Raw genomic sequence first — 58,369 nt, 5'->3', positions numbered from 1 at the left:
TGAGAGGTGCATTAATCTCAAGAAGGTCAGGAATCCAGTGCCTACAGTAATTCACCATCCCCAGAAAAGACATTAGATCGGTGCGCATGGCAGGAGAAGGGAGGCTGATAATGGCAGACAGTCAGGGGCCAGGGGTCTTATGCCCTGTGAGAGAGAAGCCCAAGTAATGCACATTAGGCTGACAGAACTGCACTTTGTCAACAGAGACTTTGTGGCCATCCTGTGCCGGGCTCTGAAGTAGGGTAAAAGTGTCTTGCATGCAGGCATCAGCTGAGGCGGAGGCGACAAGTAAGTCGTCGGTGTACTCTACGAGGACACTGTTGCAATGCAAGTGGAGGGTTTCATGGGTCCGCTCCAATGCGAAAGTACAGACATTGGGGCACTCCATATACCCTTGGGGAAGCTGTGTCCATGTGTACTGGCAGCCGCCAAAAATAAAGGCAAAAGGTATTGACTTTCAGCGGACAATTTAATAGAGAAAAAGGCAGAGCAGAGGTCAACTACGGAAAAGCAAGCGGCGGTGGCAGGGACGGTGGTGAGGATGGCACCACGGGGGAACCGGGAACAATAACGTTCGAGGACGTAAATTCCGCACAAATTCCCACCTGTTCGGTTTTTCAGGCTTTGGAACCGGCAAGATGGGAGTGTTGCAGGGGCTCCGCATGGACACAAGGATGTCCTACTGCAGGAGGGAAGTGATGACTGGTCGTACCCCTTCTATCGCAGCAGGTTAACGTGTACTGGCAGAGAGGACCGGGAGCGCCAGCTTTTAAGATGACGGTATGTGGTGGGGCAGAAAGGACCATGGCTAGAGTGACACGCCCACAACATGGACTGCAAACCCTCCCGGAGCCGCGGGTGAGCGAGGGGTCCTGAGCATTGAAGGTAGCGGTAATGGTGAGGGCAAGTAAACGCAAACAGAAACCGTTAGGATCGAGCATATAATGATGATGAACCGCCAGGTGTAAGGGGCTCAAACGAACAGGGAAGGTCGCAGAGACGGGCATCATGGAGGATAAATCGCTCAGTGTCCAGGGGGTTTTGAGGATGATAGGAATAAAAGGTATAACGTCTGGGAGGAAAAGCTGAGAATGCTGAAATGTCAGTGAGATTTCAGCAGAGAGTCCTCTGTGTCTAACATAGCGATGACCAGGAAGGGTAACGCTGGTTTCTTTACTCAAGTGTGAATCCACAAGCGCAGAATATGACGAGTCGTGAGTGCAGAGCTGAGCAGACACACAGTGGAAGTCTCGAAAGGGGGCGGCCAAACAACAGGAGCCAGCGCAGAAAAGAGGCACAAACGCAACTGTGCAATGATGGAATCAAAAAGCGAGCGAACCTGGGCACTGGCACCGTGCCAGGTAAAGAGGGCAGGTGCAGTGCGTGGCAGTGGAGTGTCAATCGAAATTCCAAGACGCTGAGGGGAACAGTGGATAGAAGCGTTTAATTTATAGAGGGTTTCACAACTTAGTAAAGCAACTGGACAAGAAAGGGAACTGATAGCCGAATCGGGAACGGTGACAGGTCCAATGGTAACAGGGATCGTATCACAGAGAAGGGCTCAACCATGGGTATACCGGAGACACCCACAGTATGGACAGAATCAGAACTGAGGGGTAGAGCCACAGAGGGAGGTGCTGAAGAGCAAGTTGCCCCGGAATCCACCAAAACCGGAACGGCATGCCTCTCCCCCCATCCCCACTGTCATCAAACAGATCCTCACCAGGCCTTTGGCTACAATAAGTTCGGTCCTCATCACTAATCCCATCTTTTATCTCTGCCTCAAATTTTAGATTGACTTTGGCTTTGTATTGCCAGCTTCTGAAGTTCAAACTCTTTCACCCTCCTTCTCGCTCTCATCATCCCTTTCTTCTACTTTTAATCATTATTCAAAATGTTTCATTTCCTTCTCATAGTCAAGCTATTTTAATTCTTTTGTTCCTTGTTCTGCTGCAATTATCTCTCTCTTTCTTCTTTTTCACCCTAATTCAAGCTGTTCATTTGCAATTGAGTTTTGGTTATTTCCAATTACTCTGACTGCATTCTTGGTAATTGTAAACACTAAGTTATTGTGGAAATTCTCTTCCCTGTCATCACAGGCACAGGTATTCTCAATATCAGCTTATCTGCCAATTCTGAAAGGTTTTATCTTACTGACTTCCATATAGGACATAACAGCGCAGTACAGGCCCTGCAGCTCTCGATGTTTCGTCGCCCTGCCATATCAATCTGAAGCCCATCCCACCTACACTATTCCATGTACATCCATATGCTTGTCCAATGACAACTTAAATGTACTTAAACTTGGCGAATCTACTACCGTTGCAGGCAAAGCATTCCATACTCTTACTACCCTGAGTAAAGAAATTATCTCTGATATCTGTCCTATATCTATCACCCATCAATTTAAAGCTATGCCCCCCCGTGCTCACCGTCACCATTCTTGGAAAAAGGCTCTCCCTGTCCACCCTATCTAACCCTCTGATTATCTTATGTGTCTCTATTAAGTGACCTCACAACCTTCTTCTCTCTAACAAAAACAGCCTCAAGTCCCTCAGTCTTTCCTCGCAAGACCTTCCTTCTATACCAGGCAATATCCTAGTAAATCTCCTCTGAACCCTTTCCAAAGCTTCCACATCTTTCTTATAATGCGGTGACCAGAACTGTACACAATACTCCAAGTGCGGTTGCACTCGAGTTTTTTTTACAACTGCAGCATGACCTCATGGTTCCAGAACTCGATCCCTCTATTAATAAAACCAAAACACTGTATGCCTTCTTAACAACCCTGTCAACCTGGGTGGCAACTTTCAAGGATCTGTGTACCTGGACACATATCTCTGCTCATCCACACTACCAAGAATCTTACCATTAGCCCAGTACTTTGCATTCCGGTTACTCCGACCAAAGTGAATCACCTCACACTTGTCCCCATTAAACTCCATTTGCCACCTCTCAGCCCAGCTCTGCAGCTTATCTATGTTTCTCTGTAACCTACAACATCCTTCGTCAGTATCCACAACTCCACCGACTTTTGTGTCATCTGCAAATTTACTAACCCACCCTTCTACGCCCTCATCCAGGTCGTTAATAAAAATGACGAACAGCAGTGGACCCAACACCAACCCTTGCATTACACCACTGGTAACTGGGCACCAGGATGAACATTTCCCATTAACCACCACCCTGTGTCTTCTTTCAGCAAGCCAATTACTGATCCAAACTACTGTATCTCCCACAATCCCATTCCTCTGCATTTTGTACAATAGCCTACTGTGGGGAACCTTATCAAACGCCTTGCTGAAATCCATATACACCACATCAGCTGGTTTACTCTCATCTACCTGTTTGGTCACCTTCTCAAAGAACTCAATAAGGTTTGTGAGGCACAACCTACCCTTCACAAAACTGTGCTGACCATCCCTAATCAAATTATTCTTTTTTAGATGATTATAAATCCTAACTCTTCTTATAACCTTTTCCAACACTTTACCAACAACTGAAGTAAGGCTGACTGGTCAATAATTACCTGGATTGTCTCTACTTTCCTTCTTGAACAGGGGAGCCATATTTGCTATCCTCCAGTCTTCTGGCACTATTCCTGTAGACAATGATGATTTAAAGATCAAGGCTTGGCAATCTCCTCCCTGGCTTCCCAGAGGATCCTAGGATAAATCCCATCCAGCCCAGGGGACTTATCTATTTTCACACTCTGCAGGATTTCTAATACCTCTTCGTTGTGAACTTCAATCACACCTAGTCTAGTAGGCTGTATCTCAGTAATCTCCCCAACAACAGTATTCACTCTAGAAATGACACTTGAAAAATATTCATTTTGTGCTTCCCCGATCTCCTCTGACTCCACACACAACTTCCCACTACTACCCTTGATTGTCCCCAATCTTACTCTCGTCATTCTTTTATTCCTTAAATACCTATAGAAAGTCTTAGGGTTTACCCTGACCCTATCCGCCAACAACTTCTCATGTCTCCTCCTGGCTCGTCTGAGTTCTCTCTTTAGGTCTTTCCTGGCTACCTTGTAACCCTCAAGCACCTTAACTGAGCCTTCACATCTCATCCTAACATAAGCCACCTTCTTCCTCTTGACCAGACATTCCACTTCTTTCGTGAACCTGGGCTCCCGCACTCTACAGCTTCCTCCCTGCCTGACAGGTACATACTTATCTAGGGCACAGTAGCTTTTTCTTGAATAAGCTCCACATTTCTAATGTGCTTATCCCCTGCAGTTTCCTTCCCCATCCTATGCTTCCTAAATCTTGCCTAATTGCATCGTAATTACCTATTCCCCAGCTGTAACTCTTGCCCAGTGGAATACACCTATCCCTTTCTATCAATAAAGTAAACATAACAGAATTGTGATCGCTATCACCAAAGTGCTCACCTACTTCCAAATCTAACACCTGGCCAGTCTCATTACCCAGTACCAAATCTAATATGGCTTTGCCCCTGGTCAACCACTCCAAATGATTTCTACCAGACCCAGTAATGCTTAGCTGATGAAAGAGCCATTATTACCCAAAGGCACAGTTTATTTAAACAAACAGAATGCAACCCCACCTGAAAAGAGAATGCCAAAATTCACCCTTCCCTGTCTTTGTATCCAATAATCCTAAACCAAACCTGAAATTACAGAACTTGATCCCAATTTCTTATGAACCAGACAAAACCCCCTCAAAATATATCAAGGAGATAAGCTAAACCCGGACTTTTATCTTAGTTAAGGGCAAGCATAAGGTGGTGTTCCAGATGTAATTTGATTGGTCAAACTACTAGGTTTTATGAAAACACACTTTATTCTTACACCACAGTTAAAATACAAACAAAAAAAAAGCACTTTTAACGCTATTGAAATACTTAACAAAAAAGAATATATTATTCAACTACTAATCACCAACTTTTCCAAGCATTCTTGGAACACATCCTCAGTAAAGGCAAACTCAGCAAAATAGACTTTCTCATGTGATATCACCAGATCAGGGAAAAGGAACTCTGAAAGATATGATTTAGCAGCCTAAAAACTCCTCAAACTTTTAGCTATAGCAGAGAGAGAAATACCCAGCAGCTTCAACAGCCAACTCCCCAAACCTCCCAAATTCAATTGAAAGCAAAACTAAAACCCTGGCTATGTGTAAGCCTGACTCCACCCACTCATGCTTCTTCTAATTTAAAAAAAACCTCGATCAAGCTGATTATCCACTCCTTCTGAACCACATTCTGTCACCACTGCCCACCTCTCTCTGCAAGAGAAACAGCACAGAACAAATCCCTGGGAAAGGCACAGATCATTACACCTGCCCCATGGGCAAGATTGAGCTTTGATGACAGCACCTGGGATATTGATCGTAAGGCATAATTTCATGAGTATGACCATTCAGGCTGTTGCTTGATTAGTCAGTGAGACAGCTTTTCCAATTTTGGCACTAGTCCCCAGCTGTTCAGGAGGATATTTCAGGGTCACTAGGATTGAGTTTGTTATTGTCACTTTTGTTACTTATGCTTTGGCTACTTAATATGACTGAGTGGCTTGCTGAGCCACTTCAAGTGTCAACCACATTGTTGTATATGTAAGTCAACATATTGGCCAGGCTAGGTTAAAACAGCAGAATGCTTTCCCTGTAGAACTATGTGAACTTTATGGATTTTATGGCAATTGTTTCATGATCATTAGATGAGTAATTTCAGACCAGACTGAACTCTGGTTTTCAATATAATGGTTATAAGATCAGGTCAGAGGCAAGGAATACTTCGGTGAGTCAGGAGGTCAGTTATTCACTGAAGTCTACCAACAATCTACAAGGAATACGTATGGGAAGTGATGGAATACTCCCCACTTACCTGGTTGAGTGCAACTCCAAAAGTAGTCATGAAGCTTGACTCCATCCAGGTCAAAGTAGCCTGTTTGAGTGGGACCACACCCACACGCTGTACCTACTGATACTTAGCAGCAGCATTGTGTACTATTTACCAGATCCATAGCAGAAATTCACTGAGGCTCTTTAGACTCTACCTTCCAAACACATCATCACTTCCATCTAGAAGGACAGAGTGTAGTAGATACATGGAACACCACCATCCGCAGGTAGTCAAATGACTTAGTATCCTGACTTGCAAATGTGTCACTGTTCCTTCACAGTTACTGGGTCAAAATCCTTGAATCCCACCCCACCACATCCCAAATGCACTGTGACAGTGTACATAGACATGTACAGCATGGAAACAGACCCTTCAGTCCAACTCGTCCATGCCAACCAGATACCCCAACCCAATCTAGTCCCACCTGCCTGCACCCAGCCTGTATCCCTCCAAACCCTTCCTATTCATATATCCATCCAAATGCCTCTTAAATGTTGCAATTGTACTAGCCTCCACCATTTCCTCTGGCAGCTCATTCCATACATGTACCACCCTGTGTGTGAAAACGTTGCCCCATAGGTCTCTTTTATATCTTTCCCCTCTCACCCTAAACCTATGCCCTCTAGTTCTGGACTCTCCGATCCCAGGGAAAAGACTTTGCCTATTTACCCTATCCATGCCCCTCAATTTTGTAAACCTCTATAAGGTCACCCCTCAGCCTCTGACACTCCAGGGAAAACAGCCCCAGCCTGTTCAGCCTCTCCCTGTAGCTCAAATGCTCCAACCCAGGCAACATCCTTCTAAATCTTTTCTTAACCCTTTCAAGTTTCACAACATCTTTCCGATGGGAAGGAGACCAGAATTGCATGCAACATTCCAACGGTGATCTAACTAATGTCCTGTACAGCCGCAACATGACCTCCCAACTCCTGTACTCAAAGTAGCAGATCAAGACAGCAGCTCAACACCAGTTTCTCAAGGTGGTAACAGGCAACCAAGGACAGGCAATAAATGTTGGCCAGCCAACACTGCCCATGTCACATGAGTGAATTAAAAAAAATTGTAAGTGGATGTAAATATGATAGCAGGACAGCACAATAGCAAATGGAATTTAACTTGTCATTGGATCAAAGGATGACCATCACCAGGCAAACAAGAATATGTTACCATTGCAAAAATCAAATGGACAGAGAGAAAATGGATTTTAATCCCATCGACTTCTGATTTTCAGAATTTTGTTTATTTTGTCTGCATTGTTTGGTGCTTGGAAAGATTATGATTTGCCTTTTGTCGGTCTTGATCATAACTGGCAGGTTCATGTTTGAGGTTTGAAAGGGTATAGCTTCAAGTGAAAAATTAAAAATCCTTTCCTTTCATAGTTCTTGTTAAAGTTGAGAACTTTACAATAAATTTCACTGCTACTGAAACAATCTGATGTGGTTTGCATTTTTCCTGGGTAACAAAGTCATGCAGACTGGGCTTTGGTGGTCTCACTTGGAATTCTTATATATCAGTGATAACCTATGGAGCAGTGAAACAAAATTAATTGGCACATTCTTCCCAGTTAAGTCATGACGACCAGTTTCCATATAGATCTAAAGAGGACTTTTTCGGGGAGGCGGAGTGGGGGGGGATGTTTATGTGCATCAGTCTTTAAAAGGTGGCAGGACACACAGAATAGTTAGTAAAGCAAATGGAATCTACGTTTTCATTCTTAAACAGGAAAGTTATGCTGAACCTTTGTAAAGCCCTGATTAGTCCTTTAAAAAGCATTCACTGCTATTCAACACCCTTCAGGAAAGGCATTTCTTTGAGATGGTGTAAAAGGAGGTTTATTAAACGGTACCAAGGATGAGCGGTTTTAGATAAAACAGTAGGTTGGTGAAGTTACAGCAAAGGAGATAGAGGGGAGATTTGAATTAAGTGTACATCATGCTATGTTCACATGAAGTAGATAAGCTGTTCCCATTATTGATGCTACCTAATGTGGAAATAGATGTAGAGTTTTGGGCAGGAGAAACAAGTATGGATGATTGTGGGAGGAACTTTATTTCTACATACATGGTATAAGCATGGAACTTGCTGCATACCTAGGTTGTCGAAGCAAAGATAATTGAATTATTTCAAAAGGAAAAATAGATGGATTAAGTGGTATTAACAGGAAGAGGCTACATTCACTTTTACACTATGACAGGCTACTCAATTCAAACGACATTTCCAGAAAATTGCTGATGTCACAACATCCTATTGTTAAATAACCCATCATTCAAAAGATGAGTGGGGATGAAAGCCATAACTAAATCTGTAATATCCAGAAATGCCAAGTGAAAAAGAAAACTTTTAGCCCCTTGTGTTCACTTTTATCTCTAGAGCTGGCTCATATATTGGAAATGGCAAAATACAGACTAACTACATTATCACCGCTCAAAAACACCTCAAATTTTTAATGTATGTTTTTCATGGGTACAGTAATTAAGGTCATGTGCAATTTTGTTCTTTTTAATTTAAACATATGTAGAGAGATTTCTGGTGCAAGTCTTAGCAAATGTTAAGATTCTCCAGTCTCAGCATTCACTAATTAGAAATTAGAGTAAATTATACAAAGTATACAGTAACTATTTACTACAAAAGCTTCTATTAATACAATTAACTGTGCACCAAGTGCAGATCATGTGCAAAAAGTATTGGTTTTCCAAACCCAAATATGTTAAAATAATAATTTCTTTAGATTGAAGAAGTTTCTATGTCACAAGCGAATATGACCAGATAAGTGCTTTAGTAAAAATATTACATCAAAAGAATATGATGAAAAGGAATTCAAGGCAGAAATGGAAAGCTTGTGTGCACATTGACTCCTCAGTAGATCACCAACTGGGCAATGAGTTCCTTGGCATCTTGTATGCTTGTTGGTATTTGTGATCCATCTTCAGCAACGTGGGTTCCAATGAGGAAAAGCTTCCTTTTATCACCTAACATTTCAAGGGAAAGTTGCTCATGGATTTCCGAAATAGTGCAGGCTCCTTTAATATCCTATAAGACACAATAACATCTAATCTTACAGACAAGTAATTATTCCCTTTAACATTTTATTACAGATTCTTGAATTCTTTGGTAATTTCCAGAATCTGAGACACAAAACAGATAAAAACATTAAACCAGAGTGGTGAAATTAAGAGCAAACATGTTGAACAACAGATGACTAAGCCTGAAACTATGTAGCAGCAATTCATATAATGTTACAGTCAAAGATGTATAGCATGGAAACAGGCCCTTCAATCCAACTCATCCATGCCAACCAGATATCCTAAATAAATCTAGTCCTATTGCCAGCATTTGGCCCAAATCCCTCTAAACCATTCCTATTCATATGCCCATCCAGATGTCTTTTAAGCATTGTAATTGTACAAGCCTCCACCACTTCCTCAGGCAGCAGGAGGTATAAGTGTGAAAAAGTTAAATCTCTTATAAATCTTTCCCCTCTCAACTTAAACCTACGCCCCCAAGTTTTGGACTCCCCCACCCCAGAGAAAATGCCTAGTCTAATTACCCTATCCACACCCTTCATGATTTTATAAACCTCTACAAAGTCATCCCTCAGCCTGTCACTCCAGAATAAACATCCCCAGGCTGTGGTGCTAGCTCAAAGGGCCAAATGGCCTACTCTTACATCTATTGTCTATTCAGTCTCTCCCTATAGCTCAAACCCTCCAACCCTAGACTTGAAATGAAATAGCTGAGGCAGTAGCTATGCAGACTCACTGCTGGTTCAGTGTAGGTTTCTTTCTCAGTTTGAATCACTTCCCATGTGGTCACTGCCACTGACTTTGTCTGCTTTCCTTCTTTTTTTAAAGTGCCCATTATTTTGATTTACACCCCGCCTCCCCCAAAGTTCCAAAACAATTCAATAGCTTATAACACAGTAACTACTGCTCCCAGAATTTGAGGAAATCAACTCTGACACTGAAAAAAACCTCAAAAAAGAAACTGCTCTTACAGCCACATTTTTTCCTGTCCTCTGTCTTGAATTATCCAGAAACCTTCTCTTATCCATATTTTTCCACTATTTGGTGCAAAGTAGATTAATTAAATCAATAATTTTCCTATTCATTAACAAAACTTCCAAAATCATGTTGACAAAGCTGATCAATCCATTTCATTTACAACTCATCTGAGTATGCATGCCATCAAGGTCCACTGATCTTAACAGAGTTCCACTTTATTCAGCATTATTTCTCAGTTAATTACTCTCATACCTTCTGGTCTACTCATTCATACCCACCTTCACATTTCTTTGTAAAGTTTTAAGCAAACACACTTTTAGTATGTCATTCTTCATCCTCTTAAAAAAAAGTTTTCTTTTTTAATTGGTCCTACCCAAGCTTTCTTACAAAGGGAAATTTTGGCAATTAAAGTTGTAGATTTACTAGAAAATACTTGAATGTAAAGGTTTATGTTTGAGAGGAGATACTAAATAAGCCAAGGAATTTGGAAGGTTAGAAGTTAATTTCTTGAAACTGTTAATCAAATAAAAGAGAATAGAGCATATATTGGGAGAAACCATTTAGAACAATAAAACAATATTTCTAAGAATAAAATGTTGTGAATTCAACCAGGGATTTGGCTATTTTGGATCTGGTAATGGTATAATTAGGCAGGTTCAATAAAAGGAGGAGCAAATTAATGCAGATGCTGGAATCTGTACTAAAAACAACAAATGCTGGAGATCACAGTGGGTCAGACAGTATCCACGGAGACAAGGAAAGCTTCAGCTCTGATGAATGTCATATCGACTCGAAATGTTAGCTTGCTCTCTCGCCATGGATGTTGTCTGACCCACTGAGATCTCCAACATTTGTTTTTTTTTTCAGTACAGGTTCTATAAATGATCTCAGAGTAGAAGGTAGCCCTAGGAAACAGTGGCCATAACTTCAAATTTAGCATTCAGTTGGAGAGGAAAGAACTTGGGTCAGAAAACACTATTAATCTTAAATAAGGGTAATTACATAAGGATGAGGGCAGAGTTGGCTGGAGTGGACTGGGAAAGGTGTTTAGCAAAAAAAAGTTTAGGAACAATGGCAAATGATTTAGAAGATGGTTTATGACTCACTGCAAAGATATATTTCAGGTAGGAATGAGGATTCTATGTAGTGGATAAACCAACCATGGTTAACCAATGGAATTAAAAGGATAGTATCAAATTATAGAGTTGTGGAGATACACAGAACAGAAACAGACCTTCCGGTCCAATCTGTTCTGTGAACAATTATTCTAAATTAATCTGGTCACATTTGGCCCATATCTCTCAAAACCCTTCCTATTCATATACCCATCCAGATGCATTTTAAATGTTGCAATTGTACCAGTCTCCACCAGCTCTTCTGGCAACTCATTCCATACATAGAGTCATAGAGATGTACAGCATGGAAACAAACCCTTCGGTCTAACTCGTCCATGCCGACCATATATCCTAACCTAATCTAGTCCCATTTGCCAGCACTTGGCCCATAGCCCTTTAAACCCTTCCTATTCACATACCCATCCAGATGCCTTTTAAATGTTGCAATTGTACCAGCCTCCACCACTTCCTCTGGCAGGTCATTCCATACACGCACCACGCTCCGCGTGAAAAAGTTGCCCCTTAGGTCCCTTTTATATTTTGCCCCTTCTCACCCTAAACCTATGCCCTCTATTCTGGACTCCCAGAAATTGTGTATTTATTCTATCCTTGTTCCTCATGATTTTATAAACCTCTAAGGTCATCCCTTAGCCTCAGACACTCCCGGAAAAATAGCCCCAACCTATTCAACCTCTTCCTACACCTCAGATTCTCGAATCCTGGCAACATCCTTGTAAATCTTTTCTGAATCCTTTCAAGTTTCACAACATGCTTCTGGTAGGAAGGAGACCTGAACTGCATGCAATATTCCAACAATGGCCTAATCAGCGTCCTGTACAGCCGCAACATGACCTCCGAAACTCCTACATTCAATGCTCTGACCAATAAAGGAAAGCATTCTTTCTATACTATCTACCTGCGACACTGTTTTCAAGGAGCTATAAATCTGCACTCTAAGGGCTCTTTGTTCAGCAGCACTCCCTAGGACCTTACCATTAAGTGTATAAGTTCTGCCTTGATTTGCTTTTCCAAAATGAAGCACCTTGCGTTTATCTAAATTAAACTCCATCTACCACTCCTCAGCCCATCTGATCAAGATCCCATTGTACTCTGATGTAACCTTCTTCGCTGTCCATTACACCTCTAATTTTGGGGTCTCTTGTAATACCTTCTACATTCACATCCAAATCATTTATATAAATGATGAAAAGTAGTCTACTCAGCACTGATCTTTGTGGCAGTCCACTGGTTACAAGCCTCCAGTCTGAAAAGCAACCCTCCACTCCAACCCTGTCTTCTACCTTGAAGTCAGTTCTGTATCCAAAGTGTCTAGTTTTCCCTGTATTCCATGAGATCTAACCTTGCTAACCAGTCTCCCATGGGGAATCTTGTTGAGCGCCTTACCTGAAATCCATATAGATCACATCTTCTACTTTGCCCTCAATCCTTTTTGGTTACTCCTTCAAAAGAAAATTCAATCAAGTTCGAGAGACATGATTTCCCATGCTCAAAGCCATGCTGACTATCCCTAATCTGTCCTGTCCCTCAGGATTCCCTCCAACAAATTGCCCATCACCAACATCAGGCTTACCGGTCTACAGTTACGTGGCTTTACCTTACCACCTTTCTTAAATAGAGGTAGCATGTTAGCCAACCTCCAGTCTTTCGGCACCTCACCAATGACAATTGACAATACAAATACCTCAGCAAGATGCCCTGCAACCACTTCTCTAGCTTCAAAGACCTGATCAGGTCCTGGGGACATCTCCACCTTTATGTATTTCAAGATATCCAGCACCACCACCTCTCTAATATGGACATTTTCCAAGGTATCACTATCTATTTCCCTACATTCTATATCTTCCATGTCCTTCTCCACAGTGAACACTGATGCAAAATACTCATTTAGTATCTCCCCCATCTCCTTTGACGCCACACATAGGTTGTCTTGCTGATCTTTGAGGAGCGCTATTCTCTCCCTAGTTACTCTTTTGTCCTTAATGTATTTGTAAAAACCCTTTGGATTCTTCTTAACCCTATTTGCTAAAGCTATCTCATGTCCCCTTTTGCCCTCCTGATTCCTGTTTAAAGTATACTCCTACTGGCTTTATATTCTAAGGATTCACTCAACCTCTCTTGTCTATACCAGACATATTCTTCCTTCTTTTTCTTTATCAAATACAGCACTCTCTGCATGAAAGATTTGTCCCTTAGGTTTCTTTTAATTCTTTCCTCTCTCACCTTAAATCTATGACCTTACGTTTTGGATTCCCCTACCCTGGGGAAAAGATCTTCGCTATTCACCTTATTCATGGTGAATAAACAGTATTCCAAAAATGGCCTAACCAATGTCCTATACAGCCGCAACATGACCTCTCAACTCCTATACTCAATGCACTGACCAATTAAGACAAGCATACCAAACACCTTCTTCACTACCCTTTCTCCCTGCAACTCCACTTTCAAGTGACTATGAACCCGCACCCCAAAGTCCTTTTGTTTGGCAACACTTTCCAGAACCTTACCATTAGTCCTGCCCTGATTTGCGTTTCAAAAACTAAATCTAAATTTAATTTAGATTTAGTTTAACTTATTTAATTTAAACACCGTCTGCTACACCTCAGTCCATTTGCCCATCTGATTACAGTCCTGTTGTACTCTGACATAACCTTCCTCACTCTCCACCACACCGCCAATTTTGGTGTCATCTGCAAACTTACTAACCATACCTCTTATATTCACATCCAAATAAATTAAATAAACAACGACAAGAAGTAGACCCAGCATCAGTCCTTGAGGCACAGGCCTCCAGTCCATAGAGCAACCCTCCACCATCACTCTTAGTTTTGAGCAAATTTTTGTATCCAAATGGCTAGCTCTCTCTATATTCCATGTGATCTAACTTTGCTAACCAGTCTACCATACGGAACCTTGTCAATCGCCTTACTGAAGTCTATACAGACAACATCCACTGCTCCACTTCCACCAATCATCTTTGGCATTTCTTCAAAACATTCAGTAGAAAGGAAAACATACAACGTGGCAAAACTTAGTGAATTTCTACATGAATATGTAAACCAGAGTACTGGGAGAGTTTAAAACCAACAAAAGATCGCCAATAATAAAATGGAAACAAACAATAAATGAGGGCAACTAGCAAGTAGCATAAAAACAGACAGTAAGCACTTCTATTCGTATTTATATATCTAAAGAAAAGTCAAAGTGAATATAGGTCACTTCGACAACAAGGCTGGAGAAAGAATTGAGAATAAAGAAATGGGCAGAGTTGAAAACTAATAGCATTCCAAAAATACTAATTAATCAAAAGCAAAAATGGTGACAGCGGCTTGAGAGATGGGGAGAAATTAAACAATAATTATCGCTACAGAAAAGAAGTACTCATACCTTGACTCCTTTGATCTAAAAATGATTTAAAAAGTGTTAACTATAGACCAGTTATTTAACATCTTCACTGGGAAAATGTGAGAATACATTCTATAGGATGTAACAGTAGAAAATTTATAAAAACATAATATTAAGCAGAGTCAGCATGATTTCACAAAGGAGAGCCAGTGGATGTGATATATTTGGATTTCCAAAATGTGTCAATAAGTTACTGCACATAAGGTTACTTAAAAGCCCACAATGTTGGAAGCAATATTTTAACACGGATAGAGGAATGGCAACAAGAAGAGCAGCCAAGTATTATTTAAATGGAGAAAGCCGTAGCACTGGAGGATTTGGGGGCCCACATGCTTAAGTCACAAAAAGGTAGGGAATACGGAAGGTTGTAGGTGAGATGGATCTGCTGCCTTTGTCTTTCTATTTGGTAGTGGTCATGAGTTGTCTAAGGAGCCTTGGTGAATTTCTAGAGTGCATCTTGTGGATGGTAGGAATATAGGGACAGGAATAGGCCATTCAGCGCTCGAGCATGTCCACCATTCAATGAGATCATGGATAATGTTTGGCCCCTTTTGTTTTTAAAATACTTTTGCTTAACTTTCGCAGATTTAATATTAACTGATCCTGTATCAACTGCCATTTGTGGAAGAAAATTCCAAACATCTACCCCACTTTGTGCATAGAAGAACTACCTGATATCTCTGAAGAACAATCCGGCTCTAATTTTTAAACAAGGTCCACTGGTCAAAGAATAACTGGAAATGGTTTATCTTTATCTACCCTGTCTTTTTCTATTCGTAACTTGAAGACTTCGACCAGATCACCTTTATTTTTCTGAATTCTACAGAAAACCAAGGCTAATTTGTAAAATCTCAATCCTTAATTTAACCCCTCAAGTCCCGGTATCATTCTTGTACTCCTTCCAAGGCTAACATGTCCATCTTAAGGTGTGGTAGCCAGATCTGCTCGCAATACTCCAAGTGAGGCCTAACCAGGGTTTTTGTATAACTGTAGTATAACTTCTGCATTCTTATAATCCAGTATAAAGGCCAGTATTCCATTAGCCTTCTTGACCTGGCATTTTGAAGATCTTTGTACCTGAATCCCTAAATCTCCTTGGTATTCTAATGTATTTAACTTCACATCATCTAGAAAGTATCCTGATCTTCATTTTTGGTCCAAAATGGATAACCTCACACTTGCTGACATTGAATACCATCTGCCACAGTTTTGCCCATTCACCTAGTCTATTAATATGCTTGTCATTGTATGCTATCATTCATGCAGTCTACAATTCTGCCTAACTTTGTCTCATCAATTTTGGGTATATTACTTTTTATGCCGTTATCCAAAGTTGTAAATAAATGACGTGAATAATTGAGGTCTTAACACAGATCCTTGTGGGACACCACTAGTCACTGCCTGTCAATTTGAGTACCTACCCATTATCCCAACTTTCTGTCACCTGCCTCTCAGTTAATTTCCCAGCTATGTCAATAATTTGCCCCCTATTTCACGGACTTCTATCTTAGTTAACAGTCCCCTCAGTGGGACTTTATCAAATGCCTTCTGGAAGTTCTATAAGCAACATGCACAGACATTACCTTGTCTACTAACTCAGTCACTTCTCCAAAAGATTCAATGAGATTTTTTAGGCATAACCTATCTGTCATGAAATCATGCTGGGTCTCCCTGATTAATATTTTCTTTGAGATGCTCAGTTACACGCGAGCAACTTCCCCACCATGCTATGCTAACTGCTCTGCAATTCTCCCATTTTCTTCTTTCAGCCATCTTAAAAACTGAAGTGACATATGCAACTTACCAATCCAGAGGGACAACCTCTGAATCTAGGGAACTTTGAAAGATTATAATCAGGGCACCTACAATGTGCTCCCCTTCTTTGAATACCCTTCCATGGAAACCGTCAGTCTTGAGGATTTATCATTTGTTTATTTATATCAGTTTCATTTAGTCCCTGTTCCTGATCTATTATCCATTTCCTCATGACTTCTTTCAAGCTATCCTTATTTCCTACTGCAAACACAGAGGCAAAGTTCATCAAATTCATCATGCAAACATGGGTGGGAGTTGCTTATATGTAACCATATTAGTGGTGGTGGTGTTAGGCATTGTATAAATCAAAAATTTAAGAGTAATGTGTAACATGGGTAATAAAGTAATAGTGGAGGACTTCAATATAGATACATACTGGTCAACGTGCTATCTAAGCTAAGGACAGTTGTGGGAAGTTGTGTGTGGAGTTCGAGAAGATAGTAATTCATTTAGTGCCTCTCCTAACACTGAAAAAAAGATAATATTGTTGAGGAGAATACCGAGATACGGGCTATTAGACTAGATGGGATTGAGGTTCATAATGAAGTGGTGTTAGCAATTCTGGAATGTGAAAATAGATAAGTCCCCTGGGCCTTATGGGATGGGATTTATCCTCAGATTTTCTGGAAAACTAGGGAGGAGATTGCAGAGTGTTTGGCTTTGATCTTTATGTCGTCATAAAGGAATAGTGCCAGAAGACTGGAGGATAACAAATGTTGTTCCCTTGTTCAAGAAGGGGAGTAGAGACAAGGTAATTATACACCAGTGAGTCTTACTTCAGTTATGGGTTAAGTGTTGGAAAGGGTTATAAGTTGTAGGATTTATAATCATCTAGAAAGAAATAATTTGATTAGGGATTTGTGAAGGGTAGGTCATGCCTCACAAACCTTATCGAGTTCTTTGAGAAGGTGACCAAACCAGTGGATGACGGTAAAGCAATTGATGTGGTATATATAGTTTTCAGTAAAGCGTTTGATAAGGTTCCACATGATAGGCTATTGCAGAAAGTGCGGAGGCATGGAATTAAGGGTGAAATAGCAGTTTGGATCAGAAATTGGCTTGCTGAAAGAAGATGGAGTGTGGTGATTGATGGGAAACATTTATCCTGGAGTTCAGTTACTAGTGGTGTACCACAGGATTTGTTTTGGGGCCACTTGTTTGTCATTTTTATAAAATGACCTGGATGAGGACGTAGAAGGATGAGTTAGTAAAATTGCAGGTGACACTAAAGTTGGTGGAGTTGGAGACAGTGCCTAAAGATGTTACAGGTTACAAAGGGACATAGATAAGCTGCAGAGCTGGCAAATGGAGTTTAATGCAGAAAAGTGTGAGGTGATTCACTTTGAAAGGAGTAACAGAAATACGGAGTACTGGGCTAATTGTAAGATTCTTGGTAGTGTAGACGAGCAGAGAGATCTGTGTCCATGCGCATAGATCCATGAAAGTTGCCAACCAGGTTGATAGGGTTGTTAAGGCATACAGTGTGTTAGCTTTTATTGGTAGAGGGATTGAATTTCAGAGCCACAAAATCATGTTGTAGCTGTACAAAATTCTGGTGTGGCCGCACTTGCAGTATTGTGTGCAGTTCTGGTTGCTGCATTATTGGATGCATGTGGAAGCTTTGGAAAGGGTGCAGAGGAGATTTACCAAGATGTTGCCTGGTATGGAGGGAAGGTCTTATGAGGAAAGGCTGAGGGACTGGAGAGTATTTTCTTTAGAGAGAAGGCGGCTGAGAGGTGACTTAATAGAGACATACATGATGGTTGGATGATTATATATGGTGGACAGTGAGAACCTTTTTTCTCGTATGACGATGGCTAGCATAGCTTTAAATTGAGGGGTGATAGATATAGGATAAGTGTCTGGGGTACATTCTTTACTCAGAGAGTAGTAAGGGTGTGGAACGCCCTGCCTGCGACAGTACTACATTTGCCAACTTTAAGGGCATTGAAATGGTCATTGGGTAAACATATGGATGATAATGGAATAGTGTAGGTTGGATGGGTTTCAGATTGGTTTCACAGGCCAGTGCAACATCGAGAGCCGAAGGGCCTATACTGCACTGTAATGTTCTATGTTCAGCTGTTTAGCAGCACACAGGTGCTTCTGCTCCAAAGTTCCATGCATGGCAGTCAGCATCAGAGGCCCTCGCAACTGCTAAGAAATGTGGAGTGAACACTGATACTGGTAAACCTAATCAGCACAAATGCTGTGAAGATGAATTCCTTGAATATGTTCCAGAGGATTTCTGGAACAGAACACCGAAGAACCAACAAAGGATCAGGCTAAGTATTTTGCAGTTCAGAGGACTAATGCTGCTGCTAAAGAGCTCTCAAGTAAGGGAACGGTGCTCCTAAAATGATAAAATTTTACATGATAGAATTTTAAAATGATAGAAGTTTGAAATGATAGAAGCTTGAAAGTGCTTAAAACTAAAGTATGAAGCAAATTGTGAAGGCTAGGACAAATTACCTATGGTAGATTATGAGAATTGTTATAATCCAACTGATTGTCAGACAGAGCAAGTCAGATTCCAAAGCAAAACTGAGCTTGATAGATCATAAGTTTTATTTTCACAATTTGGTTATCATGGTCTGCCACTGATCATGTTCACATGAGGCTGCCTCGTGATAAAAGATCAAGATGTATTACATCAAAGAAGAAATCTACACATAAAGCGATTGGAAAATATCATAAATAGCAAAACGAAAATTTAATTTAATTTTCTAACAATATTTTCTGCAGACACTCAACCCCAGTGGAATATTGCTCCTCCCTTCACTCTTTACTGACGAGGTTGTACTTTTTTTTTCGTTACAAACTTCCTGTACATTCATCAGATGGAATGAACTACATCTCTTTCAACTAGTAAGGGGTTACAGGGTTATGGAGAATGGGCAGGCAGGAAGTGGAGTTGAGGCTGAGATGACTCAGCTATGAGCTGCAAATGTGTTGCTGGTCAAAGCACAGCAGGCCAGGCAGCATCTCAGGAATAGAGAATTCGACGTTTCGAGCATAAGCCCTCAGCTATGACTCTATCAAATGGCAGGGCAGACACATGGGGCTGAATTCAGGATTCCTGATGAAGGGCTTTTGCCAGAAACGTCGATTTTCCTGCACTTTGGACGCTGCCTGACCTGCTTTGCTTTTCCAGCACCACTCTAATCTAGACTCTGATCTCCAGCATCTGAAGTCCTCACTTTTGCCTCGAGGGGCTGAATTGCCTATTCTTGCTCGGAGTTCCTCTGTTCTCCCAGAAACACAAAAATACACGTTAACCCACAAATTTTATGCCCTGAACCTTCAAAGTAACTCAGGTTCTTTTCCAGCTCTTCTCTTTTGACAGCTTAAAAGAAATTAAATTACAAAATAGGAGAAGTGAACCATTCAGCCCCTCAAGCCTACTGTCATTCGATAAGATTATGGTTGATTGATTTGCATTTTGAATCCCACATTCTCTACTATTCCTGATAATTTAAGGTTCTTGTTTGGCAGGAGAATCAATCTACATTTATCTTAAAAATATTTAATGACCCCACTTTCACCACCTTCTGAGGAAGAAAGTTCCACAGTCACACAACTCAAAAGAAACAAAATTATCTTCTCCTGTGATTTTAAAAGAAACCTCAATTCTTCTAGTTCTGGACTTGCCCACAAAAGGAAACATTCTTCCCACATCCACTTTGTCAAGACCATTTGGGTTTTTATGCATATCAATCGTCATTCTTCTTATAGAAACATAAGAGATAGGAGCAGGAGGGGGGAATTTGGTCCTTCAAGCTTGCTTATTCATTCATCGCAATCATGACCAAATGTTCAACTCAATAGCCTAATCTTGCTTTCTCCCCATAACCTTTGATCATATTTGTCCCAAGTGTATATCTAACACACACAAATACATTCAATGCTGTGGCATCAACGCCTTCCTGTTGTAATGAATTCCACATGCCCACCATTCTTTGGGTGAAGAAATGTCTACTCATTTCCATTACAAATGGTCCATCCTAAATTTTCAGACTCTGACCCCGAGTTCTGGGTGCACCTTCCCTGCAGTAGTCCAGTTAGAATTTTACAAGCTTCTACGAGATTCCCCCTCACTTCTCTGAATTCCAGTGAAAACAATTCTAACCTAGTCAATCGCTTCTCATACATCAGTCTGGTCATCCCCGGAAACAGCCAAATAAACCTTTGCTGGACTCCCTCGAGTAGCCTTCTTCAGAAAAGGAGACCGAAACTGCATACAATATTCTAGGTGTGGCCTCACTAAGGTCCCGTATAACTGCAACAAATAATCTCTGCTCCTGTGCTCGCAACCTCTTGCAATGAAGGCCAACATACTATCTGCCTTCTTGACTGCCTGGTGGACCTGCATGTTTACCTTCCGAGAGAGGTGCACAAGAGCCATTTAGGTGCCTGCTCACACTCACTTCTCCCAATTTGCATGCCATTCAGGTAGTAATCTGCCTTCTTGTTTTTGCTTCCAAAGAGAATAATCATGCTGAACATAAGTTTACTCACTGAGCTGGAAGATTTGTTTTTAAGACGTTTCATCACCATACTAGGTAATATCATCAGTGAGCCTCTGGTGAAACACTGGTATTATGGCCTGCTTTCTATAGGTTTCCTTGGGTCAATGATGTCATTTCCTGTGTTGGTTATGTCATTTCCTTTTCTGGAAAGATCAAAGAACAGGAAATGATATCACAAACACAAGGAAGTCTAAACACAAATAGAAAGCGGCCATAACACCAGTTCTTCATTGGAGGCACATTGATGTTACCTAGAATGAATCGCCTGAAACTAACCTTCCATCTCAATGAGCAAACTTACATCCAGAACCTCAACCTGAGCTACAAATCTTCTCCAAACTCTGAATGACCTCACATTTGTCCAAATTATACCACTGACGTGCGCACTCACCCATCTGTCCAGATCATGCTGAAGCATCTCCTGCATCCTCATCATTGTTCACTGTCCCGCCCAACTTGGTATCATCTGCAAACTTTGAGATGTTACATTTAGTTCCCTCATCCAAATCATTAATATATATTGTGAATAGCTGGGGTCCTAGCACCAATCCCTGTGGCACCCCATTAGTTACTGCCTATCAATGTGAAAATAATCTATTAATTCCTACTTTGTTTCCTCTCTGCCAACCAGTTTTCTATCCATCTCAATACACTTTCCCTAATTCCATGAGCTTTAATCTGCATAATAATCTCTTATGTGGGACTCTGATAACAAACTGTAGTAGGAGCAAGTCCAAACTATTGAAATTATTTTCAAAAGACTATCCAGTCACCATTTAAGATATCAATTCAGCAAACCTCCTCTGAACTGCCTCCAATATGTCTAATGTGATTATTTGTTCACAAGGTCAAGCCTTGAATTTAGTTGCAGGTGGAGTCTTGGTCCCACAATGAATCAAGACATTATGGAGAGCAGATATAAAAGTGTAATTTCTCTCTTCAAGAGAGGAAATAGGGAAATCCCCGGCAATTACAGACCAGTCAGTCTCACATCTGTCGTCTGCAAGGTGTTAGAAAGGATACGGAGGGATAGGATTTATGACCATCTGGAAGAGCATGGCTTGATTAAATGCAGTCAGCACGGCTTTATGAGGGGCAGGTTATGCCTCACAAATCTTACTGAGTTATTTGAGGTTGTTACTAGACAAGTTGATGAGGGTCGAGCAGTGGATGTGGTGTATATGGGCTTCAGCAAGGCATTTGATAAGTTTCCCCATGGTAGGCTCGTTCAGAAGGTCAGGAGGAATGAGACTCAGGGAAAATTAGCTGTACGGATTTGGAATTGACTGATCGACAGAAGACAGCGAGTGGTATTGGAAGGAAAGTATTCTGCCTGGAAGTCAGTGGTGAGTGTTGTTCCACAGGGCTCTGTTCTTGGGCCTTACTCTTTCTAATTTTTATTAATGACTTGGATGAGGAGATTGAAGGATGGGTTAGCAAGTTTGCAGCTGACACAAAGGTTGGAGGTGTCGTTGTCAGTATAGAGGACTGTTGTAGGCTGCAGCGGGACATTAACAGGATGCAGAAATGGGCTGAGAGGTGGCAGATGGAGTTCAACCTGGATAAATGCAAGGAAGGTCGAACTTGAAAGTTGAGTACAGGATTAAAGACAGGATTCTTGGCAGTGTGGAGGAACAGTGGGATCTTGGTGTGCAGGTACACAGACCCCTTAAAATTGCCACCCAAGTGGACAGGGTTGTTAAGAAAACATATGGTGTTTTGGCTTTCATTAACAGGGGGATTGAGTTTAAGAGCCATGAGATCTTATTGCAGCTCTATAAAACTTTGGTTAGACCGCACTTGGAATACTGTGTCCAGTTCTGGTCGACCTATTATAGGAAAGATGTGGATGCTTTGGAGGGGATTCAGAGGAGGTTTACCAGGATGCTGCCTGGAATGGAGGGCTTATCTTACAAAGAGAGGTTGACTGAGCTTGGACTTTTTTCATTGGAAAAAAAAGGAAGAGAGTGGACTTAATTGAGATGTACAAGATAATGAGAGGCATATATTAAGTTGATAGCCAGAGACTTTGTTAACAGGGCAGAAATTGTTAACACGAGGGGTCATAGTTTTAAGCTGTTTGGTGGAAAGTATAGAGGGGATGTCAGAGGTGAGTTCTTTACGCAGAGAGTTGTGGGAGCATGGAATGCGTTGCCAGCAGCAGTTGTGGAAGCGAGGTCATTGGGGATATTTAAGAGACTGCTGGTCATGCATATGGTCACAGAAATTTGAGGGTTGGTACATTACGTTTACCTTACATGAGGATCAATGGCCGGCACATCATCGTGGACTGAAGGGCCTGTTCTGTGCTGTACTGTTCTATGTTCTATATGTTCTATGGAATTGAAACCTGAGATCAGCCATGATTGTGTAAAATGGTGAAGTCGACTCAAGAGACCATACAGCATACTCCTACTCTTAATTTTTCTATTTTGCAAACTTTAAGCCTTAACTCTGGAAAGCATGCACCTGGTTACGTCTTTACATATTCAACAACTGCACCTGAGTAGATAAGGTATCATTGCATAGTAAATGCAGAAATATCTTCTCAAAAGATGAGGTCATCAAATTTTCTGATCATTTGCAAATATTTCTAAATGCTACAATTTGATGTACCATTAATTATTCCTTCCCAAACATATAGATCAAGAAATTTCCATTAAGATATATCTATACATGGTTATTATCCTTAAAGGGTGGGTCATCAGGCAAAGGGCTTACATGTGATCTAAAGGTTGTAATTTAGAAATAAGTGCAGTGGAAAACATAATTATCAAGAGTCGTCTATACAAACTACTGGTGAAAATGTTCATGTTTACTTTTCTTTGTTGTGAACAATAAAAAGACACGAGCTTTGACAAAGGGTCAGTTACGCAGGCTCTTTTTTCTCCTTACAGTTGCTGCCAGACCCGCTGAGATTTTCCAGCATTTTCTCTTTTAGTTTCAGATTCCAGCATCCGCAGTAATTTGCTTTTAAAAAGACACATACCTGTTTGTTGGCTAAAACAACAACAGGAAGTGTTGCATATCCTTGGACCAGTTGGTGAAGTTCTTTCTTAGCAAGTGGCATCTGATTACGATCTGCTGAATCTACTACGTAAACCAAAGCCTGTGATCCAGGTAAATAAGATGGCCAACATTTACGCAGAGATTTATTACCGCCAACTTTAAGAGAAAAAAAAGGTAATGAAGCAGATTGGAGTGCATTGAAGAACAAGCCTGTTATAATAATATTTAATTTTTTGAAAACTAGTAATCTAAAGCTCCAAAGATCACCGGATTGGCTCTTCAACAAATTCCCTTCCGCTTTTCTAATTTCCCCTTAAGTTTTAATCTTTTTTTAAAATTATCTACACTCCCTTAAAGAGCACTTTGATTCAATTACTGTCAATGGCCACGAATTTCATGTTCACTCTACAAAAAATATTACTCTAACCTCTTTCTTTATCCTTTTGCTCATGATCTTTAATCTCATCCTGTCTTGTTCAATGGCCAGCGGTAATAGATTTTCTCTATTTACATTATTTAAAGCCCTCAAAACTAAACATTTGCATTAATGAAAAGAACCCAGTTTCTTTAAAACAAATGAGAATGCGGGAAACTCTCAGCAAGTCTGGCTGCATTTTTGAAGAAATCAAATTAACGTTTTGATTCAAACAGCAACTGATTTTCTCTCCACAGCTGCTGCCAGACTTTTAATTTCTTGCACTTTGTTTTCACTTTAGCTTTTCAAGCTCATTAATTGAAGTCTATGAAGTTCTTTGCATTCACAACACTACTTTTACATCCCATGATTGAAAAATATTCAAAATTAGACAACTTTCTAAGTGTCCTAAATAATTCTTTGCACAGTTTTAACATTATCAGGTTTGACCCTACTGTATCATCTAAAATCCTGCATTTTCTTACACTTTTATTGACTTTTCCCCTCTCCACCAAAAAGTGAATTCTGAATTATACTGAACTATTAAACAGATTCAAATAAGTCAAAAATAAAACTGGTATGATCTTGTTGAAATAAAAAATTTTGTTGAAGCTTGAGTTGGCATTCTTGTGAAATGTCCTGATCTTGCATTCACCTGGTCATTTCACAAGAATGGAGAAAGTGAGGACAGCAGATGGAGAATCCTAGTCGAAAAGTGTGGCACTGGAAAAGCATAGCAGATCAGGCAGCATCTGAGGAGCATGAGTGTTGACATTTCGGGCATAAGCCTTTCATCAGGAATGTTGGGGGAGGGACTGAGATAAATAGGAGGGAGGGCTTGGGGGAGGAGGGGGCGGGGAAGGTAACTGGGAAGGTAATTGGTGAATGCAGGGGTTAATTGTGATAGGTCGCTGGGGAGGGTAGAGTGGATAAGTGGGAAGGAAGATGGACAGGTAGTCAGGTCAAGAGGGTGGTGCCAAATTGGAGGGTTGGATCTGGAATGATGTGCAGAGTGGGGAGATTTAGAAACAAGGTGAAGTCGATGTTGATGTCATGTGGTTGAAGGGTCCCAAGGTGGAGATGGGGTGCCCTTCCTCCGGTGGCAGGTAGATTGGATTTGGCAGTGGAGACTTGCTTGCCCTTGGAGGAGTGGGAGGGGAAGTTGAATTGGTCAGCCACAGGGTGTTGGGGTTGTTTGGTGGGTATGTCCTAGTTGGTGTCCTGTCTCTCTGATGCTGAGGAGGCCACATCGAGAGCAATGGACAGAGTAGATTAGGTGGATGGATGTGCAAGAAAATCTCTGCCAGATGTGAAAAGATCCTTTGCGGCCTTGGACAGAGGTGAGGGGGGAGGTGTGGCACTGGTTTTACACATCATGCGACTGCAAGGGAAGATGCCAGGAGAGAAGGGTGGGTTGTTGGGGAGGTGCGTGGACCTAACAAGAAAGGTATAGAGGGAATATTCTCTGCGGAACGCAGATATGGGGTAGGGAGGGAAATATACCTTTGGTGGTGGGGTCTGATTGTAGGTGGCTGTGTGTGTGTGCGCGTGCGTGTGTGTGTGGGGTGTTCTATCCTTGTTGCGGTTGGATGGATGGGGATGGGGTCCAAAGGCAAAGGGGCTGGAAGTAGAGGAGATGTGCTGGAGGGCATTATTGATCACATGGGAGGGGATATTGTGGTCCTTGAAATTTCTCAAGAGTACCAACTCAAGGGATATTCCTTGAATCTGTATTCTTACAAGTTGTCATGTATTTATCATGACAATAAGATCCAACAAACAGTTTTTTCCAACATATTCAAGTTCTACACTTCCAAGTGCATAGTTTATGATTGACATTCACTACTCTCAAATGATTACCACCATTCCCTATGGCGTGTTCACAGTTAGCTAATACAAAGCAACTGTGTACAAATCAACTTCAGATTTAGGTAGTCTGCAATGGAGTAAGCACAGAGGTAGGTGCAGAGTTGCTATTATAGGTCAGAATAAAGCAAACTCTAGTTATTATTAGATGGCTTTTATTTAAATACTCATTCATGTAATATTATTTCAGAGGCTATCAATGGAAACACAGCAATGGGTAGTTTGCACTGTTCTAAACATAGCATGCAGCATTTCTGGCAAAGCTTCAAACGAGTGTAAAACATTAGAGCTACAACCAAATGAAGAAGTTCCAAGATTATCCATTCTAACTGAATAGACACATCGGCCAGCTAGGCATGGGAGTTTGGGACATTTTTACAATGAGTAATTCATGCAATTTTGTATTTACAACATAAAGTCTTGGTTGCATTAAAAGATCCTAGGGTTGGGGAGTAGGCCTACCTTAAAAACTGTCTTCTGTCCAGGAATCCACATGGACAAGACAGTTAGAGGTTATGAATAATGGTTTAGCTTCATTTCAATGTCTGGGGCAGGTCAAGCTGTATACATCCCTCCTCCAAGCATAGGCCTGGAAATTCTGGACAATGTTTAGGGGAATCTGGAACCTGAGTTCCCAGTCTTTTTCTCCTGAATTTTGTACCTATGTAACTGTCCTCCTTTTTACTAACTAGGGGCAGAACTGTAGAAGATTTATGAATAAGAACTAATATGGCATAACCACATATGAAGACCTTCAAAATAGAATAACATCTGTGTCATCATCCTTTCCACTCTCAGAGGTTAACAGGCTAACATTTTGACTTACCTTCTAAAAATTCTATCTCAGCATCTTCAGTCTGAACACACACACTGTTGAACATCACGGTAGGCCCATCACTCCTCTTGACTGTATTGGTAGACAGGCTGTGCAGAACACTTGTCTTTCCTGCACCATCAAGACCAACGACAAGAACTTGCTTTATGCTTTCCTCATCCTTTAAAACCAAGTTTAATAATTAGGACTAATATGGTCTGTTGCAATGTATTCGAGAAATGGTAAACCAACATAGAGGAATGTTCTATACATATTAGAAGAACAAGATGAATGCATTAGAAAAAAATTCACTGCAGTCTGTATCGAGGTCAGATTGAACATTTGTCTAGCTGGGTAACCAACTATAGACTGATGTTAAGGTTAACATTCTATTCAACAGCTTTAGCAAACAAGTATGAACGCTAATAAAGTCACATGGAATTAAACACTCAGAACAGAACTCAATATGCGGGTAAATGGACTGACCTGGATGGCCAGAATCATAACTTGAACTGTTCTCATGTTCCACTGCAGAGTAAATTTTCTAAACGGTGAGAAAATTCGTAAAGCCAAAGTACAAAGGGATCTGGGAGTGCTAGTCGAGGATTCTCTAAAGGTAAACATGCAGGTTGAGTCCATGATTAAGAAAGCGAATGCAATGTTGTCACTTATCTCAAGAGGGTTGGAATATAAAAGCACCATTGCGCTACTGAGATTTTATAAAGCTCTGGTTAGGCCACATTTGGAGTACTGTGTCCAGTTTTGGTCCCCACACCTCAGGAAGGACATACTGGCACTCGAACGTGTCCAGTCGAGATTCACACAGATGATCCCTGGAATGGTTGGTCTAACATACGAGGAACGGCTGAGGATCCTGGGATTGTATTCATTGGAGTTTAGAAGATTAAGGGGAGACCTAATAGAGACGTACAAGATAATACATGGCTTGGAAAGGGTGGACGCTAGGAAATTTTTTCCGTTAGGCTAGGAGACTAGGACTCGTGGACACAGCCTTAAAAATTAGAGGGGGTCAATTCAGAACAGAAATGCGGAGACATTTCTTCAGCCAGAGAGTGGTGGGCCTGTGGAATTCATTGCCGCAGAGTGCAGTGGAGGCTGGAACGCTAAATGTCTTCAAGGCAGAGATTGATAGATTCTTGTTGTCTCGAGGAATTAAGGGCTACGGGGAGAATGCGGGTAAGTGGAGTTGAAATACCCATCAGCCATGATTGAATGGCGGAGTGGACTCGATGGGCCAAATGGCCTTACTTCCACTCCTGTGTCTTATGGTCTTAAATGGTCACACCGTCCTCGGCCTGACCAAATAGTGGAAGGTTGTCCAGATTTTCCATTAAAGATTGAAATTCTGATCAGTTACCAGGTTGTTAATGTTAGTAATGTTTTTATGATTGTAAGGTCAAACTCTCTACTGCTCTTCAGAGGCTTTGCTACCCTCCCATAACCCTTGAACAATTTCTATAAAATCTTTCCTTCTCAATGATAACAGAACTTACACACTTAATGGTAAGGTCCTCAGGAGTGTTGCTGAACAATGAGACCTTGGAGTGCAGGTTCATAGCTCCTTGGAGTCACAGGTAGATAGGATAGTGATGATGATGTTTAGTATGCTTTCCTTTTTTGGTCAGAGTCTTGAGTACTGGAGTTGGGAGTCATGTTGTGGCTGTATTGGGCATTGGTGAGGCCACTGTTGGAATACTGCATGCAATTCTAGTCTCCTTATCGGAAAGATGTTGTGAAACTTGAAAGGGTTCAGAAAAAGATTTACAAGGATGTTGAAGGGTTGGAGGATTTGAGTTCTAGGGAGAGGTTGAATAGGCTATTGCAGTTTTCCCTGGAGCGTGGAAGGCTGAGGGGTGACTTCATAGAGGTTTACAAAATCATGAGGGGCATGGACAGGATAAATAGACAAAGGCTTTTCCCTGGTTTGGGGGAGTCCAGAATTAGAGGGCATAGGTTTAGGGTGGGAGGGGAAAGATATAAAAGAGACATAAGGGGGCAACCTTTTCATGCAGAGTGTGGTATGTGCATGGAATGAGTTGCCAGAGGAAGTGGAGGAGGCTGGTACAATTGCAACATTTAAAAGGCATCTGGATGGGTATGTGAATGGGAGGGGTTTGAAGGGATATGGGCCAGGTGCTGGCAGGTGGGACTAAATTGGATTGGGATATCTGGTCGGCATGAACGAGTTGGACCAAAGAGTCTGTTTTCGTGCTATACATCTCTATGACTCAATGTTTCCAGTTCTGAATCACAGTATTATAGAACTGTGTTTGGGCAGAAGGCACATAGGCCCATTGTTCCAGCTCTCTGAATGAGCTTTATGACTCAGTGCCATTCTTCTGGCTTTTCCTCACTATCGTGAACAGCGCTTTAAATCATCATCCAAAACACTGTTGAAAGTCTCAATTGAACCAGTCTCAACTAGTTTCTGACAGTCCATTCTAGATCCTAGACTCAGAATAGATTCATAGAATCCCTAGTGTGGAAACAGGCCCTTTAGCCCAAAAGGTTCACACTGACCCTCTGAAGAGTAACCCACATAGAACCATTTCCCTACCCTATTATCCTATATTTACCCCTGACACCTAACCTACACATCCCTGAACACTATGGGCAATTTAGCATCGCAAATCCACCTAACCTCCACATCGTTGGATTGTGGGAGGAAACTGGAGCACCCGGAGGAAACCCACACAGACACTGGGAGAATGTGCAAACACCACACAAACAGTCGCCCAAGGCTGGAATCGAACCCGGGTCCCTGGCACTGTGAGATAGCAGTGCTAACCACTGAGCCACTATGCCCTCCTAAACTATTCTATCCTAACATTTACTGTGAAAGAAGTTTTTCTCACTTCACACTTGCTTCTTTTGTAAACTAATGATGTGGAGATGCCAGTGTTGGATTGGGGTGGACAAAGTTATAAATTACACAACACCAGGGTATAGTGCAAGAGGTTTATTTGGAAGTCCAAGCTTTTGGAGCAGTGTCCTTCGTCAGGTAGCTAGAATTGTGACGCCACTTGTCCTCACTAGCTACCTGATAAAGGAGCAGTGGTCCGAAAGCTTGTACTTACAAACAAACCCATTGGACTATAACCTGGCACTTGCGAAGTTTAACTTTGTAAACTAAGTTATTGCTGTGTTCTTTTTCAACCTTTTAAGAGACAATAGTTTCTTCCTATCTACTCAAACCAGGCTTCTCATGATTTTCAAAACTTATATCAAATCTGCTTTCAGGCCTTCCTTTCCAAAAAAAAACAGTCGCAACTTCTCCAATCTGCCTTCAAAATCAAAGTTTTGAATTTAACATTCAGTTTGAGTGGGAGAAACTTGGGTTGGAAACAAAGGTGTTAAACATAAAGATAAGTACAAAGGAATAAGGGCAACGTCAGCTGAAGTGGATTTGGAAAAGAATTTAGTAGTAAAGACAGTTGAGGGAAAATGGCAAACATTCAGAAATTAGTTCATGGCTCGCTGCAATGACATACCCCAGTAAGAAAGGACTCTAGCAAGGTACAAGCAAACCATGTTTTATCAGGGAAGTCAAGAATTGTATGAAATTAAAAGAAAAAAAAGACAATATCATAAAGATTAACGGTGAGCCAGAGGACTGGGAAAGTTTTAAAAACCAACAAAAGATAACCTCAAAATAATAGAGAAGATAACATTTGAGGGTTAAATTTGCAAGTAACATGAGGATGAACACTAAGAGTTTCTTTAAATATATAAAAAGAGCGAGGTCAAAGTGAACCTAGGCCCTCCCGAAAACAAGACTAGGGAAACAATAGTGGGGTAAAAAATGAGGTCTGCAGATGCTGGAGATCACAGCTGCAAATGTGTTGCTGGTCAAAGCACAGCAGGTTAGGCAGCATCTCAGGAATAGAGAATTCGACGTTTCGAGCATAAGCCCTTCATATTCCTGATGAAGGGCAAACAATAGTGGGGATCCAGGAATAGCAGGGAAGTTGAATAAATACTTTGTTTCAGTGTTTGCAGTAGAAGACAGGCGGCATTCCAAATTAATTAATAATCAAAAGGCATAAGTAGAAGTGGAGGTAAATACAATAATTATCACCAGAAAAAAAGTGCTAGAGAAACTAAAAGACGTAAAGACTGACAATTTCCCTGGATCTGATAGAATGCACCACAGAATATTACAGAGCTAATGGATGACAGGTAATAATCTTCTAAGAACCTTTAGATTCAGGAAAAGTCCAGAAGATTGGCAAAAACTCTGAATACAACACCTTAATATAAAAGAAAAGTCAAAACTGAAAGCCAGTTAGCTTTTTGGGAAAATGGTAGAGCCTATTATAAAGGATGTTATAACAGAGCATTTAAAAATATATAATATGATCAAGCACAATCAGCATTAATGCACAAAATGGAAAATGTTCTAGAATGTCTAAAAACAGAAATAAAGACAGTAGATAAATGCAAAGCAGTGGATGCAATATATTTGGATTTTTATGAGGCATTTAATAAAGTATCGTGTTAATCTACTTAAGAGTCGATGATGTTGGCGATAGTATATTAGCATGTTTAATGATTTGGTTAACTAATAGAAGAGAGAGTCAGGATAAGGGGTCTGGAGGGTGCATTTTCAGGTTGGCAACCAGTCAACAAGTGGAATGCCACAGGATCAGTGTTTGGGCCCACAATTATTTACAATATATATTAATGACTTGGATTAGGAAAGTGAATGTACTAAGGCCAAGTTTGTGGATGACATAAAAACTGGTAGGAAGGCAAGTGGTGAGGTTGATACAAGTAGTCTGCAGAGGGATACAGACAGGTTAACTGAATGAGCAAAAACTTGGCAGATGGAAGGTTAGGCACTTTGGCAGGAAGAAGAGGAGCTGAATATTATTTAAGTGGATAAAGACTGCAGACAGTTATAGCACAGGGTGATTTGGGGTCCTTGCGCATAAATCGTACAAACCAGTATAAAGTTTCAGTAAGTAGTGGGGAAGGCAAATGGAATGTTCGCCTTCATTTCCAAGCAAACGGAGTATAAAAATAGATAAGCCTTGGTAAACTATACAAGACATCAGTCAGATCATTGCTAGAATACTGTGAACATTTTAAGGCACTGTATCTAAGCAGAGTTAGGGTTAGTGAAGATTATGTCTGCAGGAAATATCTTTGGTTGCAAATCTTATTAGATCGCTTGGATTGTTTGGAGCAGCAGTTAGAAGCAATGAGGAATTTGCAGGAGATAGGGGTGTGACTGATGGCAGTTATGGGAAGTGGGGAAAAGATGCAGATACAGTCAGGTAGATGGGTATTGCCAGGAAAGGTAGGAGGGGTAGGCAGGTAGTGCTGGAGTCTTCTGTGGCTATCCACATCTCAAAAAAGTATGCTGATTTGGAAAATGTAAGGGGTGATGGATTCTCAGGGAAATGTAGTACCAACAGCCAAGTTTCTAGTATCGAGACTGGTTTAAATGTATTGAGGGGTATGTCAGGCTCCAAGCGATCGACTGTCATAGCGGATGCTATGAGGAGGATAGAAAGTGGGGGTGCGCGGGTCATTATTGCTGTAGTTCAGGAAGATATTCCTGGGAATACATCCTGTGGATTTATTTGGGTGGAACTTAGAAATTAGAAAGGGATGATCACTTGATTGAGATTGTATTATAGACCCCTAATAGTCAATGGTACATTGAGAAACAATTTGTATGGAGATTTCAGTTATCTATAAGAATAATAGGGTGGTTATGGTAGGGGATTTTAACTTTCCAAACAAAAGATTGGGACTGCCATAGTGTTAAGAATGTAGATGGAGAGGAATTTGTTAAGTGTGTACAAAAACATTTTCTGATTCACTATGTAAGTGAAGTCAAATCACAGCTCAGCTTCCAGCATGAACTGCAGGACTACTGCACATTCTGCTTCACAGAAACCCTGCTCAACACATCCATTCCCAACTGCGCACTTCAGGCTGATGGCTTTTCTATCCATCGTGTGGACCGTACAGTGTCTTCGGGTAAGACAAAGGGCGGAGGGGTTTGCTTTTCAATTAACAACTTGTGGTGCATGGACATTGCAACCCTGGGCAGCCATTGCTCCCCAAGCTTTGAATGCCTCACAATCAAATGCTACCCCTTCTATCCACCACAGGAATTTCCCGCTGCTATACTAATTGCTGAGTACATAATACCATGAGCAAAAGGTTGAGGAAACTCTGGATGTGCTGTACTCCACCACTAACACCCTGGAGACGGAACACCCCGAGGCCCTGTTTATTCTAACTGGCAACTTCAATCAAGCCAATCTAAGGAAAAGTGTTACTCAAGTACCACCAGAACATTACTTGCCTCACCCAGGGTCCAAACATTTTAGACCACTGCCACACCACTGTGAAAAATGCCTATCGGTGCATCCCCTGCCCTCATTTCAGGAACTCTTGACCACAATGCCATGTTTCTTCTCCCAGCTTACAAGCAAAAGCTCAAACAGGAGACCCCCCCCCTCCGCGGGTACAGGTCCAGTGCTGGTTGGAGGAGGCAGAGGATCAACTCCGGTGCTGTCTGGAATCGGCTGAGTGGGCCGTGTTCAAACAGGCCACAGGCACGCCACCACCATCACAGCCTTCATCAGCAAGTGTGTGGAGGACTGCGTACTGAAGAAGGCAATCTGGGTGTTCCCCAACAGGAAACCCTGGATGAAACAGGACATACAGAACCTGCTAAAAGCGAGATTGGAGGTCTCCAGATCGGGAGACCCACTTAAATATAAGAAATTCAAGTATGACCTTCGCAGAGTCATTAAGACAGCCAAGGTCCAATACCGATCCAAACGAGAGGCCCGGACAGACATCCGGCGACTATTGCAAGGAATCAATGACATCATAGGTTCTAAAAAGAGAGAGTGTAAGATTGTAGTCTATGACACATCCCTTCCAGATCGTTTCAATGCCATATATGCTCGCTTTGTGCAGAATTTCAGGGGAGAGGTAATACCTATTCTGACAAGTCCTGACGGATCTATCCCAACAGTCACTGCATCAGAGGTCAGATCAGTTTTCCTTTGTGTGAATCCAAGCAAAGTGATGGGACCAGATGGAGTACCAGGCCATAAACTCAGAGATTGTGCAGATCAATTGGCAAAGGTCTTCTCGGACATCTTCAGCCTCTCCCTGCAGCAGGCCACTGTCCCTGCCTGTTTCAAGAGGGCCAACATCAAGCCTGTGTCTAAGAAGGCTCATGAAGCATGTCTCAATGACTACCGTCCAGTGGCCCTAACTTTGGTGGTCATGAAGTGCTTTGAAAGGCTGGCATTAATCAACTCCAGCCTCCTCCACTACTCTCAACCCACTTCAATTTGCCTATCGGATCAACTGATCTACGTCAGATGCCATATCACTTGCCCTTCACTCCTCCCTAGACATCTTGACACCAAGAACAGCTACGTAAGAATCCTACTCATTGACTACAGTTCAGCCTTCAACACTATTATCCCCTTGAGACTGATTACTAAACTCAATGATCTCAGATTAAGCCCCATTCTCTGCAACTGGATCCTCAGTTTCCTGACCCACAAGTCACAGTCAGTGAAGATTGGGGACAACATTTCATCCTCACTAACACTCAACACTGAGCACCCCAGGGGTGGTACTCAGCCCCCTACTGTACCTGCTGTATACCCATGACTGCGTCACCAACTACCAGACGAATGCCATTTACAAGTTTGCTGATGACAGCACCATAAATTGGTGGAATCTCAGATGGCAATGAAACAGACTATAGACGGGAGGTGAAAGACCTGGAAAAATGGTGCACTGAGAACAACCTAGTTCTCAATGCCAGCAAAACTATGGAACTCATTATTGACTTTCGGTGGGTGCCATCAACAAAAAGTTTTCTTGGACTCTTCACGTGGATGCACTGGTTATAAAAGGCCCAACAACATCTCTTTTTGCTCAGGCAGTTGAGAAAATTTGGCATGACGGCGAATACCCTTGCCAACTTTTATAGGTGCGCCATCGAGAGCGTTCTGTCTGGATGTATCACTACCTAGTATGGCAACTGTACCGTTCAAGATCGGAGAAGGTTACAGAGAGTGGTAAACTTGGCCTGGACAATCACAAAGGCCAACCACCTCCCATCTATAGAGGGAACCCATCTACCAGACCCGCTGTCAAGGAAAGGCCACCAGTATTCTCGAAGATCCATCCCACCCTGGCAGTGTTTTTTTTAAACAATCTCTACTGTCAGGGAGAAGGTACAGAAGCCTGAACACCCACACCAGCTGGTTTCAAGACAGTTTCTACTCTACTGTTAGAATACTGAATGAACTCTCAAACTCTTAGCATTTGCCTGCACCTGTGTTTTTGTTTTGCTGCTGTTTACTTATTATTTACTTATCTATGCAATTTAACTATGTGATCTGCCTGTTGCTCGCAAATCAAAGCTTTTCACTGTACCTCGGTACACATGACAATAAATTCAATTCAAATTCAAATGTACCTACTAGAGAAGGTGCAAAACTTGATCTACTCTTGGAAAATAAGGCAGTACAGGTGACTGAGGTGTCGTGGGGAGCACTTTGGGGCCAATGACCATAATTCTATTAGTCCTAAGAGTGTGATGGAACAGAATAGACTGGATCTAAAAGATGAAGTTCTAAATTGGAGGAAGGCCAATTTTGACAGGGTTGGCAAGTATTTTTAAAAGCTGATTGGGGGAAGATGTTCACAGGTAAGGGACAGCTGGAAAATGGGAAGCACTCAAAAATGAGATAATGAGAGTCCAGACTCAGTATGTTCCTGTTAGAGTGAAGGGAAAAGCTGGCAAGTGTAGAGAATGCTGGATAACTAGAGAAATTAAGGTTTTGGTTAAGAAAAAAAAGGAGGCATATGTCAGATATAGACAACAGAGATCGAGTGAATCCTTAGAGTATAAAGGCAGTCGGAGTATACTTAAGAGGGAAGTCAGGAGGGCAAAAAGAGGACATGAGATAGCTTTGGCAAAGAGGATTAAGGAGAATTCAAAGGGATTTTATAAATATAAAAAGGACAAAGGTGTAACTAGGGAGAGAATAGGGCTCCTCAAAGATCAGAGTTGAGAGTGTGGTGCTGGAAAAGCACAACAAGTCAGGCAGCATCTGAGGAACAGGAGAATCAATGTTTCGGGCAAAAACCCTTCATCAGAAATTAAAGATCAGCAAGCCTATGTGTGGAGCCGCAGGAGATGGGGGAGATGTTAAATGCGTATTTTGCATCAGTGCTTACTGTGGAGAAGGGCATGGAAGATATAGAATGTGGAGAAAATTGATGGTGACATCTTGAAAAATGTCCAGAATTTGGAGGTGGTGCTGGACGTCTTGAAATGCATAAAAGTGGGTAAATCCCTAGGACATAATCTGGTGTACCCTAGAACTCTGTGGGAAGCTGGGGAAGTGATTGCTGGATACCTTGCTGAGATATTTGTATCATCGATAGTCACAGGGCGAGGTGCTGGAAGACTGGAGGTTGGCAAACATAGTGCCACTGTTGAAGAAAGGTGGTAAGGAAAAGCCAGGGAACTATAGACCGGTAAGCCTGATATCAGTGGTGGACAGGATGTACATGTATTTGGAAAGGCAAGGACTGATTAGGGATAGTCAGCATGACTTTGTACGTGGGAAATCATGCCTCATGAACTTGACTCAGTTTTCTGAACAAGTAACAAAGAGGAATGATGAGGGCGGTGTGGTAGAAGTGATCTACATGGACTTCAGTAAGGTGCTTGACAAGGCTCCTCATGGGAGACTGATTAGCAAGGTTAGATCTCTTGAAATACAAGGAGAGCTACCCATTTGGATACAGAACTGGCTCAAAGTTAGAAGAGGGTAGTGACAGAGCATTGCTTTTCAGACTGGAGGCCTATGACAGGGGTGTGCCGCAAAGCTGGGTCCATTGCTTTTCATCATTTATATAATGAATTTGGATGTGAGCATAAGAGGTATAGTTACTAAGTTTGCAGGTGACACCAAAATTGGAGGGGCAGTGGACAGCTAAAGTTACCTCAGAGCATAATGGGATCTTGATCAGATGGGCCCAACTAGCTGAGGAGTGGCAGATGGAGTTTAATTTAGATAAATGTGAGAAACTGCATTTTGGGAAAGCAAATCAAAGCAGGACTTATACACTTAATGGTAAGGTCCTGGGGAGTGTTGCTGAACAAAGAGACCTTGGAGTGCAGGTTCATAGTTCCTTGAAAGTGGAGTCGCAGGTGGATGAAAGCATTTGATATGCTTTTCTTTATTGGTCAGAGCACTGACTATAGGAGTTCAGAGGTCATGTTGCAGCTGTACAGGACATTGGTTAGGCCACTTTTTGGAATGTTGCATGCAATTCTGGTCTCCTTCATATCAGAGGGATGTTGTGAAATTTGAAAAGATTCAGAGATTTACAAGGATGTTGCCAGGGTTGGAGGATTTGAGCTATAGGGAGAGGCTGAATAGGCTGGGGTTGTTTTCCCTAGCGCATTGGAGGCAGAGGGTGACCTTACAGAAATTTATAAAATCATGAGAGGCATGGATAGGATAAATAGACAAGGTCCTTTCCCTGGAGTGGGGGAGTCCAGAAATAGAGGGCATAGGTTTCCATGCTCTACATCTCTATGACTCTATATACTAGCATTGGAGGCAATCCAAAGAAGCTTCATTCGGTTGATACTGAAATGGTATCCTCCGGCCTGTGAAGAGAGGTTCAGCCCGTACTCATTGGAGTTTAGAAGAGTCAGAGGCAACTTTATTGAAACCTTTACTGGGAACTTGGCAGGTTGGATGCAGAGAGGTTATTTCCTTTGTGGAACAGTCTTGGAGCAGAATCTCAGAATTAAGGACGCCCATTTAGGTAGAGGTGAGGCAGCAATTTTTCTCGGAGTGGATCTATGGAATTCTTTATCGTAAAGGAATATAGCGATTGGGTCATGATGTGTACTCAAGCCTGAGAGACAGATTTTTAATTAGTAAGGGAATAAAGAATTATGGGAAAGGCAAAGTAGAATCGAGGATGATCAGATCAGCCATAATCTCACTGAATGGTGGAGCAGATTTGATGGACTGAAAAGCCGGTTTCTGTGCCTACATCAAATGGTCTTATAGAGTCAGAGATGTACAGCATGGAAACAGACACTTCAGTCCAACCCGTCCATGCCGACCAAATATCCCAACCCAATCTAGTCCCACCTGCCAGCACCCGGCCCATATCCCTCCAAACCCTTCCTATTCATATACCCATCCAAATGCCTCTTAAATGTTGCAATTGTACCAGCCTCCACCACTTCCTCTGACAGTTCATTCCATACACATACCACCCTCTGCGTGAAAAAGTTGCCCCATAGGTCTCTTTTATATCTTTCTCCTCTCACCCCAAACCTATGCCCTCTAGTTCTGGACTCCCCGATCCCAGGGAAAAGACTTTGCCTATTTACCCTTTCCATGCCCCTCATCATTTTGTAAACCTCTATAAGGTCACCCCTCAGCCTCCGCGCTCCAGGGAAAAAAGCCCCAGCCTGTTCAACATCTCCCTATAGCTCAAATCCTCCAACCCTGGCAACAATCCTTGTAAGTCTTTTCTGAACCCTTTCAAGTTTCACAACATCTTTCCGATAGGAAGGAGACCAGAATTGCATGCAATATTCCAAGAGTGGCTGAACCAATGTCCTGTACAGCTGCAACATGACCTCCCAATTCCTGTACTCAATACTCTGACTAATAAAGGAAAGCATACCAACGCCTTCTTCACTATCCTACCTACCTGCGACTCCACTTTCAAGGAGCTATGAACCTGCACTCCAAGGTCTCTTTGTTCAGCAACACTCACTAGGACCTTACCATTAAGTGTATAAGTCCTGCTATGATTTGCTTTCCCAAAATGCAGCACCTTGCATTTATCTGAATTAAACTCCATCTGCCACTTCTCAGCCCATTAGCCCATCTGGTCAAGATCCTGTTGTGGTTTTATATATTTTGTTAATCATACCGCTAGTTGCTATGTCATATTGAACTGTAAGAATAAAACTTAAGTCTTTCAGCAGACACACAGGTAACTAGCTTCTTCTCCAGTAGCATATCAAGAATCATTTCCTGGATGCTGAAAGTGTTAGTAGCAAAAGCAACAGAGCACCTATTTCATTTCCTCCCCCAAATTCCCTTACGTACCACACACAAATGTTTTATTGTAAGTTGCGCTCAATTGGCTAGTTTGTGCGATCCTAGCATAAAAGGCTGATCTGGCCCACTTACAGAGGAAATAGTTTGAATTGCTTCTTTAATTAATTGAGTCTAATGGCTCTTCTAATAGAGACATTGTTAAAATGGTTAAGATGTCAGAATTTAAACAGTCAATTGATTGCAATTAGATTTGTACGAAAACTCTAGATTTTCTTACCCATCAATGACTAGTTTAAGTTCCACCAACTGTCATGGTGAGAATTGAACTCATGCCTCCAGAGCATTAGTCTAGCCTCTGGATTACTAGTTCAATGACATTACCAATGCCCCACCATTTTTATGCACTAACACTAGCTACACCTTTGTAAAGCTAATGAAGAAATAATAGGAACATAAGATAAATTTGCCTATGATTTTGTTAAGTCTTCTTCCTATAAATTGGATAAAACAGATTGACAAAAATAGCCAAGAGTGTGTAGTTGGGACAATTTATTGTCAATAGCAAACAAAGAGCAGGCTATTCTGGAATTAGTAATTTTAAATGGAGCATAATGAAAGAATCAGTAAAGCAGCTTCTAGGCACCAATGACAACATTATGATTGAGTTTCATATTCAGTCTGAAGATGAGAATTTTCATAAGACAAATGACTTATGAACACTGGAGCAGGAGTAACCTGGAAAGACTGTTCCACCTTTCAATACAATCATGACAGATTGAACACTCAATGTTTTTACACACCGTATCCCTGTAACCCTGTATGTCAGTGGTAATCAGAAATCTATCAATTCCTACCTTATACATATTCAAAGCCTAAGTCTGACTGTTCTTGATGGTAGAGAATTCCAAAGGCTCTCAATCCTATGAATAAAATTATTTTTCTCTCACCTTGGACTTGAATGGCATTTCATTATTTTTAAATTTGCCCCTGGTTTGCATCAGCCCTGTCTATACCTTTAAGCATTTTGTGGATTTCAATGAGATCACCTTTCAATTTTGAAAATTGAAATATAGATAAATATAGAACCAGTTAGCCTGGTCCCACTTCATAGTCCAAAGGTGTGGCGCTGAAAAAACACAGCAGGTCAGGCAACATCCAAGGAGCTGGAGAATCCACATTTCAGGCATAAGCACTCAAAAGGACAATCCTGCCACCCAAAGGATAAATCTGTTGCACTTTCGCAATGAAATAAGGAGACCAAACTACACACTAAAACTAATATACGGCAGTGTACAAATAACTCCCAACCAACATCTATGGATCCTTGCTGTTTTGTAGCTCCACCCAAATAGCTTCCACACACTGTTCTAATCAGATGAACTTTTTTACTAATGCACCTATCCTATCCCTTATTAGCATAACTCTACCTCTTCTCCTCTGGTATGTCTTTCCAAACAGGCACAACAATGCCACTTCTTCCTCAGGCAATTTAGGAAATTCAGCATGTCCAGAGGACCCTCATCAACTTTTACAGATGCACCACAGAAAGCATTCTATCCAGGTGCATAACAGTCTGGTACAGCAACTGCTCTACCAAAGTCTGTAAGAAATTACAGTCCAGGCCAATCATGGAAGCCAACCTCCCATCCACGGACCCCATTTACATTTCTCATTGCCGCAGAAAGGCTGCCAACAAAGACCTTTCCAACCCCAGTAATGCATTCTGCCAACCTCTTCCATCAGGCAGAAGATACAGATGCTTGAACACACATGCACACCAACAGGTTCAGGAACAACATCTTCCCTGCTGCTTTAGATGCTGAATGGACCTCTTTAACTTTAACGTTTATTTTGCTAATGTTGATCTTGCTTAGCGCACCTTCTGTGCAGTTGTAACTTTATATGCCTTGCTCGAAGCACCTTAATATCTGTATGTTTGCTATGATCTGACTGTACCTCTCACAAAACTAAGCTTTTCACTGTACTTAGATACATGTGAAAACAATATATCAAATCAAACATCCTTGAATATTCAGTCAGTACCCAGCCCTGGTTACCACACAGCAATGTTCCTGTAGGTGAAATTAGATCATACCTATGTACCTCTGTGCCTTTAGATTGCTAGCTTGTTATGAATTCTGTGTACATTCAGATATTGCCTTACCTTCGTCCTTTTGATAAAATTCTTTTCAAAGCCTACTTGATGCTCTTTTTGTTTCTCCTATCTTATAGTTTCCTTTGCACCTTTTTGCTTTCCTGTTACCAACTTCAATTCCTTCCAATTTGGTTTAGCTCTCAGTTTCCTATTCCCCTGACAAGGTTACAGCAAAAGCACTCAACAGATAGTCTGAGTCACATAACCATAAAGATTCAAAAATTCTTGAATGGCAAAAGGGAGCAAATAAGTTAAAACAATCAGAATCACTAGGTAGAGAACTAGTAACATTATTACAATTAAAGTTGGACAAGTCCCTGGGACCTGACAGTTGGCATCCAAAGATGTCAAAAGACGTGACTGCTGAATTAGTTGTGATGTTCAAACATTCCTTAGATTCTGAGATAGAATATTATAAAATCTCAAATGCTACACAGTTCTATTCAATAAGAGGAGACAGAAAGCAGGAAACTTGGGCAGTTAACCCAACATCCGATAATGGGAAAATGCTACAATCCGTTACTGAGGTGGAATAAATAACAATGCAATTAGAAAATCATAGTAGTCAGGCAGAGTCAAAATGGTTTATGAAAGGAAAATTTTGTTTAACTACTTTGGTAGAACTTAGTGATAGCAACAAACAGGATAGATAAAGAGCAACTGACAGGTGTGATGCTCTTGAATTTCCAAAAGGCGCTCAATAAAATGTCACATTTAAGTTCACTTCACAAAATAAGAATTCATGATGTCTGTGGTAACTTATCAGCAAGTATAGGTAGTTGGTTAGTTACCAGGAAGCAGAAGGTAGTGGTAAATATGTCACTTTTGGTTTGGGAAACTATAGAATCATAGAATCCCTGTAGTGTGGAAGCAGGTTTTGTGGCCCATCAAGTCCACACTGCCCATCCAAAACGGCATCCCACCCTAATGAAATAGCTGGTTTACAGATAAGAGTGCTGCCTACTGTGGTTGAAAAGCCAGTAGAAACTCTGGTAACTGAACAATCGCAGGAGACATATCCTGGGATTTTTCCTGCTATGGTAACAAGGTCACAAAGTCACCAGTTGAGGCAGGAGAGATCAAAGAGTACAGATAAGAAAGTTGAAGTGCAATTCGTAGAGACCCTGGTTTGATCAGATGGTGGAGCAGGGGCAGATAGATGACACAGCAGGCATCTTTAGTTCAGATAAAATAACGGAGTTACAGCAGAAAGATGAACATTTAAAGCAATTGTATCAAAAGGCATACACAGAAAAAGAATCTGAATATATCCCTGAATGTTATTATCTTAAAAATGATGTCTTAATGAGGAAATGGAGACCATCACATATTCAGGCAGATAAGAAATGGGCAAAAATTCATCAAGTCGTACTGCCAGTAAGTTACATAGGTTGCGGGTACTGCATGAGCCACAAGTGGGTCCAGTTAGGTATGAGAAAAGCTCAAGCTAAAATACATAAACATTCTTAATGGCCTGGACTGCACAGGGATGTAGTTGAATTTTGCCAGACATTTCATACATGTCAGGAAATTGAAAAACTACAGCCAGTAATAAATCCTGCACCTTTAACAGCTATTCATACATTTGAGGAAGCTTTTACAACAGTCTTAATTGACTGCGTAGGACCCCTACCTAAAACAAAAAGTGGGAATCAGTTTTTTTTAAAACAATTATTGACGTGTTCACTAGAATTCCAGAGGCCATTATGTAATATCAAAGCTAAGTAGGATTGAAGAGGAGTTATCAAATTTTTCACTAGATACGGACTACCATGGAGGTACAATCAGATCAATGGGCAAACTTTACATCAAATTTATTCAAGGAAGTTATGGACAGCTTAGGAATAAAACAATTCAAACCTACTGCTTACCATCCAGAGTTGCAGGGAGCACTAGAAAGGTGATATCAGACATTAAAAACCACATTGAGGGCTTATTGAAAGACTATCCAGATGATTGGGATAAAGGAATTTCGTTGATCCTTTTTGCAATCAGCCATGTACCAAATGAATCGACCAAATTCAGTCCATTTGAATTAGTTTTAGGAATGAAGTGAGGCCCACTAAAGTTGATTAAAGAGAAATTGTAAAGTCAAAATTCAGAGACTACATATTTGGATTGTGTATCAAATTTTAGGGAACAATTAAACATAGTGACGGATTTGGCTCAACAGCATTGAAAAGTATCACAGCATACAATGAAACAAGAAGGAGACAAGAAACCAAAGACTTACAATTTTGCTCTTGCTGTTACTTCCAGTGATAGGTGAACCTTTAAAAGCAAGGTTTAGTGGACCTTATCAAGTCGAAAGGAAATTGAGTGAGGTGAACTGTTTGATAAGGACTCCAGTCAGAAAGAAATCTCACAGTGCATGTCACGTGAATATGTTCAAAAGGTATTTTGACAGGGAAGGAAAGTCAAAGGAGACTATGTTATTGATTACAAGACTGAGGGAAGAACCAAATTCAGATGATTCTGAACTGGACATTCCTCAAATTAAATTGGACGATGAATTATTGTACTACCTTCTACAGGAAAATCGAAATGACCAGAAAGAATTATTACTATCACATCGGGATATATGTGGAAATTAGCTGGTAAGTACTAACCTAATTATGCATGTAGAAATAGGAGATGCTGTTCCAATTGAGCAACGTCCTTTTAAGCATAGCCCTCTAAAGTTGGCACAGGTTCAAAAGGAGATTGAATGCATATTCCAGGATGACATAATTGAAGTGAGTTACAGTGACTGGAGCTCACCCATTGTAATGGTGCCAAAACCAGATGGTACACAACGGCTATGTGTGGACTATCGCAAAGTCAATGAAGTTACAAAGACTGATGCATATCTGATTCCGCATTTGGAAGACTGCGTTGAAAAGGTGGGATTTCTAAGTTGGATTTGCTCAGAAGATACTGGCAGGTTCCTTTTTCAAAAAGAGGAAAGGCAATTTTGGCTTTCATAACGTCGAATGGACCATATCAGTTTAAAGTCATGCCATTTGCTATGAAAAATGCACCAGCTACATTTCAGAGACTAACCAACAAGGTCATTGCCGGACTGCCCAACTGTGTCATATACATAGGTGACCAGGTGATTTTTAGTCACACATGGAAGGAACATTTGCAATATTTATCAGACTTGTTTGATAGACTTCGAAAAGCAGGCTTGGTGATAAATCTGGCTAAAATTGAATTTGCCAAAACCCAAGTCACCTTCCTGGGCTATGTTATTGGACATGGACAAATGGCTCCACAGATGGCAAAAACAAAAGTAATTGGACAGTTTCCCATCCCATCAACAAAACAGCAATTCTAGGATTCCTGGGATTGAGTAGATGTCATTGAGAATTCATACCAGATTTTAGCAGTGTGGTGTGCTCCACTCACTGAGTTGCTAAAGAAAGGCAAGAAGTTTCAGCAGACAGCAAACTCTCAGAAGGCATTTGACAGCCTGAAAGCTGTGTTAACCACTGTCCCAGTGTTAGCCACACCTAATTATGCAAAGCCATTCAAGGTGGCTATCGATGCAAGTGATGTGGATGTCATTGCTGTGCTCTTGCAGGAAAACGGTAAGAAAAAAAAAGACCTATCAGGTATTTCTCCAGGAAATTCATCAGTAAATACATTCAATTGTTGAGAAGGAGACTTTGAGCTTAATGTTGGCATTATAACATTTCAATTTTTATGTTACCTGTAACGTATCTGAGCCAATCATATACACTGGCCATAATCCATTGAAGTTTGTGGAAAAAATTAAGGTAAAAAATATCAGACTGTATACATAGAGCTTGTTGTTACAGTCACTCAATTTGTAAATTGTGCACGTGGCAGGTCGAGAAAACTTGATTGCCGATGCTTTGCCGAGACTTGAATGAGAATTGGAAAAGTTTGGTGGCAGGAGTAAAACAGACAAACAGAATGTAGTAGTGCATATTTGCATGTTTAATGTCAATATAACGTATATGTGTGGTGTAGAGTACTAACAGTTTAAGATTAAGGGGTTTTAAAATGAAGCCATCTTTGGATATTGATGGTTCATTTCTTTTAAAAAGGGGGAGGCGTGACGATGCTGCTCCTTTAATGACACATCTGGATAGTAGTAACAGGATAGGTCAGAGTCAGCATGGATTCAGAGTTCAATAGATTCAGGATCAGTTCCTGCGGATTGGAGGGCGGCTAATGTTGTACCACTTTTTAAGAAAGGTCGGAGAGAGAAAGCAGGAAATTATAGACCACTTAGTCTGACCTCAGTGGTGGGCAAGATGCTGGAGTCTATTATAAAGGATGAAATTACGACACACATCTGGATAGTAGTAACAGGACAGGTCAGAGTCAGCATGGATTTATGAAGGGGAAATCCTGCTTGACTAATCTTTTTGAATTTTTTGAGGATGTAACTCTGAAGATGGATGAGGGAGATCCAGTAGATGTAGTGTGCCTGAACTTCCAGAAAGCTTTTGATAAAGTCCCATATAGGAGGTTAGTGAGCAAAATTAGGGTGCACGGTATTGGGGGCAAAGTACTAACTTGGATTGAAAGTTGGTTGGCTGACAAGAAACAAAGAGTAGTGATAAACGGCTCAATTTCTGATTGGCAGGCAGTGACCAGTGGGGTACCACAGGAATCAGTGCTGGGACCACAGCTTTTTACAATATATGTTAATGATACAGAAGATGATATTAGTAATAACATTAGCAAATTTGCTGATGATACTAAGCTGGGTGACAGGGTGAAATGTGAGGAGGATGTTCGGAGATTACAGGGTGACCTGGACAGGTTAGGTGAGTGGTCAGATGCATGGCAGATGCAGTTTAATGTGCATAAGTGTATGGTTATCCACTTTGGTGGCAACAACAGGAAGGCAGATTACTACCTCAATAGAATTAATTTAGGTAAAGGGGCAGTAGAAAGAGACCTAAGTATTCTTGAACACCAGTCAACGAAGGTAAGCATGCAGGTACAGCAGGTAGTGAAGAAGGCTAATAGCATGCTGGCCTTCATAACAAGAGGGATTGAATATAGAAGCAAAAAGGTTCTTCTGCAGCTGTACAGGGCCCTGGTGAGACCACACCTTGAATATTGTGTGCAGTTCTGGTCTCCAAATTTGAGGAAAGACATTCTGGCTATTGAGGGAGTGCAGCGTAGGTTCACGAAGTCAATTCCTGGAATGGCGGGACCACTTTATGCTGAAAGATTGGAGCGACTGGGCTTGTATATCCTCGAGTTTAGAAGACTGAGAGGGGATCTGATTGGGACATATAAGATTATGAAAGGATTGGACACTCTGGCGGCTGAAAACATGTTTCCGCTGATGGGTGAGTGCCGAACCAGAGGACACAGCTTAAAAATACGGGGTAGGCCATTTAGGACAGAGATGAGGAGAAACGTCTTCACCAAGAGAGTGGTGGCTGTGTGGAATGCTCTGCCCCAGAGGGCAGTGGAGGCCCAGTCTCTGGATTCATTTAAGAAAGAGTTGGATAGAGCTCTCAAGGATAGTGGAATCAAGGGTTATGGAGATAAGGCAGGAAGAGGATACTGATTAAGGATGATCAGCCATGAACACATTGAATGGTGGTGTAGGCTCGAAGGGCGGAATGGCCTACTCCTACATCTATTGTCTATTACAAGATCATGCTGTCCTTGGTCTGTTTTTCAGAGAGATCGTAAAAGACACAGACTCCGAAAAGTCTAAGTTGAAGGGTTTTAGGGCCAATTTGATTATAAATAACAGATACTGCCTCAGGCAGAAGGCTTTCAAGTTAAGAAAACACTTGTGCAATGAAAGCAGTGTGCCCTGTTCTCCTAGTTCAGCTCTTCTCTGGTTTGGTTTTTGGCAGTTATGTTTTGAAGCTACTGAACCCAAAGCAGGTCCACGATGGTCTCTCTCAGACATCTCTCCTGTAAGACCCTGTGTTTGATTTTACCTTTTGTGCCAAGAGGTGTTTGTAAGGATTGTTGCAAGTATGGAATAGCATCATTAAGTTGGGATGATCTGTTGGGTTTTCGGATAAGTTATGTTATTTGGTTAGATTAGATTATATCAGATTACTTAGTGTGGAAACAGGCCCTTCGGCCCAACAAGTCCACACCGATCCACCCAGACACATACCCCTACATCTAACTCTACGGGCAATTTAGCATGGCCAATTCACCTAACCTGCACATTTTTGGACTGTGGGAGTAAAACGGAGCACCCGGAGGAAACCCACGCAGACACGGGGAGAATGTGCAAACTTCACACAGTCAGTTACCTGAGGCGGGAATTGAACCCGGGTCTCTGGCGCTGTTCTCTTTTGTTTGTGTTTCATTCTGTAATGTTGTAAATAAATTGTTTTGTTTAAAACTACGTGGTTTGACCAATTGTATCCCTCCTGGAATATCCACATTATACCTGCTTAAAACAACTAGCTACTTTCTTGAAAGGTTTTGACGGTGTCTGGCCTGGTCCATAACACTTCCCATTAGCCAATTCTCTATCCACACCAAAACACTACAGTACTACAACACCATAGGCTCTTATCTTATGACTTAGTCTTTTGTTAATCTATTGAAAAACATACAGATTTTCATAGATTAATCAAGACCTCCATGGTCATGAGAGGGAAAATGAAAGTTTTACTATCTGGACTAGTGGAGGAGAAATCTCTAGAAAATTATAGTATACTTATGGATGGTCCTCACAGAAGCAAGTTCTGGAAAATTGATGAATATCATGAGAGAATTTGTCGGGGAAGAAAGAAGTAAACCTAAGTTTTACGATCCACATTGGAAAACACATTGACTCTCGAGCCCAACCACTGGGGACTCCACAGACGTTAATGAATTAAATCAAAGTATGCAGTTCTCAATTTACCTATCCAATGGATTCAGGTTAACACAAAGCACTGACCAGTTACAGAGCAGCTTCAATAGAAAACTCAGACTTACCAAGAATTGTTTATTCCAAACAAATAAATTCAAGCCACAGGTAAACAAAACTATGAACTATCCACATATAACTCACCCAGTTGAAACTCTAACCCAATTTGAACCCCCTACAGACGCAGTCAAACAAAAACATTGTTATGGGTGGAGAGAGAAACAAACTGGTGAAACGTACTTCAATAACACCACACCAGAGGGCTCAATGGGATTTTTAGAATCATAGAACTCCTACAGTTTGAAAAAAAGAGGCCATTTGGCCCACAGAATCCACACCAACCCTCTGAAGAGCATCCCAACCAGACCTGGCTCCAACCCTATTCCCATAACCCTGCATTTATCACAGCTAATCCACTAAGACTGCACATCCCTGGACACTATGGACAATTTAACAAAGCTAATCCACCTAAACTACACTTCTTTTGAGCTCTGACAGGAAACTTGGGCACCCAGAGGAAACCTACGCAGACACAGGGAGATTGTGCAAACTCACCACAGACACCTCATGCTGGAACCAAACCCGGGTCCCTGACGCTGACAGACAGCAGTGCTATGTACTGATCCACCATGCCACCTTGTTTCCCAAGACCACATGTTCTGCAATCTCCTTTCTTCTGTTTCTTTCATGATCTTCTTACAGAGCAATTGGTACACTAATGACAAAATCTCTTAGCTCGTGGTTAAAGGTAATAGCTTACAGCAACCGATGGGAGAAAATCTCTGGTTTGCTCCAGGTACTTTTACTGCAAAGAAACAGAGACAGAACCATCTCTTCCAGCAGTACAGAAGTTTCACGTTCTGTTGTAAACACACATTGATCACCTACCCAGGAGCCAATCAGAAAGCTGCCATCAGATTAATTGCTCCAAGATTCTCAAGAGGTCACATTTGAACAAACGAATCAGCAGCTATGGTAAAATGTCATTCTGCATGCACAAACTGACACCATGATGCCTTATCTTTCTTTCCCCACTACTTGAACAAAGCAGCAGTGTAATCACAATCGTCAATGAATTCCAGAAACCTATTTTTAAAAACTTAACAAGTGTTTCCATAATCTTTAAAAAAATAGCTCTTTTTCCATTTTTGTCCACAATCAAACTAAAGGAAAATAGAAAGGTATGATTCTTACAACGTAAGTAGAGATAATTCATACCGATGTGAGACTGACAGCCCTTGACGGGAAGGCCACGTTTGACCAAATGAGGCATCAAGGAGCCCCAGTACTTTGCATCAGTATTTACTGTGGAAAAGGATATGGAAGATATAGACTGTAGGGAAATAGATGGTGACACCTTGCAAAATGTCCAAATTACAGAGGAGGAAATGCTGGTTGTCTTGAAATGCATAAAGGTGGATAAATCCCCAGGACCTGATCAGGTGTACCCTAGAACACCCTAGAAGCTAAAGAAGTGATTGCTGGGCCTCTTGCTGAGATATTTGTATCATCGATAGTCACAGGTGAGGTGCATGAAGACTGGAGGTTGGCTAACGTGGTGTCACTGTTTAAGAAGGGTGGTAAGGACAAGCCAGGGAACTATAGACCAGTGAGTCTGATGTCAGTGGTGGGCAAGGTGTTGGAGGGAATCCTGGGGGACAGGATGTACATATATTTGGATAGGCAAGGACTGATTAGGGATAGTCAGCATGGCTTTGTGTGTGGGAAATCATGTCTTACAAACTTGATTGAGTTCTTTGAAGTAGTAACAAAGAAGATTGATGAGGGCAGAGCAGTAGATGTGATCAATATGGACTTCAGCAAGGTGTTCGACAAGGTTCCCCATGGGAGATTGATTAGCAAGGTTAGATCTCTCAGAATACAGGGAGAACTAGCCATTTGGATACAGAACTGGCTCAAAGGTAGAAGACAGAGGGTGGTGGTGGAGGCTTGTTTTCAGACTGGAGGCCTGTGACCAGTGGAGTGCCACAAGGATCGGTGCTGGGTCTTCTACTTTTTGTCATTTACATAAATGATTTGGATGCAAGCATAAGAGATACAGTTAGTAAGTTTGCAAATGACACCAAAATTGGAGGTGCAGTGGACAACGAAGAGGGTTACTTCAGATTACAACAGGATCTGGACTAGATGGGCCAATGGGCTGAGAAATGACAGATGGAGTTTCATTCAGATAAATGCGAGGTGCCGCATTTTGGGAAAGCAAATCTGAGCAGGATTTATACACTTAATGGTAAGGTCCTAGGGAGTATTGCTGAACAAAGTGACCTTGCAGTGCAGGTTCATAGCTCCTTGAAAGTGGAGTCGCGGATAGATAGGATAGTGAAGGTTGTGTTTGGTATGCTTTCTTTTATTGGTCAGAGTCTGAGTACAGGTGTTGGGAGGTCATGTTGCAGCTGTACAGGACATTGGTTAGACCACTCTTGGAATATTGCATGCAGTTCTGGTCTCCTTCCTATCGGAAAGATGTTGTGAAACTTGAAAGGGTTCAGAAAAGATTTAGAAGGATGTTGCCAGGGTTGGAGGATTTGAGCTATAGGGCGAGGCTGAATAGGCTGGGGCTGTTTTCCCTGGTGCATCGGAGGCTGAGGGGTGATCTTACAGAGGTTTACAAAACTATGAGGGGCATGGATTGGATAAATAGGCAAAGTCTTTTCCCTGGGATCAGGGAGTCCAGAACTAGAGGGCATAGGTGTAGGGTGAGAGGGGAAAGATATAAAAGAGACCTCAGGGGCAACTTGTTCACACAGAGGGTGGTACGGGTATTGAATGAGCTGCCAGAGGAAGTGGAGGAGACTGGTACAATTGCAACATTTAAGAGGCATTTGGATGGGTATATGAATAGGAAGGGTTTGGAGAGATATGGGCCAGGTGCTCGCAGGTGGGACTAATTGGGTTGGGATATCTGGTCGGCATGGATGGGTTGGACTGAAGTATCTGTTTCCATGCTGTACATCTCTATGACTCTATAACTATGAAACTGAAATCAATGGGAATCGGGGGAAAACAGTGTATTGGTTGAAATCGTATCTGGCATATAGGAAGATGGTTGTGGTTGCTGGAGTTGTAGAGTCATAGAGTTGTAGGCACTGTATACAGCACTGTAACAGTGTCTTCGGTCCAATTTGTCTATGCCGACCAGATATCTTAAATTAATCTTGTCCCATTTGCCATCATTTGGCCCATATCCTCTTCCTATTCATGTACCCATCTAGATGCCTTTTCAATATTCTAATTAGTCCAGACTCCACCAATTTCTCTGACAATTCGTTCCATACATATCCCACCCTCTGCATGAAAATGTTGCCTCTTAGGTCCCTTTTAAATCTTTCCACTCTCACCTTCAACCTATGCCCTCTAGTTTTGGGTTCTCGTACCCTGGCGAAAAGACCTCGAATGTTGACCCTATCCATGACTCTCATGACGTTATAAACCTTAATAAAGGCCACCCCCCCCCCCCCAGCCTTTGATGCTCCAGGGAAAATAGCCTCAGCCTATTCAGCCTCTCTCAGTAGCTTAAACCCTCCAACCCTGTAAAGGAAAATCGACATTTTGGGTAAAAGCCCTTCATCAGGAAGAGGCAGAGTGTCTGAAGGGTGGAGAGATAATCTCTCCACCCCGCAGGCACTCTGCGTCTATTCCTGATGAAGGGCTTTTGCCCAAAATGTCGATTTTCCAGCTCCTCGGATGGTGCCTGAACTGCTGTGCTTTTCCAGCACCATTCTAATCTAGAATCTGGTTTCCAGCATCTGCAGTCATTGTTTTTAGCTAACATCCCTGTAAACCCTTCCTGACCCATTTCAAGTTTAACAATATCTTTCCTATAGCAGGCAGACCAGAACTGAATGCAGTGTTTCAAAAGTGGCCTGACCAATGTCCTGTACAGCCACACATGATCTTCCAACTCCTATACTCAATGCACTGACCAATAAAGGAAACCGTACCAAATGCCTTCTTCACTACCCTGTCTACCTGCAACTCCACTTTCAAGAAACTATGAACCCGTACACCAAGGTCTCTTTGTTCAGCAACACTCCCCAGGTTTTTATCATTTAAGTGTATTAGTCCTGGACTGGATTTGCCTTTCCAAAAAACAACAACTCACATTTATTTCTCCAGTTCTTCTTCTTCTTCAAGGCCCAAACATCTTCAGCTCTATATTAGCAACATTATAAAGTCATAGAGTCATCGAGATGTACAGCATGGAAACAGATACTTCGGTCCAACCCGTCCATGCCGACCAGATATCCCAACCCAATCTAGTCCCACCTGCCAGCACCCGGTTCATATCCCTCCAAACCCTTCCTATTCATATACCCATCCAAATGCCTCTTAAAATGTTGCAATTGTACCAGTCTCCACCACTTCCTCTGGCAGCTCGTTCCATACACGTACCACCCTCCAGGTGAAAAAGTTGCCCCTTAGGTCTCTTGTTCAGCCCATTTGAATCAGCGATTCCTCAGATAATGAAACAGTCCACATCCAAATTTATCAAGACATGGACAATATCTAGGATTGGGCTGAAAATGCCAGGCACATGAATAGCACACACATCACACAAATGCCAAGCAATAACCATCTTCAACAAGAGACAGTCTAACTATCGCCCTTTGTCATTGAATCACTTTACCATTACTGAATCCTCCAGTGTCAACATCCTGGGGGTTACCATTGATCAGAAACTCAACTGGGCTTGGCACTATCAATACTGTAGCAACAAGAGCAATTCACAGTCTAGGAATACTGCAAAAAACTTACTTCCTGACACGTCAGAGTCTGTCCATCATCTACAAGGCACAAGTTAAGAATCTGATGGCATACTCCCCATTTGCTTAGATAAGTGCAGATCCAACAACACTCAAGAAGCTTGACACCACCCAGGACAATGTAGTCCACTTGATTAGCACCACATCCACAAATATCCACCCGTTTTCCATGATCCTCAAGAGCAGCATTATATCCAATCTATAAGCAGCACTGCAGAAATTCACCAAAACTCCTTGTACAGCACCTTCCAAATCCACAACCACTTCCATCTAGATGGGCAAGCAGCAGATACATGAGAACACCATCCTTAGAAATATTTCGCTGTTCCTCCACAGTCTCTGGGTTAAAATTGTGGAATACCTATCTTAACTGCAATGGGCCTATTACAACCTGTGCAGCAGTTTAAGGTGGCAGCTCACCACCATCTTCTCAAGGACAATGATGGACAGACAATCCAGCAACACCCATGTCCCATGAGAGAATGAAAAGAATAGCGTTTTGTTTAAATCTTTCATATACAGTGAAGGTTATTTTGTTTAAAAGGTCATCTTGGATATAGCTCTATTGATTAAAGTAAGGTGCCGTGATTTTTTTTAAAAAACCATGTTAATCACCCCGAACTCTATCATAATGTAGAAAACATAACTTGGACTAGAGATTCTAAAAGCAGAACAACATTATTGCGAAGTCAAAAATAGGCTGACAACCATATAGAATGGTGAGCCACAATACTGGAGGCAAAAACAAAATCTGGAATTGCTTCAGACCCATATTGGGAGAGTGGCAGCTGCTTCAAAATGCACGAATATAGATGGGTTAAATTGTATTATGCTTTTGTAGTGCCAACATAAGTAAAATTATAGAGAAACAATCATTGGCTACACGTCCAGACAGCAGCAGTATTTTGAAAATTCATGCAGTGTGCACTTAACCTCACGAGCAGCACGGGACAAAAATAAAAGCAAACAAATTTCCTTATTTAACAAAAGAAGAAAACCGCTGGAAGAAGTTAGGTCTGTCAGCATCTGTGAAGAGACATTCATTAACATTTAAAGTCCAGTGACTGTTTTTCAGACCTGATAACATCTAGGAAACACTAGTATTCAGATTGTCGACTGGGGTAGGCAGTGGGCTGATGACAGAGTCCAGAGACAGAGACAGGGACAAAGAGATTGATGATGATACCAAGTCAAATAGTGAAGAAAAGCTAGATAGCTGATAATGGGAACTATTGAATGGGTAAAAATGAGTTGATGGTGCTAGAGGACCTGGGTATTGGGGTGGTGCTACCTTAACAGATGGTGTTAAGGCACTAAAACTTTTGGATTTGATATGGAGTCCTGAATGCTGCAAAGTTTCCAAGCAGAAAATAAGATGCCAGTCATCCAACTTTCACTGAGCTTTGCTGGAGGCTGCAGGCCTATGACAGAAAAGTTGACATTCTAACAAATCTAATGTAGTTACACAGAATAAAGTTTTCACGGTACTATAGATAAACACATTTGCTGCACCAATGTACATCATATTTATATTCTTCACATCAGCCAACACAAGCAAACTACTTGCTTTGTTGCCAACAGAATCAGACTCTCAGGTGTTTTTCACCATCAACAGTCCCTAGCAGATGAGGATGACTCACCTTCACTCTCAGAGTAAGTCCATCAAGTGGTTGCACAGCCCAATGTGGCTTCTGCAGATTCTGCCACATTTGGTAGCAAAACGTGGTTGTGGGAAGGGTGTGGCAGTGCACTCCTTACACTGTTTTCACCTGGCTTCTGTTTTTTTCACCAGCAGTAAGTCTTGAGGTGTTCATTGCCTTCTTAGATGCAATTCCTTCACCACTGACAGTCTTGGGCCAGTGATTCCCAGGGGTTGGTGGCAATGTTGTACTTCATCAGTGAGGCCTCCGGGTACCACCGAAGTGCTTCCTCTGTCCACCTGAGGCTTGCCTGCCAGCTGGAAGTAGAGCACCTGCTTGAGGGTCTTGTCTTGGTCATGTGGACAATGTGACAACTTCATTGTGGCTGATCAAGGGTGGTCAGTGCCTCAATGCTGGGGATATTGGCCTGGTCAAGGACACTCTGGTGAGGTCTGTCTCACCAGCAGATTCACAGAGTCTTGCACAGTCAGTGTTGGTGGTGCTACTCCAGTACTAGTTTGTTATATACAAGGTGAAAGTGAGGACTGCAGATGTTGGAGATTAGAATCAGGAGTGTGGTGCTGGAAAAGCTCAGCAGGTCAGGCAGCATCCGAGCAGGAGGATCGACATTTTAGGCAAAAGCCTTTCATTGGGAATGGCATTCCTAATGAAGAGCGTTTGCCCAAAAGTTGAGTCTCCTGCTCCTTGGAAACTGCCTGATCTGATGTGCTTTTCCAGCACCACACTCTTGTGTCTGTTATATACATCTTATCCACGTCTCAGATGCATATTGGAGGGCAGAAACCACCACAACTTTGGATACAATGAGTTTGGTGTTAGATCTGATGTCACCGTCCTCAAACACCCTTTTTCTCAGGTGGCCTAAGGCTGTGCTAGCACACCGGAGGCCGTGCTGGACCGCTTCATCGTTATCTGCTTTGGTCAACAGGACAATTGAGGTATTCTAAGTGGCCAATTTTGTCTTACGTCTCCCCAAGGACCTTGATAGTTGGAGGTTTGCTCTGCAATGCCGGGCCAAGTTGGTGGAGGACATTCATCTTGTGGATGTTCAGATTAAGATCCATGCTCTCATATGCCTCCAGTTGCTAACAATGCTCTGGAGTTCAAGGTCTAGTTTTACACATATACAAACAAAAAGCGTCATACAATGAGCTGCTCTCTATGAAGTGAACGACCCTTAACAATGCCAAATTGCAGGATTAGAACAATCTCTGGTTTGTGCTCAGGCCGTCATTATCAATGCCTGCAAAAATCCAGCTAGTCATTTAACGATGAAACACCAAGACTGGTTTAATGTGAATGATCAGGAAGTCCAAGAACTGATAAGTTGGAAGCACATGGTATTTCTCAATGTTAAACAGCAACTACACTCGGAAGATAAAAGACAGATCTTTAGCCGACTAAAGGCAGAGGTCCAACAACAAACCCCGACCTAAAGAACAGATGGTGGATAGAAAAAACACTAGAGACTCAATGAATAGTTGATATGCCATGATGTGTAATATTTCTTCCGGTGCTGTCAAAACCATCTATTGGCCAAAGGCCCCAGGGCAAGAACGAGCGCTGTCAGAGACAACTCCCAGCAGCACCAAGACGGTCAGGCCTGTCCAAACATACCACTTCCGCACAAACCCCTCGCCACCCCATACCCGCACTGTTCCCCAATCCACGTCAAACCAGAGGCCGCACACTCACCCCCGCTTGGAGCGCCGGTCTCTGATCTCCGAACAGTCGCTCCCAGGCGACGTAAATGATGCTTCCGACTAGCGCTATGGCCGCTCCGAGTAGCCCGACCCGGTAAACCTGCTCCAGCATCCGGGCAGCGGCAGCTCTCAAACACTGAGTGAGCGGGACAGTCGGCGGGCACAGCGCTGATTCCGGCCTCAGAGCCGCCTCCGGGGAAGAAGGCGCTGCATAGGCCTCAGGCCCACTCACCGCAGTCAGACTTAACCTCTGTGAGCGGCTTCAACGCATTGTGACACGGCAGAGCCATCAGCCAACGGCTGGGCGAAAGGCAGCGCCGCCCAGACACCTCCCTGGCCAGGCCCACCCGGCCCTGACACCTTCCCGCCCAGACCCCGCCCTTACACAGGCCCCGCCTCGACACCGTCCCGCCCTGACACTAGCCTCGCCCAGACACTGTTCCCCCAGGCACAGTACACTGGCCTCGCCCCGACAGTCCCGCCCTCACAAAGGCCCCGCCCCGACACTGTCCCGCCCTTACACAGGCCCCCCGCCCCGACAGCCCCGACAGCCCCGCCCTTACACAGGCCCCGCCTCGACACTGTCCCGCCCTCACACAGGCCCCGACAGCCCCGCCCTTACACAGGCCCCGCCTCGACAACGTCCCGCCCTGACACTAGCCTCGCCCACACACTGTCCCCCCAGGCACAGTACACAGGCCCCGCCTCGACACTGTCCCGCCCTCACACAGGCCCCGCCCCGACAGTCCCGCCCTTACACTGGCCCCGCCTCGACAGTCCCGCCCTTACACTGGCCCCGCCTCGACACTGTCCCGCCCTTATACTAGCCCCGCCCACACACCGTCCCGCCCTGACACTAGCCCCGCCTACACACGCTCCTCCAGGCACAGTACACAGGCCCCGCCCCACAGTCCCGCCCTTACACAGGCCCCGCCCCGATATTGCCATGGACACAGTCCCATACCCCTGTTCCCCAATCAGTGAAAATAGTTGTCAAATATTTGAGAAGACGCTTCAGCCTGATCTGCTCTACTTCGCTCAGTCTTTTTTCCTATTTTTTCTTTGCTGTTCTTTTTTCAATTTTTGACCTACCCGGAGGGAATTGAGGAGGTAAACTCCAGACTGGAGGCTGCCGCTGGTAAGTCCTGGAGGCGAGTTGATGGAGTGGAAGGCAGCGCCGGGAGGAACCTTGGAGCAGCTGACCGTGGGCTTGTTGGACAGGTGTGGGCTGGTCAGATCACAGGTGGAAGCCCCTGTGTTGACCTACAGCATTGAAATGTTTATTTGTAATTTGTTTATCTGAGTATAATGTCTGTCTATCCTTTTTAACCGTCATATTACTAACTTATATTGTGGATCACTGAAAATGTTTTAAAATTCCTCTTTGTATTTAAAATTTGAATCTATGTACTTTGTACCTATGATGGCACCATAAGAAGCAACATTGTAAACTTTTCACTACTTCTGTACTTGAGTATATGATATTCTAATTCTAGTTTTCTTCATGGTTTGGAGATGGTGGTGCTGGACTGGGGTGTACAAAGTTAAAAATCACACAACTCCAGGTTATTTGGAAGCATTCGCTTTCAGAGTGCTGCACCTTCATCAGGTGGTTGTGGAGTATAACATCGTAAGACACCATTTATAGCCAAAGTTTATAGTGTGATGTAACTGAAATTATATATTGAAAAATATATGGATTGTTTGTTAAGTTGCTGGTCAAAGCACAGCAGGTTAGGCAGCATCTCAGGAATAGAGAATTCGACGTTTCGAGCATAAGCCCTTCATCAGGAATAATTATTCCTGATGAAGGGCTTATGCTCGAAACGTCGAATTCTCTATTCCTGAGATGCTGCCTAACCTGCTGTGCTTTGACCAGCAACACATTTGCAGCTGTGATCTCCAGCATCTGCGATCTCCAGCATCTGCAGACCTCATTTTTTACTCGATTGTTTGTTAAGTCTCATCTTTTAGAATGGGCATGTTTAGATTAGATTAGATTAGATTACTTACAGTGTAGAAACAGGCCCTTCGGCCCAACAAGTCCACACCGACCCTCCGAAGAACAACCCACCCAGATCCATTCCCCTGCATTTACACCTTCACCTAACATTACGGGCAATTTAGCATGGCCAATTCACCTGACCTGCACATGTTTGGACTATGAGAGGAAACGCATGGAGACACGGGGAGAATGTGCAAACTCCACACAGAC

At 42.2% G+C, this 58,369-nt stretch overlaps 1 protein-coding gene across 1 annotated transcript; it reads right to left on the bottom strand.

The window, feature by feature from the left end:
- Positions 1–8,298: 8,298 nt before the first annotated feature.
- LOC132833386 (ADP-ribosylation factor-like protein 9) lies at positions 8,299–56,519 on the bottom strand. Its single transcript, XM_060851620.1, has 4 exons — positions 56,147–56,519; positions 26,874–27,042; positions 23,747–23,922; positions 8,299–8,904 (listed from the first exon to the last, which is right to left on the bottom strand). The coding sequence occupies exons 1-4, from the start codon at positions 56,264–56,266 to the stop codon at positions 8,731–8,733; spliced, it is 639 nt and encodes a 212-aa protein (XP_060707603.1). The 5' UTR covers positions 56,267–56,519; the 3' UTR covers positions 8,299–8,730.
- Positions 56,520–58,369: the final 1,850 nt, after the last annotated feature.

The sequence above is a fragment of the Hemiscyllium ocellatum genome, chromosome 36 (assembly GCF_020745735.1).
Source record: "Hemiscyllium ocellatum isolate sHemOce1 chromosome 36, sHemOce1.pat.X.cur, whole genome shotgun sequence".
NCBI classification, from domain to species: domain Eukaryota; kingdom Metazoa; phylum Chordata; class Chondrichthyes; order Orectolobiformes; family Hemiscylliidae; genus Hemiscyllium; species Hemiscyllium ocellatum.
The sequence above is the reverse complement of the archived record's forward strand: the minus strand, read 5'-3'. Positions and strand labels throughout refer to the sequence as shown.

Bases quoted from the DNA above. Each gene is read 5' to 3' on its own strand.
- LOC132833386 (XM_060851620.1), bottom strand. From the start codon at position 56,266: ATGCTGGAGCAGGTTTACCGGGTCGGGCTACTCGGAGCGGCCATAGCG. The intron at 23,923-26,873 runs GTAAGTCAAAAT...TTTCTCTTAAAG, and splicing joins TGAGATAGAATTTTTAGAAG to TTGGCGGTAATAAATCTCTG. The intron at 8,905-23,746 runs GTATGTGTCTTT...TGTGTCTTATAG, and splicing joins TTGTTTTAGCCAACAAACAG to GATATTAAAGGAGCCTGCAC.